The 64,921-nt window shown below is 41.8% G+C and overlaps 1 protein-coding gene across 2 annotated transcripts; it reads right to left on the bottom strand.

The window, feature by feature from the left end:
- Positions 1 to 6,992: 6,992 nt before the first annotated feature.
- c1qtnf4 (C1q and TNF related 4) lies at positions 6,993 to 41,955 on the bottom strand. Of its 2 annotated transcripts, none has more exons than XM_039754269.1 (2): positions 41,880 to 41,955; positions 6,993 to 12,149 (listed from the first exon to the last, which is right to left on the bottom strand). In XM_039754269.1, the coding sequence occupies exon 2, from the start codon at positions 12,145 to 12,147 to the stop codon at positions 11,035 to 11,037; it is 1,113 nt and encodes a 370-aa protein (XP_039610203.1). In that variant the 5' UTR covers positions 12,148 to 12,149; positions 41,880 to 41,955; the 3' UTR covers positions 6,993 to 11,034. The 2 variants fall into 2 exon arrangements, with proteins under 2 accessions (XP_039610203.1, XP_039610194.1); XM_039754260.1 differs by lacking the exon at positions 41,880 to 41,955 and adding an exon at positions 40,888 to 41,008.
- Between the last annotated feature and the right edge of the window lie 22,966 nt (positions 41,956 to 64,921).

The following is a 64,921-nucleotide window of genomic DNA, read 5'->3' as shown; positions in this document are numbered from 1 at the left end:
TGTCAGCGGAGCAGGACAGTGACAGCAGTCTGTCGCTGAAGCTGCTCTTCTGTCTGGAGATGATCCTGTTCAGTGGATGAAGTGGATTCTCCATGATTGACAGGAGCCTGCTCAGCGCCCGTCACTCTTGCACGGATGTCAAACTGTCCAGCTCCATGCCTACAATAGAGCCTGCCTTCCTCACCAGTTTGTCCAGGCGTGAGGCGTCCTTCATCTTTATGCTGCCTCCCCAGCACACCACCACGTAGAAGAGGGCGCTCACTACAACCGTCTGATAAAACATCTGCAGCATCTTATTGCAGATGTTGAAGGATGCCAGCCTTCAAAGGAGGTATAGTCGGCTCTGTCCTTTCTTACACAAAGCATCAGTATTGGCAGTCCAGTCCAGTTTATCATCCAGCTGCACTCCCAGGTATTTATAGGTCTGCACCTTCTGCACACGGTCACCTCTGATTAAAACAGTGAATGCAGCTGTTTAAGATTGAAATAAGCAATTAAGGGTGGGGAACCTTAACAAGCGAGACCACTAAAATGCAGCATCAAAATTTCACTTAAGCAATAAGTGCGTCATCAGCAATAATTGACTTCTCTTTAAGAAACTGGGCTGGAACAAAAAACATGCAGCCACTGTGACTCTCCAGGACCGACACTGCCCACCCCTGGTATAGAACATTGGTTATCTACTGACTTCTACAGGTGTTGTTAAGCTTGGGTCACAAAGTTACACGACAGAGAAGAAGATGAGTGCAGGTTGTGAGGGAAAATACAGCTGCTTTATTACTGTATAGAGAAGGCAGGTACATCCTCAAGACTTCACTCAAAATAGGAGCTGTCAGGAGCTGTGATATGGATGATCGCTCTGCTTTAGCTCCCATCTTCAGATTAAAAGAACACCAGTGGCTCAGAGTCATTGCCGTGGCAGATGTGGTCTGGAGAAGAGACATCAGGAGAATGTGAGAAAGATCAGGTCAAAGCCCGGTGTTAAATGTTAAACATTCTGCGATAAGCACATTATGCAGTAACCCTGATCCTGCAGAGGACAACCAATTGCTTTGCGAATTGTGGGCAGCCCCGATCACAACACTATGTGTATTTTCCCCATATTCATTATAATGAAGTTTCCATTTTAACAGGATCCCACCTCTATTCAGCGTATATGATGTCTTGCTTTAATGCCAAAATTGATTTTAAATATCAAATATCCAGCTTATTACTTTATATCAGATATCAACCCCTTAACCTCCTCAGCATTAGACCTGAACGTTACTCACGCTGTAAAAACAGTGTTAAAAAACGGTAGTCACGAATGACACTTGGGCAATGGTATAAACATGTCTCATGTAAGATCCGAGGATTACTCAGGCTGTAAAAGTGCCAACAGCGTTGGTGGTGAGCGCTACTCGGGCAATAGTGTAGACGCATCTTCTCCTAGCCTCATAATGGCATCTCGTCAGAAATGCCTCTCATCAGCAGTAATGACAAAGTGAATCTGTCTTCAGGCAGTGAAGTTGAAAGTGATCCTGGTGAATCCAAAAGTGACGCTTGCGTCACTCGCATGTGTCCAGTGTGCTATTCATATTATTATTATTATTATTCATTATTATTTGTATAATTGTTATACTTTCTACTCTTCTGACTTTATACTTTTAGTGTTTTACATATTTTACAGCAGAAAGATTAGATTTAATAAAAATGTCATTTTTCAAGCCAATAAATGCAACGCTTTTTATGTTTTTTTGAGGAAAAATATAATGCTAACGAGGTTAAATGGCAAATATTAAGATTATATAATACCTTGCACTTACACCAAATATTGACCTTAAATGTTAAAGTTGCAGATTGTTTGTCAAATTAGAACTTTAGAAACATTAGAAATATCAAGCTTATATGGCAAATGCCTCACAATAATAATAATAATAATAATAATAATATAAAATGAACAATGATGAAGATGCTAATACCATATATACTATCAAAATATGTCTTAGGCGTATCTTCATTTACTCGGCACTGTTCAGCATAATGCTTCATCTTAACCACAATTCTTTCGATCACATCATCATCAAGAAAAAAACTTCAGGTAAGTAAATTGATCTTGGCTATCAACGTTCATATTTATTCCTGGCTGCCTTACAAAATCAAAACGAGGTGGTGCTGGTTTATTTAAAGTGGGGTCAACAGAAACCCAAACGTGAACGTCACTTTCGGACTCATCAGAATCACTTTCGGTTTCACTGCCTGAAGACGGATTCACTTTGCCATCGCTGCTGACGAGAGGCTCCTCAACATCACTGCTCATTTCACTATGTGTGCAACACCTGGGCTGCTGAAAAACATTTCTTATGAGACGCCATTATGAGGCTAGAAGACCCTGTTGCTGGTGTAATGCTCGGGCCTGACTTTTATGTAACACATGCCTATACCACTGCTCAAGTAATGCTCGGGACTAATGCTTACATTAGATGCATCTGCACTGTTAGCTGAGTTACACTCGGGACTAACACTGTTAGAACTTTTACAACTTGAAAAATCCCCAGGTCTTACGCGTCTATACCATTGCACGAGTGTCACCTGAGATTAACGGTTTTAACACTGATTTCACAGCCCCAGTGACGCTTGGGTCTAATGCTAAGGAAGTTAAATGTGTTCACAAAATCAGTGTGAAGCATTGATCATGTAATTATAGCTCAACTTAAAGTGACACAAGATCAGGACTTTGTTTAATGTTGACGTTGATCTTAACATCCCAGATAAGTTCTTTCAAAAACTATTGAGAAGGACATGAGTGTTACCCTGCCTTCTTGAAATGCTCCATGCTGCCGCGCTCCTGCCCTGCTTTTTCCCATCTAATGTCACCGAGGCTGTGCTTTCTTCCCATCCCTGCAACTTGTGCTGTCTAACCTCTTCCTGCTATTTCAGCCGTGAATTTCAAAAATGGTCTTCCCTTGGCACCTTTATCGACCGAAGCAAAGGAACTTTCATAAAAGTAGCACACGACTGCAAATATTCATCGTTTTGTTGAGCGAGAGGCCTACTCAAGGTCAGAAACTTATGGCTTGCATGTTCCTTGCAGTAAAGCTAAGATCATTTCAACAACAATTTACTAGTCACATAGTTTTGATATTTAGGCTCAATATTTGACAGGGAGACTTTTGTCATATAAGCGGGATATTTGACATTTTCCACATCACAATACACACATTTAAATAAAGATAGCATTTTTACATTCAGCAACCACTAAAATGTTGGAAAAATGACACTACAAAAAAGAGTGTGATTTTTTTTACAAAGACCATCCCATAATTCTGAACCTTCCTTTCATTCGTCACTGAAACACCCATGAAAGAATTATTGTCATGTTTCAGGCTAGACGACAGGCATACCATTTTAATAACATCTTGTAATAAAGGCGCTATATAGGCACCTCTGGAACCCTCCGATGACACGTCAGACACCTGATATGAATCCAATATTTTTAACTTTTATTATAATACTGTGCACAAGCACCACTACTCCACACTGCTCTAATAAACAATACAATAAACAATCAATCCTCCACTCCTCCCAGCAGCTCTGTCGCACTTCCTCCCAACTCCAGCTCGGGCTGCTGGGGTTACCCATAGTCCCTTTATACTTCTCGACCGAGAAGTGTTTCTGTCCCTCAGTCCACGTGACTCTTAACACTTCCAGTCAGGTGAAAACTCCTTTTCTTTAACCCGGAAGTACAACATTGCTTCTGTCCCCTTGACTGGGAAGTACTTCCAGGTTATAAGGCAAATAGAAGTCCCTGTGCCTCCCTGCAGCATCCCCTGGTGGTCCCCATGGTATCCAGCAGGGCTGTGAAGGGAAACTCCAAGGTCCATGATGCTCTGCTGGAACCTGGGACATCTCCACGTTACAGGGAGAACTCCACCTGGTGGCTTGGGGGTATTGGCCGGGATAAGCTTCCAGCCATAGTCCACAATCTGTATTTCTGTATATACTCTTTAATTGCTAACATTCTGCCTTTTGCAATAAGCATTTTAAGATCTGCTCGCGTACGGCCATGTTTTGCAGTGGGCACCTTCTGCAGGGATGGATTTTTGCTGGTATAGAGCACAACTAAGATTTGGTGGTCACACAAACTGGTTGCATGAGACGGCGCTAGTCAGTGGATCCTCAGGATGACCTGCTTACCCAGCTCTAAAACCTGTGTATCTCTCAGCTGCCGTAGACAACCCCACATCAGTCTTAACCAGTTCAGTTCCCACAGACTGGCTTGTCCAGGATGCAGTTGCGCTCACCCTGATCTTCAGTTGTTGTGTTAAATCTCAAGCTGCTTGGTAGGTGGCTGCCTGCCTTCCAGTGGCCCCAGGACAGAAGGTAAAGTGAGGCCATCTGACAGCGATGACCTGGGTGGGTCAAGGTGGGTGAGTGCCATGCCAAAGCAAGAAACACAGCAAACCATTCATTTTCCAGGGTTTTATTAGAAACAAGACATTAAATTACACAAAGGCAGTATGAGTTGGAATGAGAACGAGGTGGGCATTTTCATTCCACAAGCAATGGAGGATCTAAGGAAGTAGTTTCCAGTTTCCTCAAATGTTGTACCACATATACTGAATGACATACAGTGTGTCTTCTGCAATATATGAAAACATTATCAATGAGGTATCACGTGCCTGGTAGCTCTGCAACAGGGCTAACAAACCGCCAATGAAGCCTTGGGAAGGCTGACACTGTGCCTCCGAGTTGCTTACTTATTTTAAATGCAAACAGTATTTACACTCTCCACTGCATCTGGTACATCGCAATACTTTTTAAACCCCTCACATGAGAACAGACTTTAGAAGGCCTGAACCACCAAAATGATGCTGTTTTGGAGAAAAAAAGCAATTGAGCTGTTTGTGTGAAGGATTTTGGCAAATCCCAACTGTGTAAACTCTTCACAGATGACCAAGTGTAACAATGCTGGTGTAATGTTTGCGTAAGTGAGATCAGGCATTCAGGGGCCATGTACTCCCAAAACTGGGCTTGTCACCTGCCTCCACTTTCTCTGCTCAGTTTCCTTTTTTAGGTTTCTTCACAAGCTGCTGAACTCATTCATTATTGGACACTCTGGTGTGCTCTGCAGGCAGAAATGTCACTTAGATATTTTCCATTTTTATTATTGGAAGGATATCCCTCTTTGCCAGGTTGGGCAGCACTTAAATGGTGTTTGGCTGCATCAAATGTCTATTAATGCAGCACATACAGTGCAAACAGAGACATAACAAATTTTTATTTAAGTCAGTTGAATTTGATTAAATAAACTGAAATCAGAAAGTAAGTTAACATAACGAGGAAACTGGGCAAAGTGCAATTGATCTGGAAAAACTGGCACTGGACCTCTGCTTTATCATCTTTCCAAAACTACCCATCCATTTATGAAAAAAATAATTTTTAATTACAGTGCGGTGGGAAGAATTGTCATCCTACTCCAGGACTGCTCAGTTGTGGTCAGAAAGGCCACAGAGATTGCAAGTTGTCATTTCAGCCAAGTCATGCTTTAAATTGTACTTCTTTTTTCCGTTAAACATTGTTGTTATTTCACAGTTTATGCCTTTATTGTACTAATCCAAATATGTAACATCCAGAATTACTCATATTTTATCAGAATTTTGCTGCCTCGTTTGAAACTGGAAGAAAACAGGATGATGATAGAGTTACAGGTCATCATGACTGACTGGTATTCGCCATCTTCCCTGAGCATTAACTCATTCCAACAATCTGTAGGATTCTCTTTAGCCTGTAGATCTTATAATCTGTCCTGCCATTGTTCCCATGTTCACTCTTGCCAGTGTGAATGGATGCATTGGTATAGGGACAATATTCCTTGCTGCAGGAGCAAGATAAGTTCCAACTTAATGATCAATAAAGTCTATCTATCTATCTATCTATCTATCTATCTATCTATCTATCTATCTATCTATCTATCTATTATATTGCGCCTTGTCTATCTATCTATCTATCTATCTATCTATCTATCTATCTATCTATCTATCTATCTATCTATCATATAGTGCCTTATCTATCTATCTATCTATCTATCTATCTATCTATCTATCTATCTATCTATCTGCTTTTCAGCTCTATCAGTCTATCAGGTTTTCATAATTTGGTCATATTTGCATTGAGGTGCCTTGGTTGTTTAGGCCGCTGCTTGCTACTGACCACACAAGTGACACTGACAGTGAAGTAGCTGCCTCTGGCCGGTATTCATTATTATTTGCCCCCCTGTGTCTATTGGCTGCCCATTTTTGGATACCTTGATAATTAATACCTCTAATTAATGTCTTGCTTGATAATCCGACTTTCTTCTGCTCTCATCCTGTAATCAGAAAGACAATGTGTGACATTTTGTGTCATTAAAATGAGATTTTAATTCGCTAATGTCTTTTTGTTTACATTTTCATCTTCATAACTTTTGAATTATTATTATTACCACACTTCTTTTAACTTCACCTGTTTTGTTGTCTGGTACAAATCTTGTAATCGATATTTAACTCACTTCCTATTGTCCAAATGACTTGAAAGTTTGCACACTTACTCACTTCCGATGGCAATACTTGAATCAATAATCAGTTTCACTAATTAATCCATGTTAATTAAGAAATGAAATTTTCATATGAAGAATAGTTAAAGAGTTCACCAATACATGGTGCTAGTAACAGATAGAAATATTAAAGGAAGTGTTAAAATATTGATTACAAAATTAAACTAAAACAAACCCAAGACTAAAAAGTTGAAAATAATATACAGTATATATAAAAAATTACTTTTTAAAAACCAAGCTTATATTAAGTTAAAAAGTGTACTAAAAAGTAAAAATAAGTCTCTCATACATCACTCGTAAAATAAAAGCGTGGGCGCTTTTCATCAATCAACATTCAAAAAACACTTCTTAAAATCTTAGCAAAAGTCCCCACGCTTTTATTTTACGAGTGATGTATGAGAGACTTATTTTTTACTTTTTAGTACAGTTTTTAACTTAATATAAGCATGGTTTTTAAAAAGTATTTTTATATATATATTTGCTATGCATTTTGCCCTTTTAAGTGTAATTAAATAGTGGATATTGACAAAAATAAGACCAGTGCAAATGACAATGAATGAATACTAAAGAGAGGCAACAACTTCCATGCTGTGTCCAATTGTTTGATTGTTAGCAAGTCACCTTTTAAATATCTGAGACAATCTGAAATGAATGATTGCCATGTTGAGGCCTACTTATTAAATTCCTCTAGAAGTGAATAAACCCACATGCAAATTAGGGTGGCAGGGTAGCACAGGGATTAGCACTTCTGCCTCATGGGTTACAGTTCTACACCTACAGTATATGGATTGCCTGTTCTCTTCATGTCTGGATGGTTTTTCTTCCTGGAATTCTGTTTTTCCTCTTATATCACAAAAGACATGCATTTAAGTAATTAGAGTTTTTAAAATTGGCTTTATGTTTGAGTGGGCCCAGTGGTGGACTATGGGGCACTGTGGCCAGGGCTGGTTTCTGACTTTTGCCAATTGCTGCCACGTTAGGCTTCAGCCTCCTGGAATCCTGAGCTAGATTAACTAAATTTATGGATGTTATGTAAAAGACTAAACTGTGAATTAGCCGCATGTTTAATTGAAATAACATTAGATTTTCATATAAGATCAGGAATTAGTTGAATAAAACCTGTCACCACCATAGCCCCCCAGAGGCAGGAATAAGCAGTCCTTCTGTAGTCAAAGGTGGCTTTGGTGACATCTGTTTCATTTTTATAGTGAAATAAAACTAAAAAGTATTCTTTGGGATTCTATGGAAAAGTAACATTTCCATCATTAGGTAAGGTTTATTTTTAACAGTTCCTATTAAACTGATTAAACAGCTTAAATAGCGGGCTTGAAAATGTTGTATTAGGCTAAGATAATAATTCAATCTCTTCACATCTTTATGAAATGTTTATCCATTTTCAGTACTTGCTTTTTCTATTACTGCGTGGCAGTAATAAGGGGCACACCTGCTCCTGCTAAGAGAGGCCAGTTTGGAGTCGCCATCTTGTCCCCACAGTGTCACCTTCTTCCTGAATTTTTATTTATTTTTTAACAAGACATGACTTTGACTTTAGAAGGCTTCTGTGATAATGGTTAGATCTCTCAATTCTCATGATTTATGTCACCTCACGCTGCTATTGTAGTTAGCTTGGTCACACACAAACACAAAGCACAAGTGCATAAAGTATGGCTGCTTTTTGGGCTTTGAATGTGCTGTTCATTTCTATCAAGGCCAGCTAAGCTTTGTTTCCAACTATAGTACAATATGGTTTGGCCTTACAAAAGTCCACGGTAGTGCACTTCTGTCACTAGGTGGAGCAGCACGAATGCTTAACATCCATGACATACCACATCATTCTCAATAACCTGCCTGATTCTGTTCAGGGTCTCAGGTGCCAAAGCTTGTACTGGCAGTAATGGGTGCAGCTTCCCAACAGGGTTCTGCTTAAAATTAGAGCAGCATATGTCTTCTGCTAAGACAGCCTAATAGGGAGAGCAAATCTACACATCTCTACAAGTAATCACTGGCCGCTAATTTAATTTACTCAGAAGCATGTACAGATTACATAGTGGTCAATGTGCACACTTCTGATTTTAGCACTTCATCAGGCTAACTACCAGTCAAGCAGATGCAACAGTAGAAGGAAAGTGACTGCATTGTAGGGAAGCCCAAGGATGAGCCCAGTTTATTGTTAGAACTTCAGATGACCTCCTGGTGAAGATGAACTCAAAGCATTAGAAAATGTAATGAAATGTTGCTACTCCACCTAGAAGTGCTGAATCAAACCCAACCATACATAAGGAGGGTCATTCAATAACTTGAAATTGGTTTCTTCTGATAGGCTTTGTGATGACACTTTGGTGGTTCACCAAGGTGGTGAGTGCATTATGGTTAATCAAATCTATAATACATACTGTACAGAGAGCCATTTAAAAAGTTTAACATAGTGGCTTGTGGTAAAGTGTGTGAATAGACTCTGGAGGTTCTCCATTAGGTGATAAACATATTATGGTTAATTAAGTAGTACTGTAGACACATAGATGACCATGTAATATATACAATTTTATATAATGCTTGTGATTAATCAAGACTTGAAGTCTCAGTAGTCCTGTTGGAGTTTGGGAATGCTTTGTAGTAAATGAAGACTTACAGTATACATAAATCATAAATTCATTATAGTGTTTTAGAGCATGTGCTCAAATTCCTTGGAAGGACACTGTGGTGAATAAATCCTAAACATCCATACAGAGGACATTGTAAGTTCATTAGAGTGCCTTACTGTAAAGCACGTGATAACATAAGGCAATGAAATCTTCAAATCAGTGCCACCTTTTACTGCATTGTAATGAGGCTTTAGAGGCCCTTCTTTAGGCATTGGACATATTCCCGTGCATCAAGATCTAGCTTGCACATGGGGGACCATGTTTGTGTAATAACCAATGGATCATCACTTTAGAACATGAGGCGAAGATTCAGTGGTCATGCACAATAAGTCTGTGGTAAATGAAGACTTGCAATACATATACAGTACCAATCCATGCAATATGTTCATTATAGTGCTAGAACACACGATGGAGCTTTGGAGGTAAAAAAGTTTTGAACATAATATGGTGAATTTAGACCTACCCTAAACACAAAGGGCTGTGTAATAAGTTCAGAATTGTGCCTTCGTGAAGAGCATATAGTAAAATTTTGGTGGGGCGCCTAGAACTACTGGTGGTTGAAGCATTGTGAACCAAGACTTGCAATACATTTACAGATCAATGCAATATCAGTATAATTCTTATTGTGTTGGAACATGTGATGAAGCCTTGGAGGTTCCTCCTAAAGATTTTGAACAGATTTTGATGAATCTGGGCTGAATGTGAACAAAGAATAGGTTAATTGTAGGACCCTGTAGAAAACCGTGTGATCAATTAAGGTGATTAACATGTGGTGAATCAAGGTGTATTGTACACACAGTGAGTTGTGCAATAAGTTAATTATAGTGCCTAGTTTTAGAACATGTGGTAGAGTTCCTTCTTAAGAAAACGAATGCATTTAGCTGAGTTAAGGTTTACAGTGAGCTGAGTAATAAGTTCAGAATGGTGCCTTCTGAGTCCACCTATAGGTGTTGAACATATGGTGAAATGAAACCTACCATACTCGCAGTGGAATATGTGATATTTTCAAAATGGTGCCTTCTTGTAAAACATATAAGGAAGTTTCAGAGGTCCTCCTGGAGGTTTTGAACATTCTGTAGTTGATCTAGACCAACCATGCAAACAGAAGGCCATGTAGTAAGTTCATTAGTGTGCCCTGTAGTAAAGCAAATGATAATTTAAGGCGATGAATATGCTGTGGAGAATGAAGATCTACCACACACAGCTGGCTATGTAATAAGTTAATTATAATGTCTTGTGCTAGAGCATATAATGAAGTTTATGAGCCCCTTCCTAGTGGAGATGTTCAGAGAAGGAATATCTGGTGAGTACATTTCCTTGTAGTAGACCAGCCAATGAAGCCTCAGAGCTCCTCCTTGTGAAGGAACACCTACTGAGCATTAAGAGGTGCAGTTCTGTGTTGGAGCCTGTAATGATTCATTTGCAGTTCAGTATGGATGATGTTCTCCATGTGGTGAAACTTGTGTTGACCTTCCTGTATCAGAACCACACACTATGAGTGCATTGAAGTGCTGCATGTGAGGATCTCCATCTGCTGTATAAAGTGATCATGAAGCTGAAGTCATGAAGCTGTCTGTTAGAAAATGGCTGAAGTGAAGGTTCAGTAGTCATCTCCAGAGCCTAGGAGAGTCTGCCACAGGTGCTTTTTGCTAATACTCCATTGAACAAACTGCTTGTTTCCAGAAAGCAGGATGGATAGAACATTCAAATCTTTGTCATGCGTCTCACTTTTGAAAACGAAAGTTCCTCACAACTTAGACAATGTACTCAAGAAGAAAAAATTCAGACACTCGGAATGTCTTCAAGCCCCACAACTTTTCAGAGCTGCCTTTTGGCAGTTGGTGGGTTATGTGGAGCTGGCTGCTGGTACACCAGAAATCCGGTGAAGGTGATGTACTTGCCGTGGTTGCTATAGGCCCCATAGCCATCGTGTTGGTGGCTATATAGCCAGATGGTGTCCCCTCGGTTCAGCGACAGCATCAAGCTCTGACTCTGCATCTCTCTTCTTTTAGAATGACTGTCATCATAGATCATTGCCTGAACTTCTAGGTGGTTCTTCATAAGCTTCACTGACATCATCTTGTGTGGAAGCTTTCCAACAGTAAACGAGAAGTAATAGGCGCCTGAAATGCGACATGTAAACACTCCAGCGGAAGTGTTGAAGTCATTGCCAATGTTAACAAATTCTGTGTCAAAGGTGATGGGCTCGTGCTTTAACTTCTCCTGGTCCTGTCCAACTATGCTCTGGGTCCGAGCCACTGAGAACGCAGACCGGGGGTCCTCCTCTTCTTCTTCCTCTGAGGGCTCATCCTCTGGCTGGTCAGACAACACATTCTGGCAGCCGCTGTCCTGCCGTAAGCAGGATGATTGGAGGCTAGCCAAATGTGGTTCAAGAACCTCCTTGGAGCTCAGGCTGTTTGTGAAACTCGAGTAGGTATTGGGGTAAATCAGGTAGCCATTGAAGGTGGTGTATGGTCCCGTGTTGCTGTACAGGGCATATTTTGGATCTCCATGCAGGCGCAACCACACTGTGTCACCAAAGTCAAGCTGAAGCATGGCACTTTGACTTTGAACCTTCCTGTCTTTTCCATTATGCTCATCATACACAATGACTTGAACCTCATTCTTGTTTTTCATCAGCATTACTGACAGATTTTTTCTAGGAAACTTGCCCACTGTAAAGGAAAAGTAGTAGGCCCCAGGAATGCGGCACCGGAACACTCCTGTTTTGGCATCAAAGTCGTTGCCAATGTTTACATAAACCTTGTCGAAGGTCACCACCATTTTGGGGCCTCCCTCCATGCTGTTGGTCCTAGCCACTGAAAAGGCTGACCTTGCCTCAGGGATCCCATCTGGTATGTGACTTGACACCAGAGGGCACAGTAAGTGGCAGAAAAAGCCAATCAGGAGATGGGCAGTTGATGACATCATGCCTGCAAAAACAAACAACAATTTTGTTGTTATATTAAGAAGATGACATCGGGCAGCAGAGAGGTCAGAATATTGCTGGAAAGGGCTGTTTGCAGAGGGACACTGGGCAGGTAAGATATGGCACTGCCTGTCTACACAAGAAAGCTCAAGCTGATGTGTTTTGGGCTCTGAGATCTGTGGCAGATATCTACTTGCTGTTCTGGCCTATGCTTAACACTAGAGGGCACCAACAGGATATCTGCGGCTGCGGCTGCACTGCCACCCAAAACCAGACTATACACAAGCAGGGAAACTCTTGAAATAAAACTAAAACTCTTGTGTCTTTGATAATCAGTTTAGAGTGCCCCTTCATGAAAAAGAGAACAATGCTGGGATCTCCTAAAATAATGCGATACACAGTTACAGGCAAACAACCCTTATTTATTATACTGCTGTTAAAGAGTTCACTTGTTTACATATTGTGCTTTCTTTTCTGTTGGGCAGGATAAGTAATTTTTTTCAGATCACACAGACACTGTGGCAGTGACCATGGGCCACAGCAGGTTTGCGCTTCTTTCCTCCAAACCCATGATCCCCTGCTGCAAGCCAGGGGGGCAGCCTGCTAGCATTCCGGGGAAGATAGATGCCATAAAAAGCTCTCTTCCCCCAGTCCTTCCATTATCGAGGCGTCGAGGTGGGTTAGGGCCTGGCAGTCTGCCACTATATATATATATATATATATATATATATATATATATATATATATATATATATATAGTCTCAGTAGGGGGCGCTAGTGTCCCCTTGAACCCACAGGTACCATGCCAAACACCAGGTAAAAGTCCAATAGTTATTATTTATTATAATAATTAAGTGCACAAAGCACCACCACTCCACTATTCTCACTAAACAATAACCAATCCAATAAATCACAATCCTCCACTCCCAGACGCGTTGCCCTCCTACCACCTAGCTCAGCTTGTCGTCTGGGAGCTCCCTCAGTCCGTTTATATTCCCCGACCCGGAAGTGTTCCCAATCCAACAGTCCACAAGTCCTTATTCCTTCCGGGTCTGGGTAAACAATGCTTTTCCTCACCCCGGAAGCCCGTCGCTCTTCCTGTGACGAACTTCCGGGTCATAGTGCGCCAAAGAGTCCACTGGCCTCCTGACAGCGACTCCCAGTGGCCCCCAAGGTATCCAGCAGGGCTGTGCATAAAAACTACATAGTCCATGAGGCCCTGCTGGAATTCAGGGTGCGTACATGCTCTCGGGAGAGCTCCTCCTGGCGTCCTGGGCGTGAGGGCCGGAATATGAAAACCGGCCACCCATTACAATATATATATTAATATATTAACTATTTACTCCTCTAATGTAACCTCTAAGTGACAACATAACTTTACATTATTATGTGCATTAATGTAACAAACATATCACACCTCAAACACGATGATGCGCTGACCTCATTTTAGCTCCTTTTCAAATGGGGCCAATGCTACATGTTGAGCTTGTTTTCCCAGTTTATTTCAGCTTCTCAGTGAACTGGCTGTCAGGTCAGGGATATCTCGGCCAAGCCTTTCTCTGTCATGCCTATTGTGCTAAAAGCCATTAACAGACCAATAAGGCATTATATTCAGTTTTTGTATGGTGTGCAGTCACTGTACTGTTTCACTACTACACGGGCAAAGCCACAGGTTGACGGCTAGTATGAGATAAAAGGAAGTTCTGTATTTGATTCCTTTTCACCCTGACAATGTGATCCATTTTAGTTAGATAGATAGATAGATAGATAGATAGATAGATAGATAGATAGATAGATAGATAGATAGATAGATAGATAGATAGATAGATAGATAGATAGATACTTTATTAATCCCAAGGGGAAATTCACAAAAGTAGTAAAAAGTAGTAAAAAGTGTCCAGGGAACGAGTCCACATAAAAGAAAGTGATAAGAGTGATCAGTAAAATACGAAAAGTGATCAGTAAAATAGAGAAAAAGGTAGAAAAATAAAGTCGTACACGGAGTTGCTGGATAGGCTGCCACTCATGGTGGCACCTGCATTATGACTGAGGTTGGACATGCAAGTAAGAATTTGTACACTTGTTAATGTTACTACCACTGCCACAACACTTGTACAGTTACTGTTTCACGCCCATTGCTGCTGGAGTGGGCACTGGCCACCATTCACCTGAATTGGGTTGGGTGGTGTTGTGATGTAAGATTTTGTATATAACTTGATAAATGTTTTCTATGTCTTTATTTGTAATCCAAGCAAAGCAATGTAATTTAGTGTTACTTTGGTGAGAGGCATTCGTATTTTTCAACCCCCACCCGTTTACGACTTTTCTTTGTAATTTTACGGCAGGATTTGGGGGATGTGTCTTAAACCAGTTTGGCGAGTGTTTCTTTGCTAAAGTCTTTGTCTCATCCCCCACACAAAGCCAGGGTGTTTAACATATGGTCTTGGGGCAGGAGATAAGATGATCTATTTCACCCATTGGTCTGAGATATGGCTGTCTGGATTGGCTGGAGGGTTGGACAGAAAACCTATAAATTTTCTTGCTCAACCACATTCTCTCTCTCTAACCAACATATGATGAAGAAGCATCTCTCTTGCTAACCTGTGATGATGAAGACAACACAATGAAGAGCACAGCTCAGCAGCCATATTGAACAGACATGTGGCTGAAAGCTGAGCACCAACGATGCCTTAACTAGAGACATTTTAAGTAACTGCAAGTCTGTGTGCCACCTGAATTACACATCACCATTTTATCAGGTTGTATGGTTGTCAATATTCAAATGTACTTTGCATTTTGTTATTATTTATGAATATTATCAGTAATACATTATTTTATGTGTAACTTAACTCCTGCTTGGGTTTTTACTACATCTAATTGCCTGAGGTTATAGATATAGAAGGGAAGGTGGGGATAAGTTATATAAAATAATATCTTATAAACAGTGGTAAGTCTGTGAGATTAGGGATTCTAAGGCTACATATTAATAATACAATAGGGGAAAGTAGAGCAATTTATATATTACTCTACCAAGATAAAACAGGTGGGTTCAATAATAGTTGGTTAGCGGGGAGGGTGGATGTGACACTTGAGTTCTGGAGCATTTCAAAAGACAGCTAGTGTTTATTCAATTGTGGGTGCTGTAAAAGATAAGATGAAGGGTTCAAAGAGACATTGAACAGTGGGGGTTTGCTGCTAGCAAAGAGAGTTGGAAGGAACTGGTGGATTGATGTGCTTTCTAGTGTTGGGAGAGTGAAGAAAATGTGATGTTTATATGCAAGAAACTGTTTAATTGCAGTGATGTAATTTGCAAATAGTTTTTTGTACAGGTTTGTATTTTGAAATAAAATGTACTTAAAAAAACCCAATTGGTCCTAGACAGGGAAGGCCAGGTGGGAACCTAATTCAAAGATATCGACAGATCTGATTCTATAGACAGATTATTTAGCTCAGCTACAGCGTGAGCGGTCTTCATGACTTCATCAGGTGTACTGCCAGTCAAGCAGACGCAACAGAAGAAGGCAAATGTCTGCATTACAGTGTAGGAGTTGAAGGATGATGTACACATCCAGCTCATTGTGTCAAAACTTCAGAGGACCACCTAAAATCAGATTTATAAATATTGCGTACGCGCAAAAAAGAGGCCTGAAATATGCACACACCGCTTTCTGTGGAAAAGTATAGAAAAGAAATCTTTAGGGGAGAACTTGTGTATCTTTATGCAACATTTTGGAAAAAGTGAAAAATGATGACGCCCTTGATCAAGTAGGGAAATGCAACCATACTGACTAAATGACAACTCACACACATAACAGCTCATATCACTGAGATGTTAATATAATGTGCATTAACATGCCAAATATATTAAACCTCCAAAGTGATTAATGTGATGTTCAGACTGTATTTTAGCTCCCTTTTAAGGTGGCCAATGCTGCATAGTTGCACTGAAGAACTTTTTAGTTTTCTTCTTAGTTTTTATCGGTTACCTGTTGTCACTTCTCAGGATTAGAAATCAATGTAGTCACTTGTTGTCAATAACTGCATTAAATAAAAACCAAAGTGTGATTCATTCCCTATGTACAGAAAGCTGTAAATATCACACTCTACAGCCTATTCATAGCCTTGTGGTTTGACACAACATGGCATGTTTTGCCCTGCTTGAAGACTACGCAAATGGTCACATGCAAAGGGAATGAGATTTAGGGACAGACAGGATTTGTTACCCATAATGACTGGATTCTGATAAACTGATTGATTAAATGATAATGATAACTGATTAATAACTGGATTATGAGCCATTTTCTTGGAACTATGTACTATGTACTAAGTTGGGCCAAGCATTTGATAAACAGACTGTCTGAAATTGAGCTCCACCTATTCATATTGGGGTTTGAACAATGGCTGGCATTTTGGCAGCAGGCATCTACTAGAGGGAACTGGTTGTTAGGTCAGGAATATCTCAATCAAGCTTTAACTCCGTCGTGCCCGCTCTGCTGGAAACCATAAAGCAACTGATAAGGCGCTTCATTCAGTTTCCGTATGGTATGGGTGTACAGTCCAAAGTTAAAAAGCAATTTGCGACAGTGTCGGTTTCTCCTGATGAAACTGGAGCTGATTGCACTCATATTGCAATATCGGCACCTAGTGAGAATGACGCTGCTTTTGTTAACCATAGACAGTAAAATTTCATCAACATACAAGTCATCTGTGATGCCAAGATAAACGTTACAAATGTCATGGCTTGTTGGCCTGGGCCAAACCATGATTCATTTATTTTGAAACAAAGACGCCTTGGCAGATGACTTACTGATGGTGCTGTACATGGTGGCTGGCTTATTGGTAAAGTAATTGGCTGAACCCTCAGTTTTTCATATGGCCTGTGCTATTCATTGTAACAGCAATCATGTCATTACATGTGCCAGGTGATAGTGGATACCAACTTACAAGTTGGCACCCTCTGCCATTCCCTGACGCCCAGAGGTGCTACAATGCTATGAATGTTCTTGGTGCACTCAGTGGTGGAGTACACCATAGGACTCCTCAAATGCAGGTGGAGGGGTCTCACTGCATCAGGTGGGAGGCTGCTCTACCAGCCTCCGAAGGTCTGCAGCATCATGATTGCATATCTATGAGGCTAAAGGGCATTGTCCAAATGTGGCTACTTTAGCATGGCGATCGGGTGGGGTTCAAGGTGTGTAAAATACTCAAGGTGATTATGTTTTTTATATGGTAAATTGCATTTAAATGTTCATACACCCGGTTTTAAAAATAAAAGTTTCACTCTCATATCCACACAGTTTTATAAATGGGAATCCTTATGAGGATAAACTCAACGTGTTAGAAAATCCAACAGTATACCGTAGGGTACGTTTGTCTCTAGGTGGAGCAGCACAAGTGCTTGGCATCCATGACATACCTCAACATTCTCAAACTTGCCTGATTCTATTCGGGGTCTCAAGTACCGGAGCCTATAATGGTAGCACTGGGTGCAACTTATCAACAGGGTTCTGCCTAAAATTAGAGGAGAGCATCTACGGGTAAGAAGGCTTGCTATGGAGAGCAGATGCACACATCCTTATTAAAAAGCTTTGCAAGTAACTACTGGCTGACAAGTAAATATAATCAGAAACAATGACGATCAAATATGGGGTTTAAAGTCATCATCAGGGGCCTCATGTATAACGCTGTGCGTATAACTCACATTATAACATGGTGTAAGCACAAAAGCGGAAATGTTCGTACGCACAAAAAAATCCAGATGCATAAATCTGTGTGAACGCCAACTTCCACGTTCTTCCGCTCCATAAATCCCAGTCAGCGTGAAAAGTAACGCATGTGCACATGGCTGCTGTCCCGCCCCAACTTCACCTGGAATTACGCCTCTTTGAATATGCAAATCAATATAAATAGCCCTTAAGCTCAGCGTTCTGTGAAAAGGCAATGGCAAAAGCACAGTGGGGAAATGGAAGAATTTCAGCGAATACCAAGTGGAGGAAAGGAAAAACGTACTATTTGTTGGTTTGAACAGTGGTGTAAATAACAAAAGGAAGTTGATCGAGTGATATAGCGTGTCGGAGAAACTCAAAAGCTCAAGTTCACAAAGTGGCACAGTACCCGAAATAAAAAAGAAGTTGTCACATATCAAAGTCACTGTGAAAAGGTGAGTTGTAGCCCACCGTCTGAGTGTCATATGAAAGCTTATTAGGGTACAGAGAAAAAAAAATTGGCACACAGTGAAAAAAAAGCATGAAATGTCAACTTTAATCTCGAAATATCCACTTTAATCAAGTAGTTTATTTTGTCATTAAAGTAGAACATCATAAACTTCATCTTAAAATCATTTAATTTACTAGTTTCTCAAATCCCATCATAACTAAAGTAGCACATTAACTGCTTTGTTTTGTATTTGATCTTCAATGTGCTCTGTGTGTGTGAATCACTACGTGCTTCTGGGCTTTCTCTTCCTCCGACAGGACACAGAATCCATTATATTTGTGATATTACAGCTTTCTGAATAATTAAAATACTGAGATGTATACGTGATATCATTTTCATGATGATAGGAGTTAAAGCATGTTATCAAACATGGAAACACAGTGGCGCAGTGATAGCTCATGTCTCACGCAAGATGCTTGCTGCGCCGTGCCCGACCTTCGATGAAATACTTTATTGCAGCAGTACTGTCTCTTTCAAACGCACTAACCTCCAATTCTTGTCCTTCCTTTTCTTTCTCCAAATACCCAATCGCCACACAATCAGCTCTGTAATAGACGTTAAGCCATCTGTAAGCTTACAACGACAATTCTTCAAAACATTTAAGGAACATTGAAATATCTTCGTAGTACAGTACTTGTTTAATTATTCCCTCCATCTATCCTTCCAGTGTCAGCCCCAGCAAGCACACAGCGCAAAGCAGGAACAATCCGTGAAAGGAGCGCAAGCTCCTCACTAGCGGTGTGACACTGTGTCCTTACATGTTTAATTATTAACAATATAGATTATTTAAGTGAAGTTAAAGTTTTATCTGTGTAATATAATAAACATTTTTTGCTGCATTTCATCTTAAAAATGATATCGTCATCATATGTAAATCTGCGCTTTATAAAGTGGCTCAGGTTGTGCAATATTATAACTGTAGTGCAAGTTTACAGTGAGGTAATTGTACTTATAAGTACAAACAGTTCTACACTTAATGGATTGACTGAGTGCGTTTATAGTTCACGGGATGAAACTGTTTCTGAACCGCGAGGTCCGTACAGGAAAGGCTCTGAAGCGTTTGCCGTATGAGAGCAGTTCACTAGACAGCATGGCTGAGGCAGATTGTGCTTGATGCTGTATAGCGATAATTCTCTTTCTCAGCTTCTGTAGATGTTTGATTCCTCACTCAGATACAGTGATATAAATACTCCGAGTGGTGCAGTGAGAGTAATATGGAAAAAGATGATCCGCTGTGGCAACCCCTAACGGGAGCAGCTGAAAGAAGAAGAAGGTGCAGTGAGAATAACAACGCTAAAGCAGTTATGGTATTTAAAATAGTTTGATCATTTCGTGGACCATTATATTGTTATTTAATTACAATCAGATGCCGTAAACTAATAAACAATATGCAGTTAGTTTCAGTGTACTTAATAAAGCCGTGTCAGGGATGTGGATCTAAAAAAGATAGGGAAACCACAGAGGATCAGTAGCACTGCTTTGACGCTGGGTGCTGCCAGTTTGCAAAACCCAGCGGAGAACTTGCATACACCAGGGTTAGAGCTACTGTGAAAATGTGCGTGGCTTTACACCAAGTTTAGGATTTATAGATCGCGATTTGAGCGTATAAACGTTCATATGCAACATTTTTGTGCGTATGCACCGTTTATGCATGAAGCCCCAGGTCTTCTGCAGTTAAACAGAAGCAACAGTACAAGGAAAGTGACTGTGTTATAATGGAGTTTATGGATTTATTTAGAGGATGATGTACACATCCAGCTCATAGTTATGGAACTGCAAAGGACCTTCAGCTAAGGACACAACATAGAAAATTGAATGTATTTGGGTCCACCCAAATCAAGACCAATCATACACACGGAGTGCCATGTAATATGCTTAAAATGATGTGTTCTGGTAGAATGTGTGATGAAACTTTGGTGGTCCACAAGAGTTTTGTGAATGTTTAGTGATAAGCCAAATTACAGTGCACACAGAGAGCCATTTAAACAAAGTTCATTATTTTGCTTTGTGGTAGAGTGCGTGAGGAGGCTTTGGAGGTCCAACTTTGGGTGATGAATATATTTTGGTCAATCAAGATATACTATACAAATGGAGGACTGTGTCAGGTATTACATTTAACACAGTGCTTGTAGCAGAGCTTGACCTGAAGCTTCAGCAGTCCAGCTGGAGGTCATGAATGCTTTGTGGTAAATGTAGACTGCAGTACACATACAGGGTCATGTAGTACATTCATTTTAACATTAGAACATGTGCTGAAGCCTCTGAAGGACCCTGTGGTGAACTAAGGTCTGAACATTCATGCATAAGGCATTGCAGTAAGTGTATTTGATTGCCTTTTTGTAAAGCTTAAGATAAAGTATGGAAATGAAGTCTTTCAGTTGTGTAGAAAATCGCATACTTGAGAAGACTTTTGGTAGCTGCATAGTGCATTTAAGATGGAAGACAAAAAACAAAGGGTGTTGGGAATCTCAAACAATCTACTAACTGAAGTGGAAACTGATAGCTTTTGAAAAGTATGGGATGAGATATGCAAGCATGTACACCACTCAAAAAAATAAGGCAATACTTAATCATCACAGTCTAACACCTTGTCATTTAAGCTTCAGGGTTATCAATCTGTCCAGTTAGGAAACATTAGCGATTGTGGATCAACTTCACCTGCTTTGTTGCAAATGAAGTAACAACAGGTGCACTGGACAGGCAACAGTAAGATGATCCCCAAAAAAGGAAAAGTTTTGCAGGTGGCGGCCACAGACAATTACTCTCTCCTTATCCTTCTTCTCTAGTTTTGCATTTTGCTAGTGTCCTTGACAATACTGGCAGCATAAAGCGGTACCTGAAGCCAATTCAGGTTGCGCAGGCAGTTGAGGTCCTCCAGGATGGCACATCTGTATGTAATGTCACAAGAAGGTTTGCTGTGTCTCCTAAGCACAGTCTCATTAGCATGGAGGAGATACCAGGAAATGGGTCGTTACACGGGGAGACCTGGACAGGGCCATAGAAGGGTATCAACCCAGCAGCAGAACTGGTATCTGCTCATTTGTGTGAGGAGGGACAGGAGGAGCATTGCCAGAGCCCTACAAAATGACTTCCAGCTGGCTACTGGTGTGTATGTTTCTGACTAAACTGTCAGAAACATACTCATTGAGGGTGGCATGATGGCCTGGTGTCCTCTGTTGGGATCTGTGCTCACAACCCATCACCATGCAGCTCAAATGGCATTAGCCAGGGAATGCCACAATTGGCAGCTTCACCAATGGTGGCCTGTTCTCTTCATAGATGAGAGTAGGTCCACATTGAGCACATGTGACAGATGTGAAGTCTGGAGATGCCGTGGTGAACTTTATGTGGCTTGAATGGTTTGTCAGTGGGTCAATGATGGTCTGAGGAGGCATATACTTGGAGAGTCCCTGTGATAGGTTACTGTACCCTGACTGCTGTTACGTACCGGGATGAAATCCTCAGAGCCATTGTCAGACCTTATGCTGATGCAGTGGGCCATGCGTTCCTCCTCTTTGTGCAGGACAATATCTGGCCTCATGTGGCCAGAGTGTGTAGGCAGTTCCTGGATGACGAAGGCATTGATGCCATTGACTGGCCCACACATTCCTCAGACCTGAATCCAATCGAGAAGCTCTGAGACATTATGTTTTGGTGCATCCAACACTGCCAATTAGTGCCACAGACTGTCCAGGAGCTCACTGATTCCCCATCCAGGTTAGGAAGGAGATGCACCAGGATACCATCCACCATCAGACATGGTCAGGAGTGCAAACAGGCACGTGGGGGCCATACACATTACTGAGTTACCATGATGATCAGCCTGTGATTTAAATTTTTGAGTTTAATTTTTAGTGTGATGTTGAATCCAGCCCTCAGTGGGTTGGTGATTTTAGTTTCCACTGACTGTTGTTACATCATTTTGTTCTCTATGAATTACTCAGTATTACTCAGTAAAGATTTTCCACTTGAATATTTCATTCATCAAGATCCAATGTGTGATTTAAGTGTTCCCTTCATTTTTTTGAGCAGTGTAGTTACTGGGCCTCCTGATGGGCTTGATGAACTAAATTGTCTCCTCTGGTTTTTCATAAAAAAGCAAACCTTCAGTCTACTAACTCATTTCTAACATTCAGGAGTTTAAATAAGTGGTCATGTAGAAAGATGGGCTCACTGCTGCCTGACTGCTGCATGGACAGGGTGACATACAGGGACTTTTCCTCAAATAAATCAAGGATGGCACCCAAGGACATTGGTGTTTGATCTCATTTCAGTTTTGTCCACAGAATGCCCATTTCGTTCAAGGCATAGATTTCACCTCTTTTTAAGTTGCAGTGGTAGGCAGCAGTGAAGAGTGGCAGCCCCTAACACATTAGTCGCCCATTGGTCATCTACTTGAAAAGGCTGGCACAAACACCGTCTACTTAATGCTCTGACTGGAATATGAATATCTTGTTGCCAGTCCCGTGAGAGTATCACAAAAGAGTGAACACATCCTGGGGTTCGTGAACGACAGATGAAGTTTGGTAATGAGCTCCCCTGAGAGGCATCTCTTCTAATGTGAGCAGCAAGCACAAGGAAGGAGGGCACTGAACAATCAGAAGTGGACATTCAGTCTCCAACCCAAATCATAAAAGATCTCTGGCAGACACCCAGGATGTGAAAGTTTACCCTGCAAGAGTCACTGTGGCCACATTGTTTGAATGTCAGAGCAGTCAAGGTCCAGGTGGAGAGACACAATCAGTGCCTGAATGACCAAGTGAATATAAAACTAGGCTTAAGGTAGCCATGCAGCTGAATGTGTAGTTGAACAGTGATTTGGTACCCCTGAACATCTATCCATCCTTTCATTTCAGAGCCTGTTTAATCAAATGCAGTTTAAAGTCATTTGAGCCGGAGCCTATCTTGGCAACATCAGAAGCAATGCAGGAACTAATCCTAGATGGGGTCCCAGTCTTTCACAAGCTGTACTCTTTCACACTAATTTAAGTACCCGATCTATCTAAACCACACAGTTTTGGGATGTAGGAATAAAAAACCAAAGACATGGGGAGAACATGCAAACTCTACACAGGCAGTGGTCAATCCAGGATTTGAACCCACTCTTACTGTGTGAACAAAGATTTTTAAAAGTTAATTATGTATTGCCTTTTTATAGGGTATATCATTCCAGTGCATTTCACAAGTACATGGCTGTTTAATGTTCATTTATTTATTCTTAAGCTCCTTTAATTCATTTCAGGATTGGGGTGGCTGAAGTCCATCCTGGCAGCAGTGAATGCTGAGGCAGCATGCCAGTCCAACGCATGGTTCACTCACACATAGGGTCCAGCTCAGAGCTGCCAGGATGAAAAAATATCTATACAAATATTTATATAATCACATACTGGATAATTTAGCACAGAAATTAGAATATAATATGCACAGAAATTGGAATTTATAATATAATTAAGCATGTATTTTAGTACGGTGGCGCAGTGGGTAGTACTGCTGCCTTGCAGTTAGGGGACCCAAGTTCGCTTTCCAGGTCCTCCCTGCGTGGAGTTTGCATGTTCTCCCCGTGTCTGCGTGGTTTTCCTCCAAGTACTTCGGTTTCCAAAGACATGCAGGTTAGGTGCATTGGCGAGCCTAAATTGTCCCTAGTGTGTGTGTATGTGCACCATGTGGTGGGCTGGCACCCTGTCCAGGGTTTGTTTCCTTCCTTGCACCCTGTGTTGGCTGGGATTGGCTCCGGCGGACCCCTGTGGTTGGGATGTAGCGGATTGGTTAATGGATGGGTGGATGTATTTTAATTAAGCACTTATTTTATTATGTATATTACTATGTATTTTGTATGTTCTGTATATTGTAATCTCACCACCAATATGGTTTACGCACTGTTAAACACATAATTGAACTAAACGTTAAACAGTTTATACACTGGACTGGACTGATATACACTGAGTCTTACATGTAACTACTCCACCAGTACAAACTGTGGCCGCATTGAAAGCCGATGCCAAAGACTGGGTGAGACAATGGGCAATACCAAATGAATAATGGGCATGGATTAGCATAACTTAATGTAAAATGGACGTAACTAATAAGTTAGCAGACAATAGTGACAAAATGCCATTAGGTGTTGTCCATTAGCATTAGCAGGAGTAAGTCTAAGTATCTTCATTTGTATAAGGATGTCTCCATGCCCAGGAGCAGCGGCTTTCTCCACAGACCAAACATGGCTCTCTTATCTTTTAATAAAGTCTGAGAGGAACCAGAAGGCTTTGGACTCCATATGACTCCCTGGCTTGGCAGAATATTCAGTGACACCAGCCAGCCTAACCAGCACATCTTTGGGGTTTTAGGAGGAAAACCCACAAGCACATGGGCAGAACATGCAAACTCCACACAGACAGCAACAAAGCCCAGGATTCAAACCCAGAACACAGAATCTGTGAAGTCGCCACACTAACTACAGCACCGCTGTGCCTCCCCTAAGGCCACACTGCATCTGCTCACAATGATTTTTTACACTTGAATCTTAGAAGATTTTAATGTTTTCAGACGTTTGGTTTGAAGCAGCAGCCTAAGGATTCACCCTCCAGTGCTGTTAATCACTAAGCCATGCCACCTGACACATGGCACTGGGGATTAAACCACAAAGGTGTAGCATTCTTATCTTCTGGGGTGAACACCAAAGTGGCCAGGACAACTATTTCAAAGTGTTCAAGCAGAAATGCATTTGCTTAATGGACCAATCTTAATTTTATCCAACAGCAGTAACAACATACAGCATCACTTGGCACTTTTTAGGGCTACCAAGACTACTGTGGCACAAGCTGTATGAGTGCAGAAGTGATTTGGCAGTTAGCAGGTAGGGTCTTTTCTAGGCTATTTGGAGGTCTAACATGTATACCTACTTGGTGGCACTTACTCCACTTTTCTGTGTGTGCCGGGGCTCACCAAGCAGTCCTTTAGTTAACGTATACCAACAAATAGCCCAGATGGCATGACAAATGTGACCGTTTGAACTTAATCAGACCCCTTCTTTTCTGCTGGGGTACCCTCTGAAACTACAAAAGGGCATTTGAACCTCTGAGGGCACCACCTGTCTAGTAAGGAGTTTTAAATGCAATGAGGAGACACTCTGACAGTCAGAGGCTCGAGCAGCCACTTGAATTGAGAGAGTTCACCTTTGGCTCAAATGGTGAAGGTGATTGCTTTTCACACTTTAATGGTTGGAGTTCAGTGAGGATGAACTCTGTAGGCAGTGCAGTCCTGACTGAAGAAGACTCGATTACATTAAGACAAACTGCTACAATTATAATAAGCATTCAAACTCTGGCACTAGCCAGTGTTCTTATTGCAATGCTGAGACTTAAAATGGTGACATTATGGATATGGCATCAACCAGTAAAGGTGCCATTTTATAAGTGAATATCCAAGGTGTTGCATGGTTTAGTAGTTGATCTCTTCCACTGTTTAAAAGAGAAAGGCTCCATCAGTGATTACACTGAAGTCAGCAGAGCCACAGAAGGAGCTGCCATACTGCTCATCACTGCTTCATCAGCTGCCACAAGCACCTGCACACTCCCCTGTATGGTTGATAGCTGTGGAGAAACATTAACTTGGCACGCCTTTCAGAGAAGTGAAGTATTCCCCTGAAAGCTATTGATTTTTTTTTTTTGTGCAGTCCTTGAATTTTAATGCTGTCTTTTCAGTTATGTTGGCTGACAGGAAAAAAGCTTTCATTGGAGCGTGCCAGAAATGTGGTGTGTGCAGGGTCCGGCCGTGTAGTAGTCAACGAGGCTTTGTGAGCTGGCATCTGGCTCACAAATTGCCTTGCATCATGGTTGCTGGCGTGGAGGTGCGCGTGTGGAGTATCTCCGCCAAGCCCCGGCCGGCAGCACAAGGCGTATGCTGCTGATTTGCCACCCGAATGAATGGCCTTCATGTGCCAGTGTAACAGAGGCCGCATTCTTCTACTCTCCGCAGGCAGGAAGTAGGAATGGAGAGGGGAAAAAGGGAGCAGCCGAAAGAACAGAGCAAAAACATGGAAGAAAAGGAGAGTGAGATGAATGGGAAGTAGAGCGGCTGGGGTAGGGTGACCTCTGTTGACACCTTCCCAACTTCTCAGATGTATGCATGTTAAGGATTCTGAGAATTGGGGGACAAAAGTTCAAGTGGGATATACTACAGAGCAAAACCAGAGGGGACATATGTTTAAGCAAACATTCAGAAGCGAGATGCCGTTGTGTAACGTGTACCTACCAGCTCTGCCCACTGCTGCCCACTAGCTCAATAGTTTTTACATTTTACAATCCCTAAAAAATCTTGAACTGTTACTCGGTCTGCTGCACTGACAAACTGTCCACAAAAAGGGGAGAATTCAGAACACCACTACCCACCACTATGGTCTATACCTGCCATTAATCAACAACAGCATCCTGAGGGAAGCCCCTGTAACAAAAGCAAAGATGTCCTATGGAGATGAATTTGAATAATGTACTGGCAATTGGGTGGTAGAGGTGTGGAGATGATTTGTATGTCAGTCATACTGCTGGCTTAGAGGCCGTGCTGCAGTTCAGCTGGAATGAAAGCACATAGCTGGGTTTGTCGATGGTCAGGTTTGCTTGTCTGTTATGCTTACAGCCTCCACTAGAGGCCTTCGCATCAGGTGCTTAGGTACATAACGCTTGGTTGTTGTTTGTGTGGAGTTTACATGTTCTCCCCACGTCTCTAAGGGATTTTCACTCACAAAGGACTCTCTATACTCTCCCCAGGTGACTGTGGTTATTGGTGCTTCATGGTGCTCTTATACCCTGTCTTTTTGCTTTCTGCATTGCTCCTATCAAACGGTTATAGGCTTACTAGGTTATTATTGTCAGATGTACTATACAGAATGCATTGATATTCCTACTTGCAGATGCTAATCAACGTGCAACAAGTCACCACTCTCTGGTGCCATGATTATCTCCAAAGTTTTGTCTTCCTTTATAACTGCTGCTATAGGACACCAAGAAGGTGCCAACTCCATGTTTGCAAATGAAGAAACACTCAGGAGATGAAAGGGCAATAAATCCAGGGTTTTCGTGAGGATGGATGCTCAGCTTAAGATAGCATGACACATGTTGGCCATATAAATATGACCAAGCTGGTAAAGGATTTGAGTGATCATTGAGAAGGATCTGAGAAACCCAGAAAAAACAACACCAGAGATCTGGGCCCACCACGAGTTGTCAAGTAGAGCAAAGAACTTGCATAGGTGGGTCTCCAATCATGACCCCCATTGTGACAAGTGATTCCATGTTATTGTTCTTCCCTCTTTACAAAGCTTCAGTTCTTCCTTGGGCAAGAAAACTACAAGCATTCCACAGTACGCCTAAACACCGTCACACGATATACCCATCCATGTAAGAACAGCTGCACCTACATGCCGGGTCAAGGGTGGTGGGTTATCTAATGCTAATTTATCAATAGGCATGGGTTAGTCTTAGTTGGGGTTGTTGGGCTTTTGATATCTTTATAAGAAAGCATTTTATTTTAGGATTTAGGAAATTGTAAAATTTATTTTGTTTCTCAGGCTGCGTTTCCATTTATGGCATCCATTATGCTCATTCTGTTTCAATTGAGTGTGTCTGGATGGCGATTTTCAGCCCATTGTGTGCAGGCTGCAGTGTATCCAGGGCATATCCAGGGCTTATCCACACTTTGAGGTTTTCTGATTATCCCTCCCTTTGAATTCCTAGCAAGATCATTTATGTCTATTACGAGATTTAATCAGAGTCTGTTTGTTCCACAGCTCTTTAAGTAATGGGATCCTAGAAATGAAAGAGTATAACAGATAAACTTATATTTTTCATTAAATGAAACGGAGCTCTATATTTCAAAACATTCTTATTTACCAAGGAGCTATATTGTAGTAGCATGTTGCATGCTGGCTGGTCATACAAGTACGAATTGCACTGCAATTTTATTACTACTACAGTCTACTACTACTGGAGACATGGGGGCAGCATCCACAAGTGCAGAACAACTGCGATCTTCAAGTGAGATGTCACCATACACAGTAGCTGGTTGCTTCTTGTGGAGGTCATCTTGTCACATACTATACTAAATTTCATGGCAGGCCTGGCTAGTATGGCTTTCTAAAAGACCCACCTGATGTCTGTAAATACTTTGGTCAGCCATGTCCCCGACACAGCCTGTGTGTGTCATTTCAATGTAATTCCACTCAGTTTATTTTTGTAAAGTGCTCTTCACTAAGTGCAGATGAAGAGCGCTAAGACAAGTTCTTATACAAAATGCAGGTGTTCTTCCCTCTTTACAAAGCTTCAGTTCTTCCTTGGGCAAGAAAACTACAAGCATTCCACAGTACGCCTAAACACCGTCACACGATATACCCATTGTCACACGTGCAGTAGGAGGCAGTCAAAGAGCCTAAAGGTGAGTGAAATCTCGAGACAAGGGTTTATCACGTGGTACTTACCTGAATCTCTTTCTATCTACAGAAAACCGGAAGAAAAATAAAACACTTTCCAGTTCAAATCCAAAATGGGCCGATGACGTCACTTCCGGTTCCAGTCTGATGACGTCATTTCCGGTTCCACACTCGATTATTCTGGTCTACTCTTGGTGACATTGGTTCCATGGTCCCGCTCCAATCATCACTTCCTGACAACCATTTCCTTTCCCATCATCCCATCTGTTATAAAAACGCCATCTTGTTGCAGTCATGTATTCACTTTGTACTGAAAAGTCATTTTGAATCAACTTTTTCATTCTCTGTCTGACGACAATATATGGGGACAACCCCAAACCTTTTTCTAGTTTGAAAGACTCTTGATTTATTACAATTGGCGAGTCGGCAAGGATATTGTTCATCATGAGCGAAGAACAGGACCTCAATACGGTACTTCACACCATCATGGGAGATCTCAAACATTGAAGATACAGATGGGAGAAACCAGGACTCAACTGGCAGAGTCCGAGGCTCGCTCGTGCTGGTGCACGGCCGAGGTGGTTCGCCACAGCCAATCCAGTTAACCCTTTGACTGAAGAAGATGACATCGAGTCTTACTTTTTGATTTTTGAGCGTACGCTAAGCGGAACGCGCGTGGTCAAGTCGGAGTGGGCATACCTACTGGCTCCCTATTTGAAGGAACGCAGAGGGCTTATTACGATTTAACCGAGGAGCAGGCGGCCAATTATGACGCTCTGAAAACGGAGGTGTTCAAGCGCCACGGCGTTTCAGCAGAACAACAGGCGAGAGTGGAGGGAGTGGCAATTCGATCCAGAAAGGCCGCTAAGAACTCAGGGCTTTGAAGCTTGGGGTAAGGTGTGTCGCTGGCTACGCCCGATATAAATTCCTCCCACAAAATGGCTGAGCTCCTGGCATGCGAAACCTTCGTGAATGCCCTCCCTGACCACATCGCCCAACAAATAAGAAAGCACACGTTGAGGATATGGACACCCTAATACAAATAGCAGAGCGTCATTGGGCAGCCTATAAATCGGGCGATCGGAACGGTCTTCGCCGAACCCAACAGATACGTGGAGCAGCCTTGAGCCCCCGACAAACTCCGAACCTGCCGTCCGTAGAAGGGACAGACTAGCCGGTCCCCTCGCTGTTTCAAGTGCGGGAGATTGGACATCTGTCCCCGAGCTGTGCCTACGAGCCTATGGATTGCTCGATAGTGAAGGGAGAAAGGTACTGTGCCGCAGTGAATAACCCTCTGTCTCTTCCATATACAGGTGCAGTTATAATAAATGGTAGAAAGGTAAGGGCAATGTTTGATTCCGGGAGTAACATTTCCATTGTTGCTGCCCGTTACGTATTACCGCGACAGTGGACTAAGGGAAAACTAGTCTAAAATGTATTCATGGGGATATTAAATATTACAGAACTGCCAGGTGTGTAATATCGCTAGATCATAAAATAACCAGTATGGCTATGGCAGTGTTACCCGATCCCCTTTTCCAGTCATTTTAGGAAGAGATTGGAATAACATCAACAGCGGTAAGAACGTAACTGCATCTAAAAGAATTTAGGCTTAGTAATGGAGAATAATGCTCCGACTGCCTCCACGCCGTGTCCCTCAGTAGCACGGATCCATACGGGTACCCAGTGCGAAAATTTGATGTCCCATCGTCCTCTGCGGGAACTGATACAGTCGACGCGAAGGCGTAGAGGCGATAGCCCCTCCCATTGAACTCGAAAGAGACCCTATTCAAAACTTAGCAACTCAATTTGGTTAACCCCATCATCATTAAAAGAGAACAATGGAATGATGATTCATTAAAAAATGCAAGAAATGCAATAGTATCTACCGATGGTTATACAAACCTAGATCCCATGCCACCGATGCCGTTCTTTGTAATTAAAATGAATTATTATATAGAGTGGCAGAACACGAGGGTGAGGTGCGGGCTTTGCTGTTAATTCCACGACGTTTCGGTGAAACGTATGTGAATTAGCACATGCCCACCTTCTAGGAGCTCATCTAGGCTCCGAAAAACTTTGGAGAGAATAAAACTCAGATTTTTTTGGCCGGGAGTTAATGAGGAGGTCAGGCGATTTTTGCTTCATGTCCGAGTGTCAACTTCGCCAGATACCCAGACGGTCTAAAGCTCCTCTTATTCCCCTTCCCTTGTTGACATCCCGTTTGAGCGAGTAGGTATAGATCTCGTTGGTCCATTAGAACCCTCGTTAAAAGGTTTTAAATATATTTTAGTTCTAGTAGATTATGCCACTCGCTTTCCAGAGGCTGTTCCTTTGCGCTCAGCAAATTCAAAAAATATCGCACGGGAATTAGTAGGGATATTGGCGTGTTGGGATCCCCAAAGAGGTCTTAACAGATCAAGGGACTCCTTTCACTTCAGAAACGTTCAGGGAAGTGGCCAAATTACTCAGGATAAAACATCTAAAACATCAGTTTATCATCCTCAAACTGATGGACTGGTTGAACGTTTTAATCAGGCGTTAAAACAGATGTTACGCAAGGTAGTTAGCGAGGACGGAGAAACTGGGATCAGTTGCTTCCCCTCGTTTTGTTTGCCTACAGGGAAGTCCCTCAAACCTCAACAGGGTTTTCTCCTTTTGAATTATTATATGGAAGACAACCCAGGGGGATTTTGGACATGTTAAAAGAAGGTTGGGAGGAGGAGGTACTCCCTACCTCAAATATTCTTGAATATATCGCGCAGTTACGCGATAGGCTAGAGAAAATCCGACCTATCCTAAAAGATAATTTAGAAAAAGCGCAAAGCAGCACAGTCACGTTATTATAATAGAAACACCACCATTCGGAATTTGTCCCGGTGATCGTGTTATGGTATTAGTCCCAACCTCCCATTATAAATTATTAGCTCATTGGCAAGGACCTTATGAAATTAAAGAAAGAAAGGTCTGCCGACTATTTAGTTAAACAACCTAATCGTCGACCGAGTGAAAGAGTATATCATATTAACTTGCTGAAACCGTGGAAGGAAAGGGAGCCTGATCCCTCCTCCGGACAGCCTAGTTCACTTTTTATGTCCTGTGCCAAACTTAATTTTGGTCCCGATTTGACACCCGAACAGAGACAAGATCTCAAAAGCTATCTTGTCTGTACCTGAGGTGGTGGACGAATTACCTGGACGTACTGCGTTGATTGCACATGATATTATTACGGACCCTGGAGTGATTGTCAGGAGAGACCTTACAGACTCGGAGGCAAAGAAAGCGGAAGTGGAGTTAGAAATTAGGCGAATGCTGGATTTAGGGGTTATCGAAGAAAGCTATAGCCCTTGGTCTAGTCCAATTGTTCTAGTTTCTAAACCCGATGGGTCTTGGAGGTTCTGTAATGACTTCCGCCGACTCAATCAGGTCTCTAAATTTGATGCGTATCCGATGCGCGAGTAGATGACCTGCTCGATCGGCTAGGAAACGCTCAATTCTAACTACTCTTGACATGACAAAAGGGTATTGGCAAATTCCCTTAACGGATTCTGCAAAAGAAAAAACAGCGTTTAGCACTCCCAGTGGACATTGGCAGTATAGGGTCCTTCCATTTGGTTTGCAGGCGCCAGCTACTTTCCAGCGTCTGGTAGACACACTGCTACGGCCCCACAATTCCTTTTGTGCCGCCTACCTAGATGACGTTGTCATCTATTCCAGCACATGGAAGGATCATGTACGGCAGGTGAAAACGGTGCTTTCCACACTGGCAGCAGCAGGGCTGCGTATTAATCCAAAGAAATGTTTCTTTGGATTGAAAGAAGCCAAATATTTGGGCTACCTAGTGGGGGGAGGTGTCGTGAAGCCACAATGTCTTAAAATTGATGCCATCATTAATTGGCCCGTCCGATAAATAAGCGGCAAGTACAAGCATTTTGGGATTAGCTGGATACTATCGCGCTTTGTACCTCATTTCTCAGAAATTGCTACGCCCTTATCCAATTTGACAAAGAAGCGAGCACCTGTTAAAGTGGTATGGGATGATAAAGTAGATAAAGCATTTGGTGACTTAAAATTGGCCCTTACGTCAGCACCTGTATTAAAATCTCCTGATTTTTCTCTTCCTTTTGTTCTCCAGACCGATGCATCGGCCACAGGATTGGGTGCCGTGTTGAGCCAATGTATCGACGGTGCTGAACACCCCATTATGTATCTGAGCCGGAAACTGCTGGACCGGGAGATGAAGTATGCTGCGGTGGAGCGTGAGGCTCTGGCGATTAAGTGGGCTATTACATCATTAAGGTACTACCTATTGGGGCGAGAGTTCACTCTGATAACGGATCATGCCGCTTTACAGTGGATGTCCCTTCATCGAGTCGAATCCTCGTGTCACTAGGTGGTTTTTGGATCTTCAACCATACCGTTTTAGCGTTACTTATCGTAGGGGTTCCTTACAGGCCAACGCAGATGCTCTCTCCCGTTCCACGACCTCGGTGCAGATCGCCCGACCGGATGGGTCTGGGCTGAGGGGGGGGTCATGTCACACACGTGCGAGTAGGAGGCAGTCAAAGAGCCTAAAGGTGAGTGAAATCTCGCGAGACAAGGGTTTATCACGTGGTACTTACCTGAATCTCTTTCTATCTACAGAAAACCGGAAGAAAAATAAAACACTTTCCAGTTCAAATCCAAAATGGCCGCGATGACGTCACTTCCGGTTCCAGTCTGATGACGTCATTTCCGGTTCCACACTCGATTATTCTGGTCTACTCTTGGTGACATTGGTTCCATGGTCCCGCCTCCAATCATCACTTCCTGACAACCATTTCCTTTCCCATCATCCCATCTGTTATAAAAACGCCATCTTGTTGCAGTCATGTATTCACTTTGTACTGAAAAGTCATTTTGAATCAACTTTTTCATTCTCTGTCTGGACGACAATATATGGGGACAACCCCAAACCTTTTCTAGTTTGAAGACTCTTGATTTATTACACCATCCATGTAAGAACAGCTGCACCTACATGCCGGGTCAAGGGTGGTGGGTTATCTAATGCTAATTTATCAATAGGCATGGGTTGGTCTTAGTTGGGGTTGTTGGGCTTTTGATATCTTTATAAGAAAGCATTTTATTTTAGGATTTAGGAAATTGTAAAATTTATTTTGTTTCTCAGGCTGCGTTTCCATTTATGGCATCCATTATGCTCATTCTGTTTCAATTGAGTGTGTCTGGATGGCGATTTTCAGCCCATTGTGTGCAGGCTGCAGTGTATCCAGGGCATATCCAGGGCTTATCCACACTTTGAGGTTTTCTGATTATCCCTCCCTTTGAATTCCTAGCAAGATCATTTATGTCTATTACGAGATTTAATCAGAGTCTGTTTGTTCCACAGCTCTTTAAGTAATGGGATCCTAGAAATGAAAGAGTATAACAGATAAACTTATATTTTTCATTAAATGAAACGGAGCTCTATATTTCAAAACATTCTTATTTACCAAGGAGCTATATTGTAGTAGCATGTTGCATGCTGGCTGGTCATACAAGTACGAATTGCACTGCAATTTTATTACTACTACAGTCTACTACTACTGGAGACATGGGGGCAGCATCCACAAGTGCAGAACAACTGCGATCTTCAAGTGAGATGTCACCATACACAGTAGCTGGTTGCTTCTTGTGGAGGTCATCTTGTCACATACTATACTAAATTTCATGGCAGGCCTGGCTAGTATGGCTTTCTAAAAGACCCACCTGATGTCTGTAAATACTTTGGTCAGCCATGTCCCCGACACAGCCTGTGTGTGTCATTTCAATGTAATTCCACTCAGTTTATTTTTGTAAAGTGCTCTTCACTAAGTGCAGATGAAGAGCGCTAAGACAAGTTCTTATACAAAATGCAGGTGCAGATTTTACAAATTACTAGATGCAGAATTAGTGCATATAAAGACACAGATTTGTTAAAACACACAGAAATTAAAGTAAAAACTGAATAACATAAATGGAAACATTTCAAAATCTGACATTTCAGTCCACACCTCCCCTCCCTGGAGGAGCACTTGGACTCTGCTTTGCTGGTTTTGCACACACCACCATGTGACTGTCCTATATGACTCCATGATATCAGGTCTTTCCTGATTGTAATGACCTGCCTTCTGAACCAATCGGACCTTTTTATGCTCCAGTTTTGCTCTGATTACTTATTCACATATTGTCTGTCCTGGGCAGTGCTTTTTTTGGATCACACCTTGTGGGTGTAAACTTATGTTGTCACGTTGTGTACATGGGTGAGTGCAACACAAAGTGGCAAATGGAGAGAAAGTGCATCCGGAAAAAAGACTGAATTAGCGTAGGCTGCTCTAATTTGGGGTGTTAATAGAAAACGTAATGATTTGCTTCACGAGGTAAAAGTACAAAATAAATAAGAATAGCTGCTTCAAATATTTAAAATTTTAAAATATGTGCTTCAGTTCAAATGTTCGAACTTTAAATATCTTCAGCAGTAATAAAAATCTGTCATTTTTTTCTGGCAGAGGTTCATGGGGCTAGATTCTTAGTAAAGGATCAAAAATCCAAAATAACGTCCTATTCGTAACCAGTGCCCTTGAAATAGTCAAAACGATACTCTGCATGCTTATTATATTTGGAATGTATCATTTTTAACTTTCTGGAAGTGGATCTTGGAGGGTTATGACTACTGGTATATAATCAAATATTAAAAATATTATCATATTTGTGACCAGCATCCTCAAAATAGCATAAACACAACAACAACACTCCACATGCCAATTCCCATTTTATGACATTTTGTGAAAAGGAGTAACTTTAACCCTATTACATTAGGGGGTTGGCTGATATGCCGTGCACAAGTTCAAGTCCTTCTGATCCTTTTTAATGAAGAGACCTATTTGTTTAGTCTTTATCATATGGGTGTACTTTTCTTTATAAAATACACCTCAAAAATGGCCTAAAAATGAGTTTTGTTTAGCTTGAGATGGCCAAAAAATAAGGGAGAACCTTAAAAAGGTCAACATCTTACATACGTAGCCATCAAGATGAGTTGAACAATACAGTATATCATATGCTGGGGCTTCCTCATAGCGGTTAGTCAGGAGGCATCAGAAAAAAAAATATAGAAGGATTTCAAAACTCATTTGAACACAATATTATAGATGAAGAATTTCTCCAGCTTTTCATTTTTTGAAGGTACGCCTTTAGTAATGGTCAGCATAGTAGTGCAGTGGTTAGCGTTATTGCTTTATAGGTCTGGCATCCTGGATTTGAATTTCACACCCAGATGTTGTCTGTGTAAAGTTTGTGTGTTCTCCCTCTGTCTGTGTGAGTTTCAAACTGTTTTCTGCCTTGCATCAGCTTTTCAGGGATAGGCTTCATCTCCCATGATCCTGATTAAGTAGGCTTGACAATGACTGACCAGTAGAGTTGTATTTGTATGAAGGAGAAACACCCAAATTAAAAACAAAAGCAAGTGTCAATAGCAAGTCCTCATGGATACTCAAGCAAGACATTGAGAAGGGCGATACATCAGATTTTCTACTGCTAAATAGAGAAACTTTCTTTCAAGAACACATAAAGAGGAGGTAAATCAAGGCATCGGATACCCTATGGTACACACTGTGCAGTGGTTTGTAGTGAACCAAGCAGTGTCAACGGTGTTAACACAGTGGGATCAGAAGAGAATAGAGAGGTCAAATGTCCGTCTGCTAACTTTTTAGATCCAAAGTCACAGACTCTAAAGATGTCCTACCTCTGGACTCTAAAAGTATCATCAGTGTGGGTGGTTTCCATCTGTAATGACCCATGAGAAGAGATCTCTATCAACGTGCTTAAGGGTAACACTAGCAGTATCCCTGCAACCTTGCTAACCTCTACCTGCACCAATGCCCTTCCTTAAATGGGGCATTTCCTTTCTAGGACCTTTTCACTTTACATTTTATCGTTATACCGATTGATGTAGAATAAGACTATGATATCAGATGGCTGGCTTCCCGGCTTGGGTGGGTTCCTTCCTTGTCTCTAATATACCCTCAATCAGAGGAGCATATTAGAAAATGGATGGATGGACTGATGGAAGAAAATAATAGTGGAAAATGGTGCTCAAAAGCTTCTGCTCTTACATGTCTATGTGTCTGAATATAAGTGCATTCATCTGTCTTTGTACACTTTCAGACATGCACACAGCACCCAGTCACTCCAGAACTAGACCATGTCACAAGCTAGAGCACTTGTCCAAGCCCACAGATGTGCATATTTACTAGAAGGCCCACATGCACTCCATTGTCTGTTGACCATGTTCATTTATCAGCTAGCACCGATTGTCCAATTTCCAATGCCCTTTGTGTTAATAGTAGCCATCATTTTTTGCCATTTTCTTTGGAGGCCAATAGACAACACCTTATACATTTGCGTCTTTTTAATATAAACCATCTAGGGGGCCTTTCAGTAAAGCTGCGCCAGTGCACATACACACATACCATGTTTCTCTTCCAGCCACACGCGCACAAATTAGCTTCCTGACTCACAGTTTAGTCAGACTGGCGGGTGTGAAGGCCTGCGCGTGTGTCAGCCCCGAGGCGAATGCAATATGAAAGTGTTCATCTGTGCCAGTTCATGTGATGTTGATCTAGGCGGCATGCCTACAGTCCGCTCATCTCCTTACACCAGCCCATCATGTTAAGAAAATTGGATAAGCCTGATGAGAAACATTTGAGCTAATGCATGTGGACACCCCAAAGGCATCTGGGACCATCTTCTCTCTCAAAGCCTGTGCCTTTCAGATGCCATACTGAACTGCACATGTGCCTACCTAACCTCAGAGCTGTTGAATGTTGCCAGGGTAACATTTAATACCCAAGAGGCACATATAATATCCTGGTGCCAGGATTTCAGGTCAAATGTTTGAGGAATGCTGGTCCTGCTGAGTGCACACTTGAGCAGTTGCTTAAAGTGAGGGATATCACTTCCAAGAATTAAACAATCCACAGAATCAGAGAGGGGACATACGCCTTCCTGCTTCTGCCTACCCTTGAGTTTAACACAAATGTCAATAAAATGTGGGTCACATCACAAACCACCCACCATATATCAGGCATCTCCTATCCTCCTCATAGGCATCTCAGTTAAAAACCTTGACAGTCGTTGTGTCCCTCCTGCTCCACTTCTGTGTGGCACAGTGAGACATCTCCTCATTACTGCTTTATAGTGTCATTATTGTGACAAATACCTAACCCATCTTGTGCATCTGCTAATCACCATGCAACATGCGATTAGTGAGTAGAATTACCCCACCTCAAAACTTCTGTCTTCCTTACTTAAAACATCTCGAAACACAGTTTCCTAAACTATCTACTATTTGATTTTCATTCAGATGCTGATGATACTACTGCTTTTCATTGTCAGGCTGTCTCAACACCAATAGAAGTGACAGCTATATGTGTCTGTTATGCAACATGGCAGGATGTCAGGCTACACTGCTGTGACTCTGTAGATATCTTGCCTTGTTCTTTGTAGCCTCCAAAACCGCTTCCTGTAACCTAATCAAGATCACAAGGGCTGGGGCCTAACCTGGCAGAACAGGGCACAAGGCAGCTAGACTCTCTAGATGACTCTCTAGACGGTCTCTAGACCACTCTAGATGAAAATGGGTTAACATAAAGACATCTGGGCAGTAAGCAGCACAACAGTGATATGCCAATAGGGGCATCAGGAGTCATCAGTGAGTCCTTACTTACTTTGATGGCATTATACAGAAGGGAGTTTGAAGGTACAACATTAAATTCTTGCATTCCAGGGTGTCCTGTGCAATTGATGTGAGAAACATATTGGTGGTCCATCAGGTTAAACTAGACGACCTGCTCTTCAATCTCACCTTCCCAGCTTTTTCTCCTGACTTGGTCATACAGTCATCCTTTTTCAAACCTGGTCAGACCAACTTGAGATCAAAAAAGTGCAAAAGCCTAGGAGGTTTGCCATCAGCACCAAGAACGTCTCACTGAGGCTGAGAAACAGTGTGTACAGTAAGAGCCTAATGACAGTGCAGTAGTGCTAAGTCTCCACTGGTCAGAATACCAGAAAGTGAGCCCTGACAGGGTCTTTACTGTTTGAAGAAGTCTAGCATCCAAAAACCCACGAACGTGGTCAATAGTGCAACTACTCAGCTAAGTAAAAGACAGCATATGCTAGCATAACATGCAAGTGAGGCTAAATTTTTGGCAAAACATGTAGATTTTGAAGATCAGAGAGGCTGGCACCTTTACTGTCAAGGACATCCTCACCACTCAATCACCAGCCATCTCGTGATGATCAGTTGTTGTACAATGGAACCCAGTTGTCCATCCTTGCCCTTGCTCTCCTTCTCTGTTAGTAGGTTTCTACTCTTAACACCCAAAACCTGGTCACTTGTCACTCACTGTAGTTGACCTGCTCGCCTCCATCAGTCTTTGTCACCAGTTAATAAACTAATCAAGTCCAGCATCCTCAGTGCAGTCCCCACCAGAAGTGGATATTCCTCCCACTGTGAAGTCCTACTGTACTCCTGCCTTCACATTACCAAATGCTCAAAAGTTACTAATACCAGTATGCACTGGTCACTTAAGCAAACAGTGAAGCCCACTTCTTCCAGGCTAACGGTCATTAGCCGGTTACTGAACTGAGTGCAGTTAGCACCATCCAGGAGTGATCCCTCGCCCCACAGAGAAGCCCACTTGCTCAGCCTGTCCACAGATGGCAGACGTTTACACATATTGAGCACTGGATAGCCCCCAAACTTAGATGCTGACTTGGGCATTTCACTCTTCCTGAGCCTTCTCCTCTGTCACTCACTACTTAAAACAAGAACATAAGCAATCACCCAGCACTGGCCCCTTGCATCACAATGAAGCCCATCCACTATGCCATTTCTGACCAGTTGGACGTTTCCTGCCAGTGCCAGCACACTCAACACCCTCAGTAGTGAGTGCTCATACCATAATGGAGCCCACATCTCCTGGCACCAGATGGTAGTAACCTCAGCAGTGGCTACTCACGTCATATATTTAAATGCAGCCTTCTTTCTGACCAGTTGGATATTCATGACTAATATCAGGAAATGTAGAAGCCAAGGCAGTGGTCATTCATACAGTAGCGCAGTCCACCTATCTGGTGCCATGTTCTCTGTGATCATTTGGAAGTTTATTAATAACAGCACTCCTCCGCAATGGTCATTGTTACCACAACACAGTGCCTTCGCACAAATGTCCACCAGTTCACTCATTACTAATATAAGGACACCTAGCAGCCCTAGTGATGGTCATTCATGCCACAGTGAAGTCCATGTGTTAGAACTTCAGGACAACCTGCACATTTTCTGGCCCTCGATGGTTTTTACTTTAAGGATGCCAACACATGCCCCCACCACTGGGCCATTCTTCAAAGTTCAGTTGGATATTCAGGACTCATATAAAGATGCGTACAGGTTCCAATGCTGGTCACTAATGTCACAGTGAAGTGTCCTTGTTCAATGCCTTGCCCTTATTGACCAGTTGGGAGTTTCTCACTAATGTTAGTGAACTGAGCACCTCCCAGCACTGACCACTCAAACCACAGTGGAGCTTATCTACTGACCCTTAACATCCCTGGGCATTAGACAATATATATTTTACCATTGCTTGCACTGAACATTCATCCCAAAATGAGACTCAGCTTCCTTTATGAACAGTTCATCACTCCACACACAACAAAATGACTACTGTTAATTTACCATTTAAGTGTACTGCAGAGTATATATTGAAATTCTCTGCCCATACCTATTGTATCTCTACATAATTTAGCACTGGTACTGTAAATTGATGGCAGCCCCTTGCTGCACTGGTCACTCATATAAGGTAATCCCTTTATGGATGCCAACACCCACCTCTTGTCCCACATTGAAGCGCAGCTCCCTTTGTGACCATTTTTCATGCTTATTACTAATGTCAGCACATTCGGCACCCTCAGCACTAGTCATTCATGCCACAGTGAATCCCACTTGCTCACATTCCCATTTTCCTCTTGTCCTCTGTCTCCATTCAGCAGATAGCTGTGGAAAGCAGCGCAGTCGTGCCCCTCCAACACTGCCTACCTTGTCTGTTCACTTTGTTCAGCCTTCCATCCCCCATCACCAGTCAGGATCTAAGCAATGACTGCTTGTCCATCAATGAAACCTGACTTTCTTGTGTAACTAGAAGAAAGTGTCCTAATAATGTCAGCACACTTTAGCCCAATAACACCGGTAACTCATACTACAATGGAAGCTCACTGGGGCACCCCCCTCAGCACCAGGTGGTGGTGCCCACCCTAAGTTCTAATTACTGGTCACCTGGCGCACAGTCAGGCGCACTTGCTCACTTCCACACCTTCACCAGTCAGTAGCCATGAGTGACACCAACATACAGTACATGGTAGCTCAGTCCCTTATTCTCTGTCACCACCTGAAAGTTCCTTTCTGATACCCACAATCACAGCACTAGTCACTCGTTCTCTTCACCTCTTCTTGAGTGTCACCCAACAACAGCCAGTTACTGAAACCATCACACTCAGTCCCCCTCCGTCACTGCTTGCCTTGCCGTACAGCAAATCCCACCTGCTTAATCCCACACTCTTTGTCACCAGCCAGGCTCACGCACCGGCACTGCCTACTCACACATACTAAAGCCAACCTGTTCAGCTCCATCGGTCCCTTAACACTGGTCACTCGGCCCACAGTGAAGCCCACTTGCACCCTCTCTCCTCAAGTGCCACCAGTCAAGTGCCGATCGCCGAAGCCAACACAGCTGTCCCCCTCCCACACTGCCTGCGTTCCTGCTGTAGAGTGAATCCCACCTGCTTAGCCCCACATTCCCTGTCACAGGTCAGTAAACCCTTAGTGATGCCAGCACATTCGACACGGCTCATGGCACTAGCCATTCATTCCTACTTACCCCCCTCTGTCAGCTGTCGGTTACTGAAGCCAGCACACGCAGCCCCCCACCTGAAAGGCTCATCCCTTGTTCCTTATTGACACCCTCAGTCTGTAGTCTGTTATTAAAGCCCACCCAGGTGCCCAGTGGTCATAAATAGAGGCTTGTACTGTACCTGGTGATCCCAGCTTAGTCCCCGTAGCTCTGATGTGTGGGACCGCAAGCGGCGGGCTGCTCCGTGATGCTGCGCAGCGATCTCTCACTTACTCTCTCTCTCTCTCTCTCTCTCACTTGCTCTCTCGCTCTACCCCCCCAACACCCCCCCTCTTCCACCCACCGCGCATCCCTCTCTCTCCCTTTTTTTTTTTTTGCACACACACATGCCAGACACGGGCAGGCGCACTGAAATGAGAAGAGGGCCTTATTTTCATGGCAGGAAGGGTGTGGGAGGATCATGTTAAAATGCAGTCCCGTGAAGCTGACGATGGCTGGAGGCCTTAAGCAGCATGTATTCTGTTCTGCTTCTCCCTGCTGCATGAGCTGCTGTGTGTATCAGGTGACCTCCAGTCCCGTCAGCAGACCCCTGGGATCCAACATTACCTCTAAATGTTTCTCTCTGTGAGTTTATCTGGGATAATTACTTGTAATCACTCAGCCTTGTGCTAATAAGAAAAGTCTACAGAAAAAAGACCCTGCACGGTGGGGGTCGGGGGATTTGGGGGTAGCGGGATGAAGTCTTTGCTGCTGTCTAGTAATGTGGCCTCTCATCCTGTCCTGTCAGGTCTGCCTATGTTGCCCCTGATCATAAAGAGACCAGCTTCAAGTGAACAGTCCTGATTGTGCAATCACCCTCATACCGACCAGCTTCCTCTCTTTGTCCACAAGTTGGACAGCGGGTCTATCATAACAGATTGGGCTGGAGAATGTAAACCAGCAGGAGCAGATGGAGAGACCGAGTTGCCATGAGTGTCCATGCCAAGAAGTGTGTGGGAGAGACTTTGTGTTCTCTGCCAAGTCCAGTCGGTGAGACCTGCTGTTCCGCCTGTCATCATGGCAGTGAAGGAAGGAGGGAGGCTTTCACATGTCTGATTCTCTTTTCTTTGCTCCATTTTTTCGTCTTGATCCTGACAGATGAGAGATTTTCAGATGCATGGCACATACAGTAAGTCTTTTGGTTCAACTCGATTTATTTCAATCATTTTCGGCTAGGCACCTATTTGTGGATTAAGTGTACACTATCAGTCAAACTTTATTTTGTAAAGTGCCTTTACCAGTGTGAACTGTTGAAAAGCACTTTACAGGACTATTATGATAACAATGAGGCCTTCCCATTGACAGTATGATAAAATGAAACAAATGAAAATAGATGAAGGGTTGGGGAGTCTCCACGTATACTGGTTGTAGGTTCCAGGTACTGTCAGCAAGGTCAAAAGCACAAAAAAAAAAGTTTGATACATTTGACAAAACACAATGGGGTCAGGAAGCTTTTATAGAGGGACAAATCAAAATAACAGATGTGACGAAGATGGAGGGAGCCGGAAGGGACGGAACTGAAGTCATCAGAACAGGACTGGAAGTGAGGCAATTTCATGGGGCAGGAACGACACATTTTCTTCGTGGGGATCAGTACATTTGTTGATCCCCATTTCTTATAGTTTCTTGCACGATAGAGCCTGCGAACTGTCCTCTAATGGCACATGTGTGACAACAGATAATTGAACTGTACTGCAGCCATGAGAGAAGACAGATTCTGTGACCTCTTCATGCCCCCTTTAGGACACCATGGCTGAAGTTCTTTGTTGCTGCTAGGAAACAGTGCCCAGTGCCACAGATGAGCCAATGGACCATCAGTTAATCTTCTAGAATAAATAATAGCAACATGAGTAATTGAATTGACCACTGGGAACCGGAGGCCTCTAAAGAGTCTGCCATACAGATCCAGCTTTGATGACCATCACCATATAGAATCCCGAGGGGCCAATCAATGGTGCAGTTTTTATAAGAGGCCAAAGATTATCTCCTGTTTACTAAAAGATGTCAATTATAAGTTAATTTTACAGTCAATGTTTCGTGTTTCCTGCGGTGGGCTGGCGCCCTGCCCGGGGTTTGTTTCCTGCCTTGCACCCTGTGTTGGCTGGGATTAGCTCCAGCAGACCCCCGTGACCCTGTAGTTAGGATATAGTGGGTTGGATAATGGATGGATGGATGGATGTTTCTTGTTTCAGTACCAAGTTAACATGGATAACAAAAAACATCACATCATTTAGACAACAATATGCTGTGGGAGATTCGTGCCCACCTAGTCAAAATATACCATAACCAGTGCTCTTCATATATTACAGTCAAATGAAGGACTGCAGAATTCTATCATAGCAGGACATTAGTCAAAGATGAGCAAAGGTCTGGCTGGTCCTTTGCACTTTGCTTATTGGCCTACCCTGTTGTGTAGCTTAGCTTTTTAACTATTTTATTTTTCAGAAATGAAAATTAGCTTCTATTGCATACATACACTTTAATGCATGGGTCGCCAACTCTGGTCCTTGAGGACCATTGTGGCTGCAGGTTTTCACTCTAGCCCTTTTCTTAATGAGTGACCTGTTTTTGCTGCTAATTAACTTCTTTTGAACTAATTTTAATTGGCTTGCTCTTGAAGACTCGGGCCTCTTAATTGTTTCTTTTTCCTTAATTAGCAGTGAAACAATACAGTAATGAGATACAAAATGAGCCAAAACAACTGGTGTCCATCATACAATATCTGAAAATAAAGAAAGATGAAGGTCTCGGGAATGTCGATCTGCTCAGGCCCCCAAAACATTTTAACAGAGCTCTTAGAAAAGTGAAAATCAACAATTTCAGAAATGTCTACTAATGCACCACGAGAGCAGGAACACGCCACGGATTTAAAGAATTGGTTTAATTCATGACAAGAACTGACACCTCATTAAGCAGCTGGTTGGAGTGAAATTAGTTGGTGTTTGAGGCCCTGACTTAGTTGGTCTTCTGTTGGCTCACTTACTTCACGTTTCATTTCTGTTTGGGGGAGGTTTAAGGAAAGAAATGAAGAAATTCAGAAGAAACAAATCTTAACTCTTTCAAGACAGGTGTCGACTTTTGTCATCAGGAGCGGCTGAGAGCAGCAAGCAACTACAAATGGTGACAAAACCAACCATTATGTTTGAGTTTAACTCTCTTTGCTAAAAGGAAAGTTAGCTTTGTTGGTTTGACCGAAATTCCCATGCGCTTGCGGGAGTAGAGAACAGCAAACAACGGCAAAAATGGCATCAATGTCTGGCGAGAGATCAAAGCGAATGCACAAAACAAAGTACTCCATGGACGACTTGGACTCTGACCTGTCAGACTCCGATTCTGATGCAAGTGATCTGGAGATCGAGATCGAAAACGAAAGTGAGGTATCTGCAGCAGCTGATCGATCTCCGGCTCATCATGCTGCTGAACACGTTTATGTAGATGAAGACCGTCACTCATAATGACACAAGGTACAAACCAGATTGCGCTGCACTGTGACCGCGACTGCCGGCCGCCTGCCACACATTCCATGTCAGCTGTCATGCCACCCGTGAGCATCTCGAGCCACAAGAGACTGTGAACTGGCGAACCACAGCACCCAGCAACTGATATTTTAGGTTGATTTATGTGTGGTACCCTTTGCTTTGGGTGCTTTTAAGAAAACTGCATGCTTTGGAAAAAAATATTCAGCCCTCAAAGAGTTAAAGAAGCAATTCAATTAAAATGAATTCACAAGAAGTTAATTAGGAGCACAAACAGGGCTCTCATTAAAAACAGGGTTAGAATGAAAACCTGAAGCCACGGTGGTCCTCCATGACTAGAGATGGTGACCCCTGCTTTAATGTATATCTATCCATCCATCCATTATCCAACCCGCTATAACCTAACTACAGGGTCACGGGGGTCTGCTGGAGCCAATCCCAGCCAACACAGAGCGCAAGGCAGGAAAAAAACCCCGGGCAGGGGGCCAGCCCACCATAGTAATGTATATCTATCTCTTTGAAAATATTAAAAATGCACAGCAAAATTACCAGTGCTTTTCAAGTAGCTATTACAAGTACGTGCAAGCGCATATATGGATGGTGATTTTCCAGTGTATGTCTGCCAAAGAAGTTTTAGAAAGTAACACATAGACTTTAAATTTTACCAGTCACAATCTCTCACCACATTTGATGTTATTGGAGGCTATCGACTTGTACCTTACTGAATTTATTGCTTATGTAGGTATATCCTGTAGGAGAGAAATGTGAACAAGGAAAAATAAGCATTAATGATGTCGCAACAAGCAGCCCTTAAGGTTTTATATGAACAAGGAAATGAACAGAAATGAAAAATGTTTGAGAATCTAAGGTCAAAAATTTTAGAAAATGTCGGTGATGCTCCAACGGCGAGGAAAAACCCCTTGCTAGCTGTGGTAACTTTATTGAAAGGTTTGCTACAAGCACTCCTGGAAATGTGCTGGAAAATCTACAAACACCGGGCTGCCAAATATCTAAGGAGTGGCCAAAGTCACAGATTTGTCTGATATACTGCACATGAGCCACCAACTCAACGGGGACTAAAGTTTTCAACTTTTACTTTACATAGCAGGTAAGGTGTACAGCTTGGCAGATTACATTTACAACAGATAATAGTGTGTGACTGGAACACAGTAGATCGAAAGATGCAATTCTTTTGCAAAAGTATGCAGGCAGTTTGTGGATTTGGAAGCTGGAAATGTGTGGATCAGGCATGTTCAAAACACAAAGCAAGTAAAACTCATGGGGCAGCGCTTTGCAAATACAAACCTTCCAAGGGATGCCATTATAGAAACTGGTAGTCTGTCTGTTTGCTGTCTCTTAACCTGAAAAATGGCTGACCCTACGCTCCGACACCCGATGGTCATTCAAAAAGGCAATTTCCCCTCAGGGATTAACAAATTAAAAAACAAATCAACAACATCTTGATGGTTATTATTTGGACGTTTGTGCCTTGCATATCTCATACGTATCATCAAAACATAGACATTTAGTTTATTTGTGATTGGATTTTAATTACTGTTAACAAAAATGCATTCAAATTAGATGAGCCAAAAAAATAACGTGATGCCATTCTTTACATTGGTATGGCTGGTCTTTTAAAATTATGTATACACTAGCTCGCCTGTGCTGTAAAAAGCCCAGGGTCCTAGAAACTATTGAAATCGTCAGAAAAAAATTGAAACGTAGAGATGTCAGGTAATTGAAAGGACCTACTCTGGACAATTCTCTCCTAGGAGGATTCGTTTTGCCGACATGCTGGCCTCGCTTCTGTATTAGCAATGGGAGGAAAAGTTAAAGGGAGAGTGTATTGTCGATGTTAGCAGCTAAGCGACTTTGTCTTTCTTCTGAGGATTTGTTTTGCCGATGTGCTCGCCTCGCTTGTGTATTAGCGGCGGGAGGAAAAATAAAAAGGATACCGCTTTGCTGATGTGCTTGTCACACTTCTGTAATAACAGATAAGCGAGTGACTCTCTCTTTGGATGTTTTGATTTGCCGACATGTTGGCCTTGCTTGCAAATCCTTGGAGGTGGAACCCTTACCCAGACTACACTTCTCACTTCCGGGCCGGACAGACACACACACTTCTATGCGTAGACGTTTATGTATAAGATTATTTTGAAATAATATTACATTAAACCCCCTCATGAAAAATTTAGGACCACACTTTGATGAAGATCTTGGTATAGGAAAGCTTTGTGAACGTTATAACAAACTAGCTAACATAGCTGAAATACCCGGCATTGTCCGGGAGGAAAAGAAAATATTTTTTGTTTTTTTCAATTGTTTGAGAAAAATATAATTAAAAAAGCCACAACTTTAAAATTAAAAATGAATTACCAAACAATGAAGACTCACTAATGTGCTTGTCTTACGGTCTGTATGTATGTTATCATCCCGTTGATGCTCGGAACCGGTCAACTCTATTTAATTTCAAAAGCAACAGGGGCGCGGTGCTGCTTAAACATAAAGAATGCTGGCAGTCACCTGCAGTTGGCCCTCTGGTGGTCGTACCGAGTATCAGCTGGATGATAACATGCATTCAAGACTGTAAGATCACCCCTGACCCTACCCAGAAGGGGGTGGGTTAGGGCTGATTTCACCCTACAGTATTTTTAGACGACCAATGAGGAACATGTGTACCAAATTTCATGACAATTGCTCTGAAGTGATGCTGGAACATACATACATACACACACACACACATACATTGACTTTTATATATATCGATAAATTAGTGTTCCTAGGGACCATGTTAAAAACTAAAACAGGTTTGGTTTTATTGGCTCAAATAGGATCGAAACATTTTGATCGCCCTTTGTAAATATCTCAGAACAGTCTATGGGTGGAACAGAATAAAATGAACTGATACATTATAAAGTACTGGGGCATTTACTTTCAGTGTTAAGAGCATCACCGGACACTCCAGCTAGAAATGCAGATGATGCTGGTTATCATGAGACAAGGCATGAAATCAAAGACCACAGCTTCAGGCTTTTGGGTTTCCATCCCAGAACTTGGCCACTTAAAATTCACCAAGGTGCTCCCAAAATGACAACAGCACGGCACTCACGGCAACAAGAACTCTGTCTGCGCACATCACTGTGTTCAACTGTGTTCCTAATATCTAGTTGTCATGGGAACAGTCCCTTTCTCACTGACTGGAACTCAGATCTAATGTCATAACAGATGCATCCACAGAGATAGACCCCGCTGCTTCAAAGCGTGGCGATGAGACAATGATAGTAAATCTCCAGCAGAGCTGCAGAGGGTGAGTTATTAAGGAGCTGGACCAGGGGCATCATGTCCACTCTCCCACAATCCCCGACCATAAAATATTGCTGGAAATACAAATGTGATCATTAGATGTCATTTAAAGAAAGTGCATTATGTGCCCAAATTTTGCTGTGTTCCATCTAATTACTCGTGACGTGAATATGAAATGAAAAATGTGTATTAGAGAGAATTTAGAGTTTGTGCCCAAACCCCCACCCCTTCAACTGACATCACAGAGAATTCATATTCACTGCCCAGCAGGGTCTCGGCGCTGGCATACACTTCGCCTGTGTCCCTCAGTCAAGTATCCTCAGCCCATCTATATTCACAGAAAAGGACTGAAACCCTGAGGCTGCCTCCTCCAATCCCCATGTTTAAGGTGCTTCTCCTTGCGGAGAGGGGGCTCCTCTTGAATGGTTTCAGAGGAACGTGGGTGGTTTATTTTTTAAATGGCTAATCAATTCAGTTTAACAGAAATCATTTTAATTGGGGTTTAAACACATAAACCACCCCTAAGTATCATCTCTAAGGTCATCTACTAGTTCTAGTGAAGGTGCAGGAGGAGAAGTATGACTGGACTTCTCTCCGCTCGGTCAGTGTTGTTCGTGCCCCTTTTTCAGTACAATATTTCCTCTTAACATCAGGCACTTGGCTTAGCGACATTGTGACTCCTGATTGGGAGCTCAGTTTAAACTGACAGAAGCATTGCTGACAACCATAACAAATTACAAACACCAACACAAGAGCACTATCTTACTTGCCATATCATTTGAGTTGTGATGGAATTTGATTGTTTAGTCATTTAATATCTTAGTTTTTGTTCTTTAGCTGAACTTTTCAAAATGTTAAACAAACTCACAGTCTGTATGTTTTAGCTAGGGATCTTTCCCTGACTTATGTTTATACTCCTTTTCTTTGTCTTTTTTTGATCATTTTTCAGTTTGAATAATTTATTATGATTATTTCTACTAATATCATTCTTGTTCATTTATCATGTAGTCATTATGCTTCATGTATTACTTACTGTATATGGTTATTGTTATATGCGACTTACGACCCAAACCATGCCTTGCTTTTACCGCAGTTGTTATAATTATTGAGGAGTGGCCTAAATAGCCTTGATAAACTCTGTGCATATAACAGTAGCGATCTAACTCACACTTTTATTATTTCAATCATTCCAGATAAAAGACAGTGTAAAGAAAATATAAGAGTAGCATGGAATTTATTAAAGTATATAAATACCAAATAGAAGAAAATAAAATAGATAGCAAAGTCTGGCTATAAATAGTCTTAGAAAAGCTTACTAGAAATCAGAAATCTCAGAGGTGGATGTTGTCCTGGGCTGCTTTTAATTTACTGATCGGTGTTATTCATTGGTAATGTTTTCTGTTATTGAAATCAGATGGGCTCACGTGTCTTTATCGCTGACGTTGCTTCCTATGTCATTGTTTTTGTTTTTGTCTTTCTTTCTTTTTGTCCATAAGACTAGCTATATTTATTCTGAAATGCACATGTAGGGTTTCGGGACATGTGACGTTGCACACATTTGAATGGTGATCTTGTCCCGATGACGAATGAGTCTAATTAAAGTGTTTGGTCTTTTAAGTACCTCCTGTCAGAACAAAAAGAAAAATGCCACAAAAAGGATTGGGGTAGCCACCCCGTATATTGTAGTTGGTTGCTGGCAAGGTAATAAGGTTCAATAAGGAACTGATATACATGTGACAAAATGGTAGTTTTGAAGAGAAAATGAAGTCCTCAGTGCCAGAACCAGAAATGATGTAATCGGGGCTGGAACTGGAAGTGATGTCATCATGCCCAGAAATGAAAGTGACATCATTGGGAGCAGGACCAGAAGTGGTGTCATCAGGGCCAGGCAGAATTTCCAGTATCTGTCTGGAGGAGAAAAGAGGGAAAGGGTTAATCCACTCTGCCCTCCTCTGGTCTGGCATGAAATTACCCTCATTCAAGCCCTTTAGCTGCCTCCCATGCGCACATGTGTGACACTCCACACTCCTTTGTTTCTGAAGCTGTAAACTTATTCTGTCATTTCTAGTCCTATGTCATACATCTGTTCCCAGGATATAAATGAATTACCATACCATACCATACCATTTTATTTGTTGAGCGCTTAAAAGCACAGCATTACAACTGACCGAAGCGCTGTACAGTTAAAAAAGAAGCAAGACTAAAAACAAAATATTAAAAACAAACATTAAGAGAGAATTAAAACAGAGATACTAAAAACAGGTCAGAGGACCCAATAAAATTGAGAAATAGGAAGAAGCAAGTGGAAATGAGACAGGTTAAGAATTAAAAGCCAATGTGAAGAAGTGCGTTTTTAGGCATGATTTAAATGTGGCGACTGAGGCGGCTTGCCTAACCACTAAGGGCAGGGAGTTCCAGAGCCTGGGTGCACAGACGGGAACGGTTAGGAGCAGCTGATCTGCGGATCTAAGAACACGAAGAGGATTGTGACGATGGAGCAAGACACTCAAATAGGCAGGGGCTAGACCGTTTAGTGCCTTATAGGTTATGAGGAGTATCTTAAAATCGATTCTGAATCTAATCGGCAGCCAGTGTAGCGTTTTTAAAATTGGTGTAATGTGTTGGCTTCTGCTACTTCCAGTTAGAAGCCTTGCAGCCGCATTCTGAGCCAGTTGGAGTCTAGAAAGAGTGGCTTTACTGATACCATAAAGGCAGGAATTTGAGTAGTCGAGCCGGGACGTAATGAATGCATGGATTACTGATTCCAGGAGGTGGTTAGACAGAATAGGCTTGAGTTTGGCGATTCGCCTGAGATGGAAAAAGCAGGATTTTACTGTGCTGTTGACTTCAGCATCCATTTTCAGGACCATATCCATTTTGATTCCAAGATTGGAGACAGACGAAGTTACTGGAATGGGAAGAAAGTCGAGGCCAAGGGGTGGGGTCCGTTTGCAGTCGGGCTAAAACAATGACCTCGGTTTTGAATCGTTCAGGTGAAGAAAGTTTACAGCCAGCCAGTCCTTAATGTCAGATAGGCAGTCGAGAAGAGATTTGGTGGAGTCAGTTGGCTTGAGGGAGAAATAAATTTGGCAGTCGTCAGCATATAGGTGATATGAAATTGCATGTTTTCTAAAAATTGCACCTAAAGGCAGGATATAGATTGAAAAAAGTAGTGGCCCTAAAATGGAACCCTGGGGACCCACATGGGAGTGGGACTGATTCAGATGAAAAATCGTCTAGCATGACTCTGAGAGTCCTGTTACAGAAATATGACCTGAACCAGTCGAGGGCTAAGCCAGATACACCAGCCCAGGATTCGAGTCGGGAGATCAAGATATCGTGATCGATTGTGTCAAAATTAGAATTAAATTAAATTAAATTAGAATTAAACAGGTTCAGTGGCATCTGTGCTTATTTTCCATTCTCCGGTCAGAAACTTATTGGAAAAGAAACTGACCAGAACAAATGCATAAATTACTAGTACAATAAAAAAGGATGTTTGAAATGCATGTAATTAAAATCATGTAAATTCATTTCAGCCTGGTGTGTTTGAGCAAAATAAATAAAATTTCAAATAAACAGTCTGCACTTCACAAAATGAAGATTTTCCACAACAGGACAAGTCCACATTCAAAATTTTGGATATTGGGTTAAAGAAAACCATACCATGTACTTAATAAAGCCACTAAGCTAAAACCTTCGCTCCATTTGGAAGGCCATTGGAACGTCACCTACCTTAATGTATACTAAGCACAGTGGAACAGTGGGGAGGCACATAATTAACATATTTTACACCTTTGCAGGAAGAAATGGAAAAATATATAAATACGTGAAAAAATATCTTCTAAGATTTTTCAGGTAAAGAAGACAGAGGTTTATTGTAAAGTAGTTCTACTTACTAATGAAGGAGCTGGATGGTGGTGATGTGTTAACAAAAACAAGTAAGAATGTCACTGTAGTCTTTACACGTGACAACAATGACTCAATGATCTAGGACCTGCTTTTTCCTTCTGAATTTTTGTCCTTGGCAAGTTTTTGGGCTTTGATTTTTAATACCTGTTAAGGCTTTGGCATTGCAGCCTTTTGATTCTTTGAATTAACAGATCCTGACCTATTTTTATCTTTGTTTTGTCTTGCTCTTTTGTCTCTTGTTTCATTCTAATTGTCCATTTTAGGACCATCCTGTCTTTTTCCATCAGAAATATAACAACAATAATAAGGTTTAAATAACTAATCTGAAGTTTTAGACGAAACTGGCACAATCGCATTAGAACGTGTACAGCATGTTATTTTTAAGCTAGGGTTTCTTCCTTGGCTTATGTTTAAATTCCTTTTTTACTGTATATATATTTTTTGTTCTTTTTGATTCTGTGATTATTATTGTTTATGTTGTTATTTATTTTTTATTATTTGCCTAGTTATGTATTTTACATCAGTTTTGTTTTTTTCAACGATTATTTCATCGTACACACCTCCTTTGTTTCTTGTACTACAAGGGTGGACCCCAAGAGGAGGGCCACCAATACCTCATTGCCATGGACCACCACCAGGTTGCCCTTAAATGTGAGCTACTTGCAGTTCATTTCTGTACACCAGGGAGTCGCGTTTGAGTAGTGCTCATTCTTTGTTCTTTGCTGATTATTTCAATCTATTTGCCTTCTGTATATGTTTACTCTGCTGGATTACAATTCAGAATTTATTTGCTTGGATTTCCTTTGGGCAACTCCTTTTTGCTCCCTTCCCTTGTTAATAAATATTTTTATTGATGAAGATCCTTTGGAAGATTGTTTTCTTCCCAAGCCAAATGTTTCTTTATATTTAAGCATATTTGAACAAATGAACAAGTCAAAGCCCCATTTGGCTTTGACCAAAAAAGAGCTAAGTTGGTAAAACTCAAAAGAGAGATGACAGCTGTATGAAACCCCTGGTCCACAGTAACAAAAACAGTTTATTTATACAATTTTATTTGTCGCCAGGGGGAAATTTGACTTGTTACAGAAGCTCTTTAAATAAATAAATACATAAATAGGTAGTATAAGAGGAGAACGGACATCCCGGCTGGGAATGAGAAAGATTTATTACCCGCACAGGAGGCCAGAGTGGAATGATGGATGGATTGGCTAGCTGGATAAAAAGATAACTCTGTGCCCAGCCTGTGTAAAATAATGGATGGACCAATGGAAGCCGGAACTTGGAACCAGTTCCATCCTTGTGTGGCAACCCAGATGGGACATGCTCAGGAGTGCTTGGGAGTTGGAGTCCGGAAATACAGCCCTGTCAGGGCCCCTGGATGTCAATAGAGGGTGCTGATGGGGGAGGACCTCTCTACTTTCTTTACTTCCCAGAAGTGCCTCCAGGCAAACACAGCATAGCACTGGAAGCATTCCTGGGTCCAGCTTAAATGGGAGCTTGCTGCCTTACATCGGGGTGTCTGATGTTGGAGGCAGCGGGCAGCACTCAGCGAAGGTAGAGACAGGAAAAATAATTGTTGGATATTGTATTATTGTGACTGGTTATTGGAAAGGTAAGGTGCTTTTGTCAATAAATACTCTTTATTTGATTACTACAACGTGTTAGAGATCAATGTCTCTTGGGTCTGGGGCTCACTGGCACCCCTTTGTGGTCACAGTAGATATATATCTTTTTGTGACCCTTTGCTTCAATTTTGCTGAGGCTTTTAGCCTTTTTGTGCTGATTTCTCTTGTAGACATTTACCTTTTTTGATTTCGAAGAATTTGCAGTTTCTTTTGAATTTCATTTGTGAAGGTCTCCATTGGCTCATGTCCTTACCTCTCGCTTTGCAAATGTCTTTGCAGTTTGAGAAGTTTCTTATTCTTTGGCCTTGGCAATCTCTCTCCCCCTTCTCATTGCTGTTTTTGTTTTGGTTTCCAGTTCATTTTCAGATCAATATTTCTTTCATCTATCCATCCATTATCCAACCCACTATATCCTAACTACAGGGTCACGGGGGTCTGTTGGAGCTAATCCCAGCCAACACAGAGTGCAAGGCAGGAAACAAACCTTGGGCAGGGCGCCAACCCACCGCAGAATATTTCTTTCACTTTTCAATAATTATTTGTTTTGGTATTAGGTATTTTTTTCAGTTTAAGCTGATTAATTTTGTTAATTAATTGAATTGTATTTTTGTCCCTTACCTTTTTTGTTAAATGTAATTATTTGCTTGATTCAGTTATTGAGGGTTCCTCCCTTTGAATTAAACATCAACAAATGATTCAATTTGTTAAAGTTTTTGTGGCTATTTATTGAGTTTAGGAAAAGTTTTATAGATAGATAGATAGATAGATAGATAGATAGCTAGATAGATAGATAGATAGATACTTTATTAATCCCAAGGGGAAATTCACATAATCCAGCATCAGTATACTTATACAAAAAACAATATTAAATTAAATAGTAATGAAAATGCATGTAAAAGCAGACAATAACTTTGAGTAATGTTAGCATTTACTCCCCCAGGTGGAATTGAAGAGTCCCATAGTGTGGGGGGAAATGATCTCCTCAGTCTGTCACTGAAGCTACTCCTCTGTCTGGAGATGACACTGTTCAGTGGATGCAGTGGATTCTTCATGATTGACAGGAGTTTGCTTAATGCCCGTCACTCTGCCACAGATGTTAAACTGTCCAACTTTACTCCTACAATAGAGCCTGCCTTCTTAACAAGTTTGTCCAGGCGTGAGGCGTCTTTCATCTTTATGCTGCCACCCCAGCACACCACCGCGTAGAAGAGGGCACTCGCCACAACCGTCTGGTAGAACATCTGCAGCATCTTATTGCAGATGTTGAAGGATGCCAACCTTTTCAGAAAGTATAGTCGGCTCTGACCTTTCTTACATAGAGCATCAGTATTGGCAGTCCAGTCCAATTTGTCATCCAGCTGCACTCCCAGATATTTATAGGTATGCACCCTCTGCACAGTCACCTCTGATGATCACATGGTCCATGAGGAGCCTGGGCCTCCTAAAATCCACCACCAGCTCCTTGGTCTTGCTGGTGTTAAGGTGTAAGTGGTTTGAGTCGGACCATTTAACAAAGTCTTTGATTAGCTTCCTGTACTCCTCCTCCTGCCCACTCCTGATGCAGCCCACAATAGCAGTGTCATCAGCGAACTTTTGCACGTGGCAGGACTCCGAGTCTGATGTATATAGATTGAACAGGACCGGAGAAAGTACAGTCCCCTGCAGCGCTCCTGTGTTGCTGACCACAATGTCTGACCTGCAGTTCCCAACATGCACATACTGAAGTCTGTCTGTAAGATAGTCCACGATCCATACCACCAGGTATGAATCTACTCCCATCTCTGTCAGCTTGTCTGTAAGGAGCAGAGGTTGGATGGTGTTGAAGGCACTAGAGAAGTCCAGAAACATAATTCTTACAGCACCATTGCCTCTGTCCAAGTGGGAGAGGGATCGGTGTAGCATATAGATGAAGGCATCCTCCGCTCCCACCTTCTCTTGGTATGCGAACTGCAGAGGGTCGAGGGCATGGCGGACCTGTGGCCTCAGGTGGTGAAGCAGCAGCCGCTCCATGGTCTTCATCAGATGTGACGTCAGAGTAACAGGCCGGAAGTCATTCAGCTCACTAGGACGTGAATAGGTTGTGACCTTCCTTTTTATGTATAATGGTGACACTTGCCCATTCCTAGAATTATTGTGTTGTTGTTTTCTGTTATTTTTAGCACAGTTTTCTTGGAGGTTTTGCTGCCAGTTTGTGTGCATTATCATAGTACAAATACATGAATGAACGTGAGTAGGCTGCCAAATGTCACCAGCTGAGACAGGACTTCCCCTAATCTCACTTTGGCCAGCCTGACCCCCAAAATCAAAATGCAGGCTTCAATACTTGAAGAAAACGGGACTCATGCTTCATATGTTCAAAAATACTTAAAATGCTCAAACTACACAAAATGGACCTTCAAGGGAGAGGATTACTATAAACCTCTGTCTTTAAATGTCAACTGGCACATAAAGAATCTTTATAAATGAAGAATTTACGTAAAATTTCAAAAAGAAGCAATTCAGGAAAAAAATATGGCAAAAAGGGTTTGCCTAAAAGTCCAAATCTGCGATCCTGTAATCAGCAACTAAAGAGTGAACAAAATTCCTCAATAATCAAGAAAATGTAAGAGAATACTTACAATAATAAAATGCACTCCACAACAATCACTGATGCTCTGCTATAATGATCTCCTTAATTTCAAAATAATAGTGGGGGCAGTCCCTCAGATGTGACATCAAGGTGGTCCCCCCTGTTAGGGGGGTTCCATCCTTGAAGTACATATTCACAATACATAACAATTAAACAGTATTTACATAAATCACTATGACGAAAAATGACAAAAAACACATGAAAAATAATGATTAAAAAAAAATAAAAAACAAAAAGAACACAAGGCAGGGAGCAACCCCTGGTTCTATTATAACATTACCCAAAATAAGAATTTAGTCTTGTTATATTTCAAAACTGGTGTTCCTCTTTAATTGAGAATTCCTGTATTAAAAGAAAGCTCTGAGGCAAACATAACACCTACGTTTTAGCAGACTTTGCAAAGTGTAAATCTGAGCTCTCAGAATTTAAAGGTGACAGGATTACATTAGAATCCTCATCCCATAAAAGAAAATTGGTTTTCTCAGCATTTTTCATTCATTTGCTGTCTAGTCTCATTAAAACAACTGACTATGGCTATAATGGAACATGAATCAGTTTTTATAAATGGTTAAAAATTTCAGCATGTGAAAGTAAATCAGTGCTATGGAAATGTATGGGGGCAGCACAGTGGTGCAGTGGTCAGTGCTACTACCTGAACCGAACTTACCTGGCTTCATGTTCTGGTGGAGTTTCTAACATGTCTCGATGGGTTTTCTCCTTGAACTCCAGTGCTCTCCCTCTGTCCCCACATCCCACACACATAACAGCTAGGTTAGTTTAGTGACTTTAGATGTAATCCATGCAGGTAGGTGATTGTACTTACATGAGAACCTAGCAAGGGAATGTCATTCCATACAGTGTTGGTTCCTTAAAAGATTTAACTTTTTAAAATTTTGTGTTAATATGCACATATACAGTATAAAGGAAAATAGTTGGTCCTGTCAGGCTGATTATTCAACCTAAAGAAGCACAAAAGTTGCCCAAATTGTTTCAGACTAAAGCTGTACCTCTTAACCAGCAGCCTGTGCTGCTTCTCTCTAGCAGAACAACACTGGAATGTGCTTTACAAGCAAGAGAGCAAATCAGTCTTTAATCCCTGGAGACACAACCTTTCTAAATAATAGCAACTGCTGATTGCAAATGTATTCTTCTAGGCCATTGTTACTTTTCATACTTTTTTTTTTTTGTTAATTTGTTTTTTTAGTACCACTGGGAACTGATTGTAATTTATCTTGTCTTTTAATGAGAGCTATAATTAAATTAGTTTATGTGCAATGAAATAATTGCACAGCAGAATTTCCCTGAAGAGGCCAAAAAGCAAATATACTAGAAATATATACCAAGGAAATATAACTTTAGGTTGTCACATACTAACGACATGAGGTCGGCTGTAAATCCTATCCAGGTAGCGGTGGATTCAAAGCAGGAAACAACTTTGGACAAGTTGCCAGTCCATTGCAGCACCCTCATACACACAGAATGAATTACCAAACCAGCATATCAATGATGATGTGAAAGAAAAAAGCAATGCAGACACCTGTAGAATATGCCGATTAGACACAGACAACATCCGGGTGTGGGGTTTGGATTGAGAATTCTGGATTAGTACCACCAAGGAAAAGTAATATTGGTACATATATGAAGGAATTAGTTTGATAAGAATTATGCAGTCCACCCAAGAGCAACTTGATTACCAAGACTGCGCTATAAAGTTATGTGGGCAATCGTATCAAAGGCAGCACTAAAGCCGAGCTGTTATGGGGTTATATAGGGCCACATGTACAGAATGCAGTGAAATTCTTACTTGCATGTGCCAATAAATATGCAGCACATCACGACTTTTTGGTGCTACACCCAGTGAATAAAATTATCTTGCCTTCATGTATTCACCAGTGGGGGGGTGCACACTACCTGAGAATAGGTTCGTTAGAGATTGCAGCCTTTACTAAACCAATAGTCTATCTATCTATCTATCTATCTATCTATCTATCTATCTATCTATCTATCTATCTATCTATCTATCTATCTATCTAATACAATCTTGTATATTGTATATTGTATATTGTATTGTATATACAGCAGTGATTCTGAAAGTAAGAAAGAATCAGTAACACTAAGGGAAGAATATACTTAGCTTCTGTTTAATATCAGCTTAACACTCACAATAATATAATTTGAGAGAGTGCGGAAGACATATTGTTCTAGGTATGGGCAGGAGCGATGTCTTCCATCTGCCTGTAGGTGAGCTCTAAGGTTCAATGCAGTTGTCAGACCTTTTAAGCTTTCTGTACAGTCGAAGGTTCCCAAAATATGAGCATGCAAACTCCAAACATGGGTACAATCTTTTGCTGGCATAACACAAATAGAAAATAGAGTACAGTGTGAGGGATTGCCAGCCATGTATCCCAGCCAACAACCCCAAACCACCAGATGGAGCCATCTCTGCAACATGGAAGGGCCCCGAATTCCAGCAGGGCATCATGGAACTTGGAGTTTTTCACCACAGCCTTGCTGGATACCATGGGGGCCACTGGAGGATGCTACAGGGAGGCCCAGGGACTTATACTTTCCTTATAGCCCAGAAGTATTTCACAATCGCGGAAACGGAAGAAATGATATACTTCCGGGCTGAAGAAAAGAGAAGATTACCCGACCCGGAAGTGTTGGATAATCACATGGACTGAGGGCTCAGAAACACTTCCGGGTCGAAGAGTATAAAGGACTGTGGGAGATCCCAGACAGAGGAGCTGAGTTGGGAGGCAGGGTGGCTAAGCGTCTCGGAGTTTAGAGGATTGGTATTTGTTTATTGAGTATTGTGGAGAGGAGCGTGCTTTGTGCACATTATTATTATAATAAATAATAATTGGACTTCTTATCTGGTGTCTGACGTGTGGTCTGAGGGTACAAGGGTGTGTGACAAAACCCTAAACTGTCACAACAGTTATTGCAATACCAGAAAGTGACCGCTAGACCACTAGGCACACCAACTCTCCTTTAATATCCTGCCTGAATTGTACCCACTTGTCTCTTTCCATCTCTTTGTCAGGTTGTTTACATGGCAGTATCAGTTGTGCTCTGACAGCTGATTTGCATGGCTTCAGCAGTATTTATTTATGTTCTCAATTACCCATTTTTAATAAGATAATGTATTTGGAATAAACCTCACAGATCACAGTGACACACTTCAAACCATCGGCTACACCTCAAACGTTCTGTCTGCCTTACCTGAGCAATCTCAGAACATGTTTGTTACAGGTGACATTCAGACTTCTTAAGATAAGCTGCAAAATAGTAGCAAACTGTGGGGCAATCAAGTAAATTTATTGTGCTGGAGCCTGGATATGTAATCATTCCAAGTAGCCATCATAACTGAAGGAAAAACAAACTATACACAGAACGCCTGCTCACATTAGCATTCCTGAGAAAACTCAAAAATTGCTTACCAAACACAAAAAGCATTTAATTGTGTCCTGAATTACTTAGTCATTTAAGCAGGTATTCAAAATGATCTGTAAATATTTGCTGTACTGTATTGGGGTGGATAAACAGTGCCTTTTACAGCTTGTAAAACAAGACCTGTAATGTTTAATTTGTGTGATGTGTTAATATAGGAATTTAGGATTTTCTTTAAATAAGATGAAGAATTTAAGTGGACAAAACTGTGTGAGCAAGGGAGAAGAAAGCACATGATGATGACTGTACTGTAGTACTGTACAATAACAGAGAAGATACTGGGATGTATACAAATAAGAATGAAGAAAATTGGAAAATATGCAAATATAAAAGTTGTAAGGTTTCTAAACTCTTTTGGGACTCCCCCCAACAGGGTGCGACATGCCAAAGAGCGTCCCAAAGCACGATTACTGGGTTTGTGGAAGACAGCTTATCCATTGCCAGGGCAACCACAGGCTTCCAGCGCTACAGTGGCTTGCAGCAAGAGCAAAATCAAGCTGACCATGGTCGCGCTATAAGTGCCTGTCATTGATGGGTGATGCAAGGAACATTATAAATGAAGGGATCAGGATTACTTGGCCATGACCCTGCCTCATTGCTGTGTCTGTGTATAGGAGAGTGGTATATGCTACTACAATAAATAACCATGCTGTTCCAGTTTCGAGCTGAATAAAACTGAAGACTCGGCTTCGTGTTTTGGGGTGCAAGACGGGGACTCACACGTTACAAATTAAATACTAAAAAAGTGTTACAACTATTAGATTGTATAAGTTTAAGCTCAGATAAACTAACCAGTGTGTATATGATTGTAAGAAGGTATGAAATAAGTGCTTGGGACCTTTTAGTCAACAGTTTATGATACGAGTTTAGATTAGATTGCATTAGATTAGATAAAGATTAGGGAAATTCAGAATAAATCACTTAACAGTAGCTTCAGTGATAACAAAAGGACTATTGGAGGTTAGCAGTAGTCCAGTTTCCACTGATGTAACTATACATATTGGCTACCAGGGACTCTATAATCCTCCTGGATATCTATACTGATATAGACTGGGTAATGTGTTAGGAACGAAAGGATGCCACATCGTTTGATGGAAATGAAAATGATCAACCTACAGAGCCCTGAATTCAAAGACGCCCCAAAAATCAGAGTGAAAAAATTATGTGGCAGGCTAGTCCATTTTGCCAAAATTTAATTGCAGCAACTCAAAATTGTACGCAGCACTTTGTATGGCCCCTGTGTTCTTGTATACATGCCTGACAACATCGGTGCATGCTTCTAATGAGATGACAGATGGTGTTGTGGGGGATCTCCTCCCAGATCTGGACCAGGGCATCACTGAGCTCCTGGACAGTCTGAGGTGCAACCTGGTGGCATTGGATGGACCAAAACATGATGTCCCAAAGGTGTTCTATTGGATTTAGGTCAGGAAAGTGTGGTGGCCAGTCAATGGTATCAATTCCTTCATCCTCCAGGAACTGCCTGCATACTCTCACCACATGAGGCCAGGAATTGTCATGCACCAGGAGCCACTGTACCAGCATAAGGTCTGACAATGGGTCCAAGGATTTCATCCTGATACCTAATGGCAGCCAAGGTGCCTTTGTCAAGCCTGTAGCGGTCTGTGTGACCCTCCATGGATATGCCTCCCCAGACAATCATTAACCCACCACCAAACTGCTCATGCTGAATGATGTTACAGGCAGCATAATGTTCTCCATGGCTTCTCCAGACCCTTTCACTTCTGTCACGTGCTCAGGGTGAACCTGCTTTCATCTGTAAAAAGCACAGGGCACCAGTGGTGCATCTGCCAATTCTGGTATTCTATGGCGAATGCCAATCGAGCTGCATGCTGCTGGGCAGTGAGCTCAGGGCCCATTAGAGGACTTGGGGCCCTTGGGTCACCCTCATGAAGTCTTTCTGGTTGTTTGGTCAGAGACATTCACACCAGTGGCCTGCTGGAGGTCATTTTGTAGGGCTCTGGCAGTGCTCATCCTGTTCCTCCTTGCCCAAAGGAGCAGATACTGGTCCTGCTGATGGGTTATGGACCTTCTATGGCCCTCTCCAGCTCTCCTAGAGTAACTGCTTGTCTCCTAGAATCTCCTCCATGCCCTTGAGACTGTGCAGGAGACACAGCAAACCTTCTGGCAATGACACGTATTGATGTGCCATCCTGGAGAAGTTGGACTACCTGTGCAACCTCTGTAGGGTCCAGGTATCGCCTCATGCTACCAGTAGTGACACTGACTCTAGCCAAATGCAAAACTAGTGAAGAAACAGTCAGAAAAGATGAGGAGGGAAAATGTCAGTGGCCTCCACCTGTTAAACCATTCCTGTTTTGGGGGTCATCTCATTGTTGCCCCTCTAGTGCATCTGTTGTTAATTTCATTAACACCACAGCAGCGAAACTGATTAACAACCCCTCTGCTACTTAACTGACCAGATTAATATCCCATAAGTTTCATTGACTTTATGCTATACTCTGATTAAAAAGTGTTCCTTTAATTCTTTTGAGCAGTATATATATATATATATATATATATATATATATATATATATATATATATATATATATATATACTGAATATACTTTATACATAAAATATATGTTGTCGTAATTTGCACAACTGAAAAACCTTTATGGCACAATAACAATTCAATACATTTATTGTCACTACAGTATTTGGATTTAATAATCTTCATGTGGGAAAAGGCTTTTTCGCATAAATAAGTAAAGCCAAATAATGCAGTCAATGAGGTAGCTCTTGGAAGGACATCTTATGCTTAATGATCAAGTGACTCACCCGGAACAATGCTTCGTTGTGTCTGCTTTTGCTTTTGAATTCAGCCGAGTGAAAAATCATGGCTGTCTGATTAACTGCAATTTTAGTTCCCTCTCCTTTCTCTTTCTCAGATCGCTTTTTGAAAGGAAGTCAGTTTCGTAGTTTTTATGAACAGTTCGAAAGAGCCTTTCCACATTTTCCTTCTTTGGAATAGCAATGATAGGTTGACAGATCAGACAAACGCATTTCAATTGTGACATTGTGAGAAAAAATCCTCTTCCAATTCTGTGAATTATGTGAATTTCCCCTTGGGATTAATAAAGTATCTATCTATCTATCTATCTATCTATCTATCTATCTATCTATCTATCTATCTATCTATCTATCTATCTATCTGTCTACATCCAGCCCATACCCCCCCCCCAAACAATTTTTTTTAAATCCCTTCTTTAGACAATATAAATTGGAAGGCTAACTAGATCACAGTCAGAGTTTTGCAGTAGCTCACGCGTTTGATCATGCGTGTGGGATGACCAGTGTGTTTGAAGAAAAGAGATCTCAGACTGGCCGCCCTGTATGTCAATCAAGTGGCAAATGCCACAGGGAGGATATAGGATAGACTAAATAGAAATAAAATTTTTTTTTGAATGCAACACGATCTACCTGCACTACCTGCTGGTTGATTGCAATTAATGTCCTCGGCACCCCTGAGATAGACAGTAGCAACTAAAAGACAGTTTGCCACCAAAATATAAAATTGAAAAGAAAACATTTCCTGCATTGGAGGGGGACAATGTGACATTCAGTTAAGAGCATCCATTAGTTTAGACTATTCACATATAGCATATCTCTGTAAATTTCTACAAGCACTGATCAGATAGACGCTCGAGTCTTGCAGCTCTTGATTGCTACAGTGTCTATAAGCAGCGTCTTTGACTTCAAACTTGGTTCCTTCTTTTTTAATATATTGTGCAAATCAAACTGAGATACAAACTAAATAGTGCCAACCACTGTGGGAGCACGTTTCAGAACATTATCTCAAACGCATAAATAAAAAGACAAATTTGGCTTGACATGCTGTACCCTTCTCATACTTGAGATAATCTTCTCACACCCACTTCATCCAATCCAGGGTCACAGAAAATTGGAGACTGTCTGAAAAGCATAGAGTGAAAGACAGGAACTAATCCTCAACAGGGAGCCAGTCCATCACAGATGGACTCACACCCCCCAACCCTCACTCGCATGGGGCAAGTAAGAATCACCAGCTAACCCACACAAGCAGGTTTATGGAAAAAAAACTGGAGGACTCGGAGAAATGCCCAAACAGACATGGGGATAATTTGCAGATTCCTCACAGGCAGACACCGAGTTTATATACCAGACTTCAGATGAGAAATGTTTCATCTTTGAATTCAAGAGCGGCCGTAGTGTACTGTTTAGCACTTTTGATTAATAGTTTCAGAGTCCAGGGTTCAGTCCTGGCAGAGTTTTCAGATGTCTGTGCAAGGTCTTTCTCTAGGTACTCCAGTTTTCCTGTCACATCCTAAAGATGTACATTGGTGACTATAATTTGGTTTTGTGGAGTTGCAGACTCACAGACGATGAGTGTTTTTGTCTTCTCTCAACAAAACAGTCGGTGGTCAACTTCCGGCATGCCAGGGAACTTCTGAGATCAGTCACCATTCAGGGGGTGGACGTGAAGTGGTGCAGAGTTACAAGTGCCTGGGGGTTCACATAAAGAGCAAACTGGAATGGTCTGACAACACAGTGGTGCTGTACAAGGTGGGACAGAGCAGGCTGTACTTGCTAAGGAGAAATGCTAGAAATATTTAAATAGTCTGTAGCAGGACATTATCCTAATGGATTAGAAAGTTTAGTGTTCTATACTGGATTCTCCAGGGGAAGCAACATGAGGTCAAAAAAAGGACAATGCCTGAACTAATTTATCAGAACATACAAAAAGTTGTTTTGGAAAAGAGGATGGTGGCATCGTGGATGT

This window comes from Polypterus senegalus, chromosome 1, assembly GCF_016835505.1.
Source record: "Polypterus senegalus isolate Bchr_013 chromosome 1, ASM1683550v1, whole genome shotgun sequence".
Classification (NCBI taxonomy): Eukaryota; Metazoa; Chordata; class Cladistia; order Polypteriformes; family Polypteridae; genus Polypterus; species Polypterus senegalus.
This window is presented reverse-complemented; position numbering and strand designations above follow the sequence as displayed.

Bases quoted from the DNA above. Each gene is read 5' to 3' on its own strand.
- c1qtnf4 (XM_039754260.1), bottom strand. From the start codon at position 40,924: ATGGGGGATGGAAGGCTGAACAAAGTGAACAGACAAG. The intron at 12,150-40,887 runs GTAGGCAGTGTT...TTGTTTTTGCAG, and splicing joins GAACAAAGTGAACAGACAAG to GCATGATGTCATCAACTGCC.